The 67583-nt window shown below is 61.2% G+C and overlaps 2 protein-coding genes across 2 annotated transcripts in view; both read left to right on the top strand.

Moving 5' to 3' along the window:
* The first annotated feature begins 3231 nt into the window (after window positions 1-3231).
* Window positions 3232-53743, top strand: MYO15A (myosin XVA). The gene is made up of 67 exons (XM_029212055.1): window positions 3232-4316; window positions 4485-6975; window positions 8940-9022; window positions 9557-9620; window positions 10218-10327; window positions 10663-10737; window positions 10865-10955; window positions 14520-14525; window positions 14650-14753; window positions 14832-14895; window positions 15764-15877; window positions 16409-16570; window positions 17405-17518; window positions 18103-18161; window positions 18314-18437; window positions 19366-19461; window positions 19824-19955; window positions 20443-20568; window positions 21240-21317; window positions 21845-21993; window positions 22098-22143; window positions 22279-22403; window positions 23403-23520; window positions 23843-24018; window positions 24512-24596; window positions 24996-25039; window positions 25263-25278; window positions 25397-25478; window positions 25556-25686; window positions 26107-26202; window positions 26627-26862; window positions 28243-28424; window positions 28649-28721; window positions 28918-29106; window positions 29334-29494; window positions 29603-29697; window positions 30197-30317; window positions 30517-30584; window positions 30658-30735; window positions 30893-31073; window positions 31165-31297; window positions 31623-31728; window positions 31868-31940; window positions 32980-33101; window positions 33277-33336; window positions 33775-33850; window positions 34137-34252; window positions 34341-34459; window positions 35562-35703; window positions 36164-36275; window positions 36368-36442; window positions 36830-37008; window positions 37512-37627; window positions 37881-37953; window positions 38417-38489; window positions 38722-38795; window positions 39025-39107; window positions 40350-40480; window positions 41564-41658; window positions 41825-41902; window positions 42241-42337; window positions 44050-44210; window positions 44935-45068; window positions 48228-48361; window positions 48625-48758; window positions 49968-50108; window positions 53125-53743. Exons 1-67 carry the CDS (start codon window positions 3232-3234, stop codon window positions 53224-53226), a joined length of 10569 nt encoding a protein of 3522 aa, XP_029067888.1. The 3' UTR covers window positions 53227-53743.
* A 3625-nt stretch (window positions 53744-57368) lies between these two features.
* Window positions 57369-67583, top strand: part of ALKBH5 (alkB homolog 5, RNA demethylase) — a 23763-nt gene continuing 13548 nt past the window's right edge. The window contains exons 1-2 of the mRNA XM_029212261.1: window positions 57369-58254; window positions 66263-66343. Of these exons, the coding sequence (XP_029068094.1) occupies window positions 57485-58254; window positions 66263-66343 (851 nt within the window). The 5' untranslated portion in view covers window positions 57369-57484. The remainder of the gene's footprint in view (window positions 58255-66262; window positions 66344-67583) is intronic.

The raw sequence follows: 67583 nt of genomic DNA on the forward strand, positions 1-67583 counted from the left end.
CCACGGCTGTAGCTCCCCCCTTGTTGGTGTGGCTTTTCGCTTAACATCCATGTCCCCCTGACACTGGGAGCTGAGTGGGGGCGGAAGCCATGCCTGGTTCTGCTCGACTCTGTGGCCCCCTGGAGCCCAGCACGGTGCCTGGCATGTGGCAGGTGACACATGAATGAGTGAGAGACTTGTTCCCTGATACCTGCTCTGTACCTGCAGCAGAGGCCAGGGACCCCAAGAGGGAGGCGGGACCCTGAACCAGCCAGAGAAGGGGGCTCCCCTTAGAGACTGCAGGGTGCAACCCCACCCCCCCGCTCCACGTGACATTTGAGGAAAGTGAGGACGGGGGGGGGGCCCAGGGACACCGCCTGGAGCCACACCTCTGCCTGCCCACACTGGGGGTCCTCGGTGGCCTGTGGTTTGCCAGGAGAACAGCTGGGAGGCCAGCACTGGACGCTGGCCAGCGACTCACCGGGCTGCAGCGAACCTCAGGCAGGCATCTTTGGGCTCCGAAGCCCACTGTCCAGATGAAGAGACTGAAGCTCAGAGCGGCCAGCCCAGCCATAGGAGCGCCCACGTTGCTCGGAGAAGGAGCCTAGGGGTTGTGAGGGGTGGCTCGGAACTCTGGGTCGGTCCCATTCCTGTCCTGGATGCAGCCTCTGCCCTGGGCTCCTCAGCTGTAAGTGTGGGCACTAGGGCACCCTCCACTCCTGGGGCCAACGGGAGCCTTCATGAGACAAACAGAGAGCCAGGCACAGGGCCTGCGGAGAATAAGCTGCTCTTATCATTGTTATGACCGACATCGTTATTCCAGGCCGCGGCTCCCCTCTGCTCTCGGGAGGTGGCCTGGGTGACAGCCGACAGCAGGGCCTGCCCACACCACCCTTCTGGTCTCTGGGGCCGGCTTGGTGCCAAACAGAGCAGCCCCAGGCTCACCCATAGGGCCTGTCCTCCACGTGCACCCAGCCCCTGGTGCCATCCTGCTGAACTGTGGCCTCAGCACCACCCAGACGCCGCTGACTCCCTGACAGCCGTGCGAGTCCCGCCAACGCCCTGGACGGCGGACGTCCGAGATCACCACGTGCAGAGCTCCACCCACGGCCTTCCTCACCTCCACTGGCCGCCTCCACTCTCCCGCCTGCTTCAGTAAGGAAACCGTGCAGGTACTCGTGAGCTGCCCGCAGGCTCCACCTGCAAAATATACCAGCATCCCAGCACTCTGTCCACCGCACTGCCCCAGCCTGGCCCAGGCCCCAGTGTCGCTCGCCCGGACCGCCACGGTAGCTCCCACGACAGCCACCGCTTTTGCCCTCAGCCCCTGCCATCCGTCCTTCCTGTGGCAGCGAGAGGGATCCTGTGAAGACCAAGGAGGTCCAATTCCATCCCTTCTCTGCCACAGCCGTGGCCAAGTCCTCACCCCTGACCTCTGCCCCACCCCCCGTCTTCGCCCCTCACTGCACTCGGTCACCCTGGCCTTGCTGTTCCTCCATCACATCCGGACCGCTGTGCCTCCCCCAGGCCTCCCTCCCTCCCCTCCTGCAACTCTCGGCCCCTGTGTCACTTCCAGGGCACCTCACCCAGGCCCTGTTCGGTGCTGTATACCCGAGTCTCGATGCCGCGTCCCTGCGCTATTTCAATGCCAGCACTCACGCCATCTCACCGGTTGTATCTTTCACTCACTCTCCTTGTTTGTTGCCAGTCCCCGCCCCCCAGAATGTCAGCGCCACGAGGGCAGGTTTCTGTTTCCTTGGCTGTGTGCCCAGTGCTTAGACAGCGCCTGGTTCATGGCAGGCTTCCAGCAGATGCTTCTGACAAATGAACGGACAAGTCAGTGCCTGCTGTCCTGAGGGACAGGGGCCAGGCTGACCAAGAGTCCAGGTAGGGCCCAAGCAGGGACACGGCCTGGGCGACCTCCTCCAGCACATCAGGGCCTCTGGCTTGCTCAGTGGCTCAAGTAGGGCCCTCTGCCCCAGAACTCCTGGAAGGCCCAGACTCTGGGGTCAGCCCGGCTAAGCCCCTGCCTCTGGCCAGTGTCCAGAGCTGTTCCCCTCCCACACGATGGCCCACATGCCCAGGAGCCCAGAGGCGAGGAAGGCCTAGCACTAGCAAGAAATGTGGCTCCGGACCACGCAGGCCTGGGTTGGAGCCTGGTTCCAGGGTCCCAAGCTGGTTGACCTTGAACAAGTCACTTCTCCTCTCCAAGACCGTTTCCTCATCTGGAGAATGGAGATGACAGTTCCCACCCCACAGCCCATTGTGAGACTCTCTTGAGATAACAGTGGCCAGGCCTCAATTTGGAAACCAGCTCCAGGAGGGGCAGTGGGGGGCGTGGTGTCGGCATCTCTGGGCTCAGAAAGAGTGAACCCCCTGCCCCACAGCCCAGAACAAGGCAGGAGAGCAGGCAGCATCAGAGGGGGTGATGGGGGATTGGATGCCCCCTCGAGACCCCATCCTGCGGGGGCCCAGTTCCCACGTGTCCCCACCCCCAGAAGCTGCCTGATTGTCGGCCTTACCAGGCCCTGCTGGAACCGAGAAGCCCCCTTCTTGCCCTGCCTTCTCAGCCAGCAGCCTGGTTCTCCCCAATAAATTATTCACGCTCCCAAGGGCCGGCCAGCTCTGGTTACACTGACCGCAGCCCTGGGCACCTGCTATGCCCACCACCCCTCCTCCCTTGCCCAGGACCTGGAGGGGCCCAGGTTCCCCTCCCCCCAAGGTGACTTGGTGGTCTTTGAACGTCCCACCCTGGCTCAGGAGATGCAGCTCCACTTGTGGCCCAGAACAGATGTGCTGGGTGGTTTAGGGCAGGTGGCTTCCCCTCTCTGGGGCCCAGTGACCCAAGCACTCACTCGGTGGGTGAGCCGGCAGAGGCTCAGGGAGGGCTTGACTGGGGTTGAGGCACGGCTGTCCTCATGGAGGTTCTAAGGCCAACGCAGTCTCCCCAGCATGGGCCTGCCAGGCCTCCCCTGCTTCCCATAAACAACACCCAGGTGCTTTCCAACAGGCTCAAGGGTGAAATTCTAGGCGGGGCCTGAGGAGATGAATTATGGATCTGCCCACCTGAAAGCCTGCTCCCAGCCAGAAGGAACTTGGCTGTCCCTCCCCCGGCCACCGGGCCAGTCCCAGCTGCTCTGAGCCTGCGGAGGCTGCGTGTCCAGCCGCAGGCAGGAGACTCAGCAGGTCCCTGTGTCCCCAAGGCCCTGAGCTCGTGACACCGGCCGGCCTGGCAGGGAGCAGGTGGCCACCATGGCGAAGGAAGAAGAGGATGAGAAGAAAGCCAAGAAAGGGAAGAAGGGGAAGAAGGCGCCGGAGCCGGAAAAGCCCAAGCGGAGCCTGAAGGGGACTTCGCGGCTGTTCATGGGCTTCCGAGACCGCACGCCCAAGATCTCCAAGAAGGGGCAGTTCCGGAGCGCGTCGGCATTCTTCTGGGGTCTCCACACCGGACCCCAGAAGACCAAACGCAAGAAGAAGGCGCGCACGGTGCTCAAGTCCACATCGAAGCTCATGACGCAGATGCGCGTGGGCAAGAAGAAGCGCGCCATGAAGGGCAAGAAGCCGTCCTTCATGGTGATCCGCTTCCCTGGCCGGCGCGGCTACGGCCGCCTGCGCCCGCGTGCCCAATCGCTCAGCAAGGCGTCCACGGCCATCAACTGGCTCACCAAGAAATTCCTCATCAAGAAGGCCGAGGAGTCGGGCAGCGCGCAGGCCACACTGGACGCCTGGATGGACCGCTCCGGCTCCCGCGTGGGCTCGCGCAAGCTGCCCTTCCCGTCGGGCGCCGAGATCCTGCAGCCCGGGGGTCGCCTGCGCAGGTTCCCGCGCGCCCACAGCATCTACGAGTCGGGCGAGCCCGTGGGCTTCCTGCCCTTCGAGGACGAGGCCCCGTTCCGGCACTCGGGCTCCCGCAGGTCGCTGTACGGGCTGGAGGGCTTCCAGGACCTGGGCGAGTACTATGACTACCACCGCGAGGGTGATGACTACTACGACCGGCAGTCGCTGTACCAGTATGAGGAGGAGCCCTACCGGGGCGCCTACGGCCTCCACGGCCCAGCCTGGCCGCCCTATGACAACCCTCACGGGTACCCGCCCGAGGACCCCTACGACTACTACGGCCCAGACTACTACGGGGGCTCCTTCTACTCCAACTACGGCTACCGCTATGGCTACGACGACTACGAACCCCCCTACGCGGCCCCGTCGGGGTTCGCGTCTCCCTACGGCTACTACGACGCATACGCGGGCGAGGCGCAACTGCACGGCTACTACCAGGACTCCTACGCCCCTTCCGACGCGGTTTACCCGCCCTACCCGCCCTACCCGCCCTACGACCTCGCCTACGACCTCCCGTATGCCGGGCCCTACCCAGATACCTACGGGGCTCCCTACCCGGATGCCTACGGGGCGCCCTACCTGGCCGCCTACGCGCCGCCCTACCTGGGCGCCTACGCGCCGCCCTACCTGGGCGCCTACGCGCCGCCCTACCTGGAAGCCTACGTGCCACCCTACCTGGATCCCTACGCGCCGCCCTACAGCGCCCCCTACGGTGCCTCCCATGGAGTCCCCTACGCTGAAGGCATCTATGGTGGCGGGGACCAGGCCATCTACCCGCCCGAGGGGCCCTATCTTCCGCCGGAGCAGTCGGCCTTCGCGTACCCGTGGGTGCCGCCGCCCATCCTGTCACCTCACAACCCGTATGCCCACCCCATGGATGACATCGCGGAGCTGGAGGAGCCCGAGGAGGCGGGCAGCGAGCGGCAGGGCACGTCCTTCCGCCTGCCCAGCGCCGCCTTCTTCGAGCAGCAGGGCATGGACAAGCCCGCCAGGTCCAAGTTGTCCCTCATCCGCCGGTTCCGCCTCTTCCCGCGGCCCCAAGTGAAGCTGTTTGGGAAGGAGAAGTTGGACGTGCCCCTGCCGCCCTCCCTGGACATCCCTCTGCCCTTGGGAGACGCGGACGAAGACGAAGAAGAGGATGAGATGCCGCCGCTGCCCCCGGTACCCTACGGCCACCCCTTCTGGGGCTTCCTCACGCCGCGGCAGCGCCGCATCCAGCGCGCCCTCTCGGCCTTCGGCGCCCCCCGGGGCCTGGGCTTCAGCTCTGACTTCGGACGCCCAGCGCCGCGCCCGGCCACCTCGCTGGCGCGGTTCCTCAAAAAGACCTTGTCGGAAAAGGAGCCCATCCCGCGGCTGAAGAGCAGCCAGAAGGCCCGGGCGCGAGGCCCGGCGGTCAGGGAGGCGGCCTACAAGCGCTTCGGCTACAAGCTGGCCGGCATGGACCCCGAGCGGCCCAACACGCCCATCGTGCTGCGGAGGGCGCAGGCGCGCGCGCGCAACAACAACAACTCCCGCCGTCCGCCGTCCCCGCCGCGCGCCCCCAGCCCCGCCCCCAGCCTGCCGCCCGCCCCGGCCCTCGCCCCCGCCGGCCTGCCCCCGGGCCTTCCCCCGCCGGCTTCGCCCTACGGCTCGCTCCGCCGGCACCCGCCGCCCTGGGCCGCCCCGGCTCACGTGCCCCTCGCATCCCAGGCCAGCTGGTGGGCCTTGGCCGAGCCCCCGCCCGTGAGCCCCGAGGGGCCCCCTGACCCTCTGGCCTTCCCCGGACCCCGGCTCTCCTTCAGGGGCTCCCGCCGGCGGGACGCGGCCTTCGGCTTCCCCGGGCCCTCGCCCCGGCCCTCGCTGAGGAGCCCGCCCCGCCTGGGGTACCGCTCACCCCTGGGGCCCCGCTCGCCCCTGGGGCCCCGCTCGCCCCTGGGGCCCCGCTCGCCCCTGGGGCCCTTGTCCCCCCAGCCCTCCGTCCGCCGCGGCCCCTTCCGGCCGCCCTTCTCGCCGCCGCCCCGCCGTCCCCGCTCGCTGCGGGAGCCCCCGTCTCCGCGCCGAGCCTCGGGGCGCCCGGGCGCACCCCGGTCGCCGGTGCTGGGCTCCCCGCGGCCGCCCTCGCCGCCCCCTCTGCTGGGCCCCAGCCCACGGAACCGCTCACTCAACCTGCCCTCGCGCCTCCCGCGCACGTGGCGCAGCCTCAGCGAGCCTCCCATCAGAGCCGTGAAGCCCCGGCCGCGCCAGTCCTACCGCCTGCCGCCCGGCCCTCGGTCTTGGCGGGCGGCTGCCGCTGCCGCTGCCGCTGCTCCTGCGCCTGAGCACCAAGAGAGCCAGCGCGAGCCCGAGGACTCGGAGACGCTCTGGACAGTGCCCCCGCTGGCCCCCAGCTGGGACGTGGACATGCCTGACACCCAGCGGCCACCATCGCCCTGGCCGGGAGGCCCAGGCAGCCTCCGTGGCTTCTCCAGGCAAGCCGCTGTACCCCCAAACCCCTTCCTCCAGCACGTAGGCCCAGGGCTATCCCCTGCTGCCCAGCCTGAAGATCCAGCCTCTGACTCAACCGGTATCCTCCTGGGTAGACATCACGACCCAGGGCCTGGACAGCTGACCAAATCGGCCAGCCCGAGCCTCAAGAAGCCTGAAGAAGAGGCCTCTCCGGCGGACCCCCAGCCACCAGCAGAGCCTGAACCCCCGACCCTGACACCCCCCAAGGATTCCCCCTCAGAGCGGAAAGCACTGAGGCCCAGCTTCTCCTACCCGCTGGCCGCCTCTGACCAGATGAGGGCCACATGGCCACCATGGCGCCGCTGGGGGACACTGCCCAGGGCCCCAGCCCCCTTGGCGCCCTCTGGGGCCCCAGGACCCCTGCCCAAGGCGGGTGAATGGCTCCAGGCAAGCCCTGGGCGTTTTGCTGTGGTCATGCCTCGTGTGCAGAAGCTGAGCTCTTTCCAGCGAGCTTGTCCTGCTACCCTGCAGCCTCCCATCCAGGAGCCAGAGCCCCAGCCCAGGCTGAGAACCTGGAGTCTGCTCTGGTCCCGCCTGTGGCTGCCGGCGGAGGCCCATCAACCCTGCACACGAGTACACGCTCGCCCCCCGTCCTGCCGCCTGGGCCCTGGAGCTGCCGGCCTGCCCCATGGGGGCCCCGGGGAAAAGGTCGGCCCCAAAGGCTGGTCAAACAAGGTATGGGGGCACAGGTTAGAGGGAGGGCTTATGGTTCCATCCTGGGAAACGGGGCAGGAGACAGTCTCGGGACCTTGGCGAACTGCTGCCTGCTTGGGCCTCAGTCTTCCCATCTGTAGCTTGGGGAGAACAGCCTCCCAGAGCTTCTGGGGGATTGAACAAGGGGATGCCCGGCACAGGTAGGCAGAGGACAGAGATGCCAGAAACTGCCCCCAGGCACTTGGGGAAAGGGATCTTGTCCCAGTCTGGGCTCCAAGCAGTCCTGTCCTCATCCGATCTGGATGGCACGTCCACTCAGAGCCCCCCGCAGGGATCTTGGCTCAGTACGAAACTGCAGACCCTGCCTACCCACCCTGTCCCATCCCCGCATTCACGTTCATGCTGTTCCTTCTGCCTGCTGCTGACCCTCCCCCAAACTGGGTCTTCTGTCTCTTTGGGGCTCCTGCCTAAGGGCAGTCCCCCGGGCTGCAGGGTTCTGGACTGTCCAAAGGTGAGGGCTCAGGAACCAACCTTCCAGCTTCTTTACTGCACAGTGGGGAAGCCAAGACCCAGAAGGTCACACAGTGGATCACGGCTGAGCTGGGAGCCTGTCTGGGCCCCTGCAGGGTGTGGGGCAGGCAGCCCTTCTGAGGGGTGCCAAGCCCGTGCCTGGCTGCCACGCTCGCGGCGGAACACGAGCCCGGTGCCGGGTGGCCCTCAGCGGAGGGGGGTGGTCACCGGAGCCTCCCCCGGGACGCCTGGGGTGGGCGGGGCACGCAGGGGTGGCGGGCGTTTCTCAGCCTCTGCAGACGGTGCCCCGTGGAGCAGGCAGCCAACGGGCCCATCAATGGCAACCGGGGCGCCCTGGCTGCTGGGGGGGCCCTGGCCCCAACGGCGGGTGCCCCGGGCTGTGTGGGCCGCAGCGCTGCAGGAGCGGGGCGCCAAGCGCCCGGGGGTGAGGGGCAAGGACGCGTGGGCCCTCCTCACCCTGGAATACGTGAGTGGCTGAATTATTCAGGGTTTGCGGCCACTGGCGCACATGGGCAGGCGGGTGGGCGGGAGGCCAGGGCCTCTGGGGTGATACCCGCTGTGCCCTACTTAGCACGCGGGCTGCCTCCCGGTGTCCCCTTTCCTCTCCGCTCAGGGAGGGGTGTAGGCTGGACCCGAGAGGCAGGACAGGCGGGCTCACAAGCGTGCTCGCAGTCACGTGGGCCACGTGCGGGCCTGGGACGTGTGCTCGGGCGCTCCACAGCTCAACGAGGAGAGCATGTGTGTGCGTGCGCCACGGCCCGGGCAGACGTGGTATCTGCGGGGTCAAGTGTACACACTACCAGGGCACAGTAGCGGGCCTGCAGCCCACAGGGGGCATCGGGACTTTCGTCTCGAGACCACCAGGTGCGGGGACACCTGTCACATGAGAACCTGTCCAAGGGACGTTGAGAGCACGTGCCCGCACTTGTGTGTGCCTCCAGGAAGGCACCGCAGGCCAGCATGCACGTCCACAAGCCCCGTGCGAGACCACGGGTGGGCGTGGGAGCACCTGGGCTGCAGGCGCCGTTGCCTGTGGGTCTGTGTGTGTGGGTCTGCGTTTGCCCTGCACGGGGTGCGGCACCACACGTGAAAGTCCCGGTCCTTCTGGAGGCCCCAGGCACCAGATGCGGATGTTCTCCTAGTTGTCACATAGGCAGACCTGGGGTTCAGCCTGGGAGAACGTGAGGTGGGAGGCCTTCTGGCCAGGCAGAGGGAGCAGTGCCCCTGTGCGTGTGCTCAGCCCCTGGCAGGACTCTCGGGAAGACGGGCAGCGCTGAGGCCGGCCGTGTCCCTGGGAATTAAGCATTGTGTTCCGAGGCAGACAGCCCATAGGACCCGGCCGGCCCGGCCTCAGGGCTCTCTCCTCCACACGGCAGTGGGTCCTGGCCATGTCCAAGCCGGGGGGCCACGCGCAGGCACCCTCTGGCTGGCTCACCACAGGTTGTCTTCCCCAGATGCACTCCATCCGCAACCTGCCGTCCACACGGTTCCGCGAGCAGTGCCGGGAGGACGGCGTGGAGGACATGACGCAGCTGGAGTGAGTGGGGGTGGCGGGTCGGTGAGTGGTCACCGCCTCCCACCGGGGTGCCCCTCACCTCCTGGAACATTTTCAGAGCCTGCTTCCTCCTCTGTTAGGCGAGGCTCAGGCAGTGTCAAAAAGGCCCAGTAATTCAGATGGGCGCTTATTAGCTGGGACCTGGGCAAACACTCAGCCTCTCTGCCTCAGTGTGTCACCCATAGGATGCTGTGGGGTGGCTTTTGGTGTGAGGGTGCTGGCACATTGGAGGTGCCTCAGACGTGAGGGTCGTGCTGGTCAATATCATTATCCAATCACAGTGACAGCCTTCACGTTTGCTACCTGAGAGCATCCCCCACCCCAGCGAGGTGGGAACAGTGATTATCATACCCATTGGATGGATAGAAAAACTGAGGCACAGAGAGATTAAGTAATTTGCTCGAGGCCTCACAGTTGGTTGGTGTCAGAGACGGGACTTGAACGCAGGCTTTTCTGACCAAGGCCCTACCGTGAGGGGAAGGTGGGCCCTGACTGCCTCTCTCCATCTCCTCGCAGAGACCTCCAGGAGACCACTGTGCTGGCCAACCTCAAGACCAGATTTGAACGGAACCTCATCTACGTAAGGCCTGGGGCTGACCCCCCTGGGCTTGGGTCTGAGGGCAGCTGCCTCCCTGCCTCCTGGGGCTGCAGTGGGAAGCGTGGATTTCTCCTGCTCGCCCCAGACTTGTGGCATCTGGTTTGAACCCTGGAGTTTCTACTATTTGAGCACAGCATTCAAGAGCTGGGAGCGCTATAATCCAAAGTCCTAAAACATAGAGGCTTAGAGGCCTGGAGACAGGGAACCCAGAAGTGTGTGACCCCCACCAGGGGCCCGATGGGTAACGCTTCCAGAGTCCTGGGAGCCATACACCTGGGGCCCGGGGGTAGGGGGACGGTCGGGGGGCGGGCCCCAACTATGAACGAAGGAAGCAGGCACCCTTGTGGGGTCGTGGCTGTGGGGCTTTGCGTGCTCCACCCTCCTCCCAGCCTCAGCCTGGTTCAGTGCCTGACACTCCACAACCAGAGCGCACGACCCACCAAGCTGTCTGGGGGCCCAGGGTGCAGACACCAGGGCCAGGCAGCCAGACGTCTGTCCCCGTGGGACAGGGATCCCAGCTCCCGGGAGTGGGGGAGGGAGGGACACAGACGGGCCCTGAGGCCACCGTCTGCCCGGCAGACGTACATCGGCAGCATCCTGGTGTCGGTGAACCCGTACCGGATGTTTGGGATCTACGGGCTGGAGCAGGTGCAGCAGTACAGAGGGCGGGCCCTGGCCGAGAATTCCCCGTGAGTGTCTTCAGGGCTGGGGGAGGGGGCCTCCCCGGGGTCTCCTGGGTTCCTGTCTGAGCTTGGCAAGTCCCTGGTTGCCCCTCAGCCATAGGTGGTGGGTGGCGGTGGGGAGCCCGGCAGCCTCTCCCTGAGCCTGGCCACAGCCCCCTGTGGGCTGGAGGCCACTGTGGCTCAGACCTGGGTGGGGAGCCTTGCGGGGAGCATTCCCCGAGGGTGGGGTATGGCAGGATTGGCTGCTCGGCTAGGCAGAGGTGTCCCCCTGCCCATCCCCCGGGAGGTTTGGGAGCCCCAGCAGGGCCTGGCCCAGGAACGCCTGTGGCCTGTCTCTCCAGGCACCTCTTTGCAATTGCAAATCTCGCCTTCGCCAAAATGCTCGATGCCAAACAGAACCAGTGCATAATCATCAGGTGGGCAGCGGAGGGGCTGGGGGCCGGCCTGCCTGCCCGTGTCTTCCTGTGTCACGGCGGGGTCAGGGGAGCGCCCAGAAGAGGCCGTGAACAGGCTGGAGCTCACTCTGCCCCTCTGGCCGGTCAGCGGAGAGAGCGGCTCTGGAAAAACTGAGGCCACGAAGCTGATTCTGCGCTACCTGGCGGCCATGAACCAGAAACGGGGCGTCACACGGCAGGTGCGTCTGTCCCCCCAGGGCCCTCAGCCCAGCGTCCCTCGTGCTCCTCGAGAGGCAAGACTCTGTGGCCCCACTTGGAGGATGGGCGGCCGAGCCCAGGGCTGCACAGAGAGGCCTCGTAGGACTTGGGGGCCCTTGCTGCCTCCCCTCCCGGGAGTTCTCTCCTGCTTGCCTTCCCCTGCAGCTCTGCGTTCCAGCCCCCTGGGGCGGCCCCAGCAGAGGCCACATGGGCAGGGGGCGTCGTCCACTCCTCCCGCCTGGCCTCACATTCATGGTCGTGAAAGAGGCAGGACAGGCCCGAATGTGTGTGATGGCCAGTGTAGGGTCAGGAGAGGCTGGGGCACTGAGAAGGCCTGGCTGGGGCCTGCAGCATTGGAGGTTTGCCTAGAGAGCTGAGTTCTCTGAACCCAAGAACGTCAGAACCTCCGCAACGGTTTCCCGAGGACCTGCTGTGTCCCAGGCCCAGGCTAGGCTCTGGGGAGCAGGCAGCAGCAACACAGCCTGATAAATGTTCCCATCTTGTGGGAATTTTGTTCTAGTGTAGGAAACAGAAAGGAAAATAGGCAGGTAAATTCTGTGTATGTGAAAGGGGTAAGTTGTAGGGAAGCATGGGGGGAGGATGGGGCATGTTGGGGATTGCGATTTCAGGCGTGGGGGTCAGGGCAGGTCCTGCTGAGAAGGCAAGGCAGTGGGGCCTGCAGACATCTGGGGAAGAGCAGGTGCAAAGGCCCTGGGGTCCAGCAGGTGTGGTGTGCTGGGTCGGCAGAGGGGTAGCATGTGGTCCAGGCGAGGGAGGATGGTGGCTCAAACCAGAGAGGTGACAGTGGTGTTGGTGAGCACAGTTGGCCTGGGTGCGGTTCCAGGACTTGGTGAGGGACCAGACGGGGCTGTAAGAGGGGACGCCCAAGCTGGCCCCAGGCATTCGGCCTGAGCCAGCAGCTGAGGGGCAGAATATGGAGAGAGGACGCAGGTGCCCTTGAGGGTCTGCGGGGCATCCACGCGCAGGTGGTGGGAGACGGTAGATGTGCCAGGAGCCTGGAGCTCAGGGGAGGTGGGGCAGAGACTGAGGCCCGCCAGCTCAGACTACAGAACATGAAGCTCAGGCTCTGGCCCACCCCTCCAGAGGTTTGCAGTGGCCACAGTGTCCTAGCTGGTGGCGACCTCTGCAGGTGATCTGGGGGCACTGGGCAGGGGCTGCTGGGCCCTTGGTGAGGAGGGGGTCAGCCCAGGCTTTGTGGTCAGGAGAGGTCACTTCCTGGCAGGCCACTTCTGATACCGACCTTGGCCTGCCAGCCCCTCCCATCCCAGCCTGGGTCTCCTGGAGGCCAACCAGATCATCCCTTTGCTCCAGGCCGGGGGTCAAGCCTCTAAGAGTGGACTCCTGGGAGGACTGGCTGCGTAGGCAGGCAGCCGTGTGCGTCAGGCACCCCCTGTGTGCGGGGAACCTTCCGCTCTGTCAGCACCAGAGCCTTGCAGCAGCCCTGGGAGCTGGAAAACTGAGGCCTGGGGGCGTAGTGACTTGCCCAGTGTCCCAGAGTGATGGGGTGAAGGGGCTGGGGTCTGAGGTTCGTGGCGGGGGGCTGTCTCGGCAGGGTTCGGGGAGGATGGCGGAGGCGCGGGACGTGGCTGGGTCTGAGGGGTTGGGCCGGGCAGAGAGGAGCTGTGAAGATGTGCCTGCTGGCTGGGGTGACTGTGGACTCACCTCCTGGCCGCTGTTGAGCCGCTCCTGCAGTCGGACGGTCTGGGTCTAGGGTCAGTTTCAGGCAAGGCTGGGTCCAGGGTCTTAGACAACGTCCCTTGTCTCGGCCCCACCCTCCCGCACGTTTGGACATCATGCTCATCTGTCCCCCGTGGTCAGCACAATGATGCCACAGCACCACGGCCCACACTGCCCACCGGGCCAGGAGGCCTCAGGGCTCCCTCTTGTTGGACTGGTTTTGGCCACGCGTCGTCACTGGACCCAGGCGTGCCTTAGTCAGCCGAGGTCTGGGCCACAGGCTCCATCTCTGGGCTGGGAACGAGACAAGGGTTCCCTGGGGTAGGGGCTCGGGGTGGCTGAATGCTGCTCAGCCCGGGGCACAGGCACCGGCGCACCCGCGGGTTGGGCTGGACGGCCCCACGGGGCCAGAGGTTCCCACCCCTGGCCGTGTGCCCTGCCCTGTGCTGGGCACTAGAGGAGAGAACCCACCCCCAGGTGCCCACAAGGGGCACCCAGGTTAAGGGACAGGTGGACCCTGACTCCCTAAGCACCCCCAGGCCGGCCCCCAGGCCTCTCTGGGCTTTAGTCCACTCCTCTGTACGGTGGGCACAGTATTTCTGGGACTGAGCGACACTGTGGGTGAGCAGGTGGAGGGAACTGGCATCGTCCCCAAGGTAAAGTGTATCATTTCTGTGCACACCGGGCCCCCTACTTCTCCCCTAAGAGTTTATCCTGAGGAAATGATGCAGCCAGAGAGAGCACTGCTTACATCGCCGAGCATGGGCTGTGGTGCTTTGGGCCCTTGCTCTTTCCGACCCTGGCGTCCCGAGCGCGCTGCCTCACCTCTCCCAGCCTCGGTTTCCTGATCTGTGAGGAAGGGCGATATTAGCACCTATCTCGTAGGATCGTTAACGATGCTGTTAATTGGGGCAAGAGGCCTGGCACGCAGTAGGTGCCTAATAAGTGGGTGCTGTGATGAGCTACAACACCCTGGCGGCTCTGCTCTCATAAAATGCTATCCCCCATTTCATCCATTTAGCAGATTTTTTTTTTTTTTGTATGTTTTGGCCGCATAGTGCGGCACGTGGGGATCTTAGTTCCCCAGCCAGGGATGGAACCCGCACCCCCTGCAGTGGAAGCGCGGAGTCCTAACCACTGGCCCACCAGGGAGGTTCCCCCCCCCACCCCCCCACCCCCGCCGCCAGCAGGTGTTTGTTGAGAGCCTCCTACTGCCAGGTCCTGTGTGGGTGGCTGAACACCAGGCTTGTGCGCAGAGTCCTGCCTGTTGGGTTGACGCTCTAGCAAGAGACACGGACGTACGAAGGGCTGAGGGCTGCAGGGGGGCAGAGCGCCAGTGCCCAGAGGCTGGCGCGGGCACAGTCAGGGGACTGCAGTGCTGAGCAGAGTGGGGAGGGGACAGGAGATGGGGCTGGGCCGTGCAGGGCCTGGAGCCCAAGGGGTGGGAGCCGGGGGTGGGGGACGGGACCTCCCGAGGATTGCGGAGGACCCCTGGAGGGAGCCAGGAGGGGCAGGTAGGAGGCCTTTCCAGGAGACTGGGTGGTTCATGGCCGGTGGTGGCTGGGGAGGGGGGCAAGAACACCCCCAGAGCCCTTTGGCAGGAAGGCCCAGCAGACCCCCCACCTCGGGCCATGCCATGGTCCCCGAGCCCAGACACCTGGGGCTCTGAGGCTCCGGGGTTTGCTCTCAGCTGGCGGCTCTCCTGCCTGCGGGCCGGGCCGGGAGGGCTCAGCCACTCCCTCTGCGGTCGGAGGCCCCCCGCGTCCTGGGGGGAGCCAGTCGGTCCCGCGGGTGACCCGCTTCTGTTCTTGTCCCGCCCTCCTCCTCTGTGCTGGCGGCTCCTGAAGATAAAGGTATTGGGGGTGCGTGTGCGCACGCTTGTGCGGTGTGGGGCGGGCAGCATGGGGTGAGCGGTGGGGGACCTGGGGAGGCCCCCGCGGGCTCCCTGCAATGCCCGAGTCTTCCTCTGGCACCCAGATCCTGGAGGCCACACCCCTCCTGGAGTCCTTCGGTAACGCCAAAACTGTCAGGAACGACAACTCTAGCCGCTTTGGGAAGTTTGTGGAGATCTTTCTGGAAGGGTGAGTGGGCCGCGGTGGAGCCCCCCTGGGGCCTTGCGTGCACGGTGCCCAGCGTAGCTGACTCTGCTCCCTCTCCAGGAGCGTGATTTCTGGTGCCATAACCTCGCAGTACCTGCTCGAGAAATCCAGGATCGTGTTTCAGGTGTGTCAGGATGGGGTCGGGTGTGGGGCGTGCAGACCCTCTGAGCCTGGCACCTGGCTGAGCTGATGAACGAGGCTCGGGCTGTGTGTGTGTGTGTGTGTGTGTGTGTGTGTGTGTGTGCGCCTGTGGCCGCGTCTCCTCCCCTACCCCGCACCCCGTCCTTGGCCCTGAGGCACACCTGGCCCCATCCCGCCACAAGGCCTTCGCGGCGCCTGTTCCTTCTACCTGGAGCACTCTTCCCGCAGACAGCTGCATGGCCGAACCCCTCACCTCCTCCAAGTCTTCGCTGAAGGTCACGCCCCAGGGAGGCGGCCCCGGTGAAGAAATGCAGCCCCCCCCCGACCCCCCACCACTGCCCACCCCCTTGGCTGCGTTGTTTCTCTGCAGAGCGCTTCTCGCCACTCACGGTGCTCTGCTGAGGGTCTGTCTCCCCTGGCCGGCAGGTGGGCTCCCATGAGGCCAGGGGCTTCTGTCTGCCGTGTTCCCCTTTGTGTCCCAAGGGCCTGGCTTGAGGCCTGGCCACAGTCTGTGCCCACCACCCTGGCTGGCCCTGCGAGTACACGTCTGGTCCGTGGACACACGTGTGCAGAGACTTGTGTAGCTGGTACACATGTGAAAAGGGCCACCTTTCTTTCATTTCTCCAAGCAGAGTTAAATCCTGCCCAAAGCCCCGCCCCACCACCACACCAGGGTCCCCCCCCAACCCCCCGCCAGTGCCAGGCTGGGGCTCACTCGTCACAGGGGCACCGGTCTCACCTGAGGCCCGTGTGTGTACTTGTATCTGTGGGCATAGCTGGGCTTGTACGTGTGTCCGGGGGTCACCTAGGTCGGCGGCTCCCCTCTCTGCAGCCTCCAACCCACTCCACAGGCCAAAAACGAGAGGAACTACCACATCTTCTATGAGCTGCTGGCTGGGCTGCCCGCCCAGCTCCGGCAGGCCTTCAGCCTGCAGGAGGCCGAGACCTACTACTACCTGAACCAGGTGAGAGCCAGCAGGCATCTGAGGGCCCTTGGCCTGGTCCCCTCCCCCCATCACTCCGTGTGGGCCGAGAGAGCCAAGTCGTGGCATCCTGATGGCCAGCGAAGGTGATGGAGGTTTGGGAGGGTGAGTTTGGACTTGGCGATGTCTCATCGTGGCAAGGGGGACAGGTGTCTTTGGGGTCCAAGGCCAGGGTAGGGCAGGCCGACCTGATTCTTTGTTTTTCTGGAGCCTAGAATAGAACTAAGTGGCCTGGAGCGACTACACTTCCTTCCAGAGCCTCACTTTCGTCATCTGTAAAACGGGGACAGCACAGTCCCGCTTTGCAGGGGTGTGTGAGGATTAGAAGAGGGAAATGTACACGAAGCCCTCAGCACAGGGCCTGGTGTGTGGTGCCCGCTCGGAGCCTCCGGCCCTCGGGAGTAGAAAGAGAACTGGGATATCCGGCCACACTGCAGGCCGGGGCAGAGCAGGGTCCTTGAGGGCTCCTGGCCCCCACCCAGGGTCCCCGACCCCTGCCCTGCCCTCGCCCAGGGTGGGAACTGTGAGATCTCAGGGAAGAGCGACGCGGACGACTTCCGCCGGCTGCTGGCCGCCATGGAGGTGCTGGGCTTCAGCGCCGAGGACCAGGACAGCATCTTCCGCATTCTGGCCTCCATCCTGCACCTGGGCAACGTCTACTTTGAGAAGTATGAGGTGAGGGGACACCACGGCCGCACGGCCCGCTCCCTTGGGACATGGGCGTCCTCTGGAGGCTGAAGAACTGGCTGAAATACCGCCGGCTCACAGCCAGAAGCACAGATCATTTGGTCTTTTTCTCCGCTTTGGGGGTTGTTCATCTTTTTCTAATTGACGTATGAGAGCTCTTTATATACGTTAAGGGAATCAGCCCTTTGTCTCTAGGGTGAATTAATTGCAAATATATTTTCTGGTTTATCATTTATATTTTGATTGTTTACAGGTTTTTTGCTGTTTCGGTTTTTGGTGGGGTTTTTTGCTATGCAGATTAAAAAAATTATTTTCAGGTATTTCATTTATCAAGTCTTATAGAAATTTTAGACTTTTTATCATTTTAGAGATCTATCTCTCTAAAATTATAAAAGCCTATGCCTATAATTGTTTGAAGACCTTTTATGGTTTCTGTGACTATTTTTTTAACATTTAAATCTCTGGTTCATCAGGAATTTATTCTAGTAAGGTACAAGGTAGGGATCTTGTTTTTTTGTTTAGATAGTGACTCAGTCTCCCAACTTGAGAAATACGTATTTATCCCATACTGAAAATTCCTGTGTACGTTTGTGTCTAACTCCTGACTTTTTTACTGTGCTTCGTTGACCTGTTTACGAACTATGTGTCTGTCCCCACAGTGTTTTAATTATTCTAACTTTATGCTTTACCATCTCCTGGGACCCCTGTACTCCTCTTCTGTTTTAGAATTTTCCTGGCTGTTCTCACTTGTTTCTCTTTTTTATAGGAACTCATATAAAAAGCTTATTTAGCTCAAAATGCACTCCTGTGGGTGTTTTGCAGACAGACGCGCAGGAGGTTGCCTCGGTGGTGAGTGCCCGGGAGATCCAGGCCGTGGCCGAGCTGCTGCAGGTCTCCCCCGAGGGCCTGCAGAAGGCCATCACCTTCAAAGTGACCGTGAGTCCCTGGGTGTGGGTTATGCTATCGAAGCCTCCTGACAGCCCTGGACGGAGCTGCTTTGTGCCCCGTCCTGTGTGGGCCCCCTGCCCCTCTCCCCCACCTCCCCAACCTGTCCATCTTCTGGGTCTGGCCCAGAGGTGGGTAACCTCAGATCCCAGAGGCATTTGGCACCAGTCTCCGGGCCTTTGCATAGGTTGTTCCCTCTGCCTGGAATGCTGTTCCCTTTTTCACGCCTACTGATTCTCAAGCCCCAACACAGGTACCCTCTGCTCCAGGGAGCCGTCCCTGACCCCTGGCTGGGCCAGTATCTCCCACACCCCTGCCCTCCCCCCTCCCCAGGCTGATGTCACCATTGTGTCTGCTTCTGCCTCTGTCTCCCGCTCAGACCGGCAGCCCTCGTCCCACCAGCAAGCCAGGCAGAAGGGGGGACGAGGGTGTCTTGCCCCTGGCTGACTTCGTGCCTGAGACAAGTCACACCATGTCCCCGGCTCCCCTCCCCACGCCCCCCACCCCCAGTCCTCTGGGGACTTTCCGGAGGTGGTGGCCAACCCGCTGTCACTCAGGGGCTGCATCCCCCGCAGGAGACAATGCGAGAGAAGATCTTCACCCCCCTGACCGTGGAGAGTGCTGTGGATGCCAGGTGAGGCCACACCTCCCGCCTGAGCCCCAGGTGCCCCGCCCCCTCACTGTGCCTGCCCCCCCCCCCCCCCCCCCCCCCCCCACACCCCCCCCCCCCCCCCGGTGCCCCCCCCCCCCCCCCCCCCCCCGCGCCAAACACCATCTCTGCTTCAGGGATGCCATCGCCAAGGTCCTGTACGCGCTGCTTTTTGGCTGGCTCATCGCCAGGGTCAACGCGCTGGTATCCCCGCAGCAGGACGCGCTGTCCATCGCCATCCTGGACATCTATGGCTTCGAGGTGGGGCCCCGGGGGCGCTCTTGCACCGTCACCTGTTCAGGGCCCTCCCCTATGATTATCTCCCTCTGCTCGCCCACAAGCGCTCCCTGGGGCCTCTGGGCGGCAGGCCCTGTGGGCAGCACCAGGGACCCCAGAAAGAACCAGACCTGGGCTCCGACCTCGGGGCGCTTCCAGGAGGTACTGGGTGGGATGAGGATGAACACTGACGAACACATGTGGTCAGAGCTGTAACAGAGGCAGCCTGGCACTGGGGGAGCCTGGAGCAGAACCCTAGCTGGGCAGGCATCAGGTAAGGTTTCCTGGAGGCGGAGGAGACGTCCTGAGCTAATTCCTTACAAACCAGCCAAGGCATTTGAGGTGGAGGGAACAGCCTATGCGGAGGCTCAGAGGTGTGGGCCGTGGTGTCTGGGGAGGTGGAAGTCATCTGGGTGGTTAGGGTGGGGGGCATGGAGAGAGACAGGCAAAATCAGAATAACAGAAGTGGCAGCTGAGGCTCCCGTGGCACCTGCTGTGTGCCAGCTGACGTTCTAAGCGCTTTGCATATTAGTTCACTTAATCCTCACAACCACCCTGTGAGGTGGGCACTGTCGTTATCCCCATTTTACAGGTGGGGAAACTCAGGCATGGGGGCTTAGAAAGTGGCAGAGCCAGGATTGGAACGTAGGCAGAAGGTTCCAGAGCCTGGGGCTTCAGACACTGTGTGTGCCACCTTGCATGGGACCGTCAGGTTCTCACCTGTGCGCAATCGGAGCCACCGAGGGTTCTGGGCAGGGGGTCTGTGGGCGGGGCTCCAGTTTGCTGAAACTGAGGAAGGCAGGGATGAGTCTGCACGGGGGGGGCGGGGGTGGGGGGTGGGCAGGCCCTGGGTTGGACGGATGGGCTGCTGGCCACGGAGGGGCCGGGCCCAGCCTCACCACACGCCCGGCAGGACCTGAGCTTCAACAGCTTCGAGCAGCTGTGCATCAACTATGCAAACGAGAGCCTCCAGTACCTCTTCAACAAGATTGTCTTCCAGGAGGAGCAGGTGAGAGTCCTCCGTCACTCTCTGTCCCGTCCCCGCTGGCCGCTGGGCCTCCTTGGAGGCAGATGGGTTGTGCTGGGAACCAGCACACGCGAAAGCCTGTGTTATGGAAGGGCAGGTGCGGGGGTGCTGAGTGCAGAGAAGAGCCCCTTGGGGGGTCCTCCTCACCCTTGGCAGGGCTGTTCCAGGCCGGGGGAGGAGCAGGGCCCGGAGGAGGTGGTTCGTGTGGCCCCGCTGGGGAGTGAGCTCCCTGGGCTGGGAGGCGTGCACGCAGGGGTGCCCTGGCCAGGCCCCCGGATGGCGTCCGCCTGGGGGACGGGCTGGGAGGGGCCCGGGGCTCGGAGGCAGAGGCCCGCCGCCTGCAGGAGGAGTACATCCGCGAGCAGATGGACTGGCAGGAGATCACCTTCGCCGACAATCAGCCCTGCATCAGCCTCATCTCGCTGAAGCCCTACGGCATCCTGCGTATCCTCGACGACCAGTGCTGCTTCCCCCAGGTGAGCTTGCTCAGGACGCTGGACGTCTCTGAGCCTCGTGGCCTGCATTCCTCTCTGCTCTGGCGTGGGGTCGGAAGCTCAGGACTCCCAACCTGCCATTCAAACCTGGGGTGACTGAGGCTGGATGGGGGCTCGGGACGAGGGGCTGCACCAGCCTGGGAAGTCATAGAAGGCTTCCTGGAGGAGGTGACCTTGTGCTTGGGCCTCAGATTCCGATTGGAAAACACAAGGGTGGGACGGGTGCTCTGGGCAGTGGGACTAGAGCGTGCAGAGACAGCTGAGCTGGATGGGGGGCAGCTGGGAGCACACCCGTCTTCAGGATCCACTTAGTCCACCCCAGCCCGAGCAGTGGGCAGCCAGGGGCAGTGGGGACTTGTTCCCCCTCCCCGGTGCTCGCTGGGGACCAGTCAGGGCTGGAGAATTTGTCACTAGGCGAGGAATGGGATGCCGGGCCCCTGTCCACCCGCTGACCGCCGCCTACCCCCAGGCCACAGACCACACGTTTCTGCAGAAGTGCCATTACCACCACGGCGCCAACCCACTCTACTCCAAACCCAAGATGCCACTGCCCGAGTTCACCATCAAGCACTACGCGGGCAAAGTCACCTACCAGGTGAGACCCAGAACCATGGCCTCCAGTGCCCTTCCCCACCGCTGGAGACACTGGCACCTGTTCCAGTTTTGGCCCTGATGATCCTCAGCTGTGTGACCTTGGCCAAGTCACTTTACCTCTCTGAGCCTCAGTTTCCTTATCTGGAAAGTGGGGATGATAATAGTGCCCGTCTCACGGGGTGAGTGAGAGAAGTCCAGGGCCAGGGCAGGTGTAATGAGAAGGAGCCCCCATCAGCGGTCACTGTCACCACTGTCACCTCGGCTCATTCCTGCCCTGGAGCCGTCTCAGGCCAGGATTTTGAGCCTCTGTCCCCACTGGGCCTCGTTTTCCTCATCCGTAGAATGGGCACAGGACAGTGTCCTCACTGAGGATGGGGCCAAGATGTGGACTGGTCATGTGAAGCTGTGGCTACTGCCCCTGCCCTGGGGGTGGAGAGGCTAGTGGGGCGGGAGGGGAGGGGACCAGAGCAGGGGGAGGGGCCTGTCCCTCCTAGGATAGACAGGGAGGCCGAGGCCTGGAGGGGCAGGGCCAGGGTCACCCGGGGCTGTGAGCCCCTGACCCACCGTCAGGAGGAGGGGGGAGGAGGGGAGAAGGCAGGCTGATGCACCCCGGGGCCGCGTGGGGTGGGAGTGGGGTCCAGCCCGAGCTGCTCCGCCTCTCCCCCTTTCCAGGTGCACAAGTTCCTGGACAAGAACCATGACCAGGTGCGCCAGGATGTGCTGGACCTGTTTGTGCGGAGCCGGACACGGGTGAGCGGGCCTCACCTCGCCACCCCAGCCCCCCGTAGCCTGAGCACGCAGCTCACCGTTAGGCCCCTCTCCCAGCCCGGTCCTGCCTCTGGCTCACCCCACCCCATCCCTCCCTGAGCGGTTCTTCCATCCCCACACCTTCTCGGCCTCCACTTCCCCCTCTGTCGAACGGGCACCCTCCCCCTGAGGACATTGCCAGAGTTCACGACCAGGTCTGTAACAGGCCACCTCGGGGCCAGGCACGGAGTCAGTGCCCGTGTGTTCCCCAGCCACGGGCGGGCCCCTTGGAAGGTGCTGAGCACCCTCGCTTGAGAGGTATGCCAGCTGGGAGGACATGGCCTCACCGAGAGGACAGGGGGCCAGCGGGTCACTTTTCCGACCCCTCTGGTGCAGAGACTGATGCCTTTTGTTCTTTCCCTGTCCCTCTCTCTCTCTCTCTCTCTCTCTCTCTCTCTCTCTCTCTCTCTCCCCCTTCCCCCCCCATCCCTGTCTCCTGTCTCCCGCGCCTTGACTGCTGACTGGCCCAGGTGGTGGCACACCTCTTCTCCAGCCATGCCCCACAGGCTGCCCCTCAGCGCCTGGGAAAGAGCAGCTCCGTCACCCGGCTCTACAAGGCACACACGGTGGCCGCTAAGTTCCAGCAGTCGCTCCTGGATCTGGTGGAAAAGATGGAGAGGTGGGCGTGGCAGGGGCGCGGCACCCAGCCTCACCTGTGACCCTCAGGGGTAAGCACCCCCCTTCTCTGGGGCCTCACACTGCCCTCCTCCCGCCCCTGCCCAGGTGTAACCCCTTGTTCGTCAGGTGCCTGAAGCCCAACCACAAGAAGGTATGTGATGGTTGAGGTCCCTGGGGGAGCCAAGTCCTCTCCCCATGCTGTGTGACCTTGGGTGAGTGGCTTTGCCTCTCTGGCCCTCCATCTGTTGGGCCGATGTGCAGGCTCCCTATCTGAGCCTTCCCCCAGGAGCCAGGCCTCTTTGAGCCAGATGTGGTGATGGCCCAGCTACGGTATTCGGGGGTGCTGGAGACTGTGCGGATCCGCAAGGAGGGCTTTCCGGTGCGGCTGCCCTTCCAGGCATTCATCGACAGGTACCTCGGTCAGGGTGGTTCTGAGCTCCAGAGACCCCTTCCCAGCCCACCGTGGCCCTAGGATTACGCAACCCAGGATGAATAGGGCTTGCCACGCAGTGTTGCTCAGACTGTGCGGTACACGAGACCAGCACGTGCCAGCTGTTATATGGAACATGTATTTACTGTTTTGTATTTTTTCATAGTTTTATTCTGTGTGTGTGGATTCTAAAGAGCAGTAATTTTAATAGTTATTTTAACAAGTTTCCAGCAGATGGCGGTAAATCACCCTATTCTACTGAAACAATTTATTACAGTTTTCGGGTTGCTCAGTATTTTTTTTTTTTTAATTTTCATAATTTTTGAGTTTACTTTTTTTTTTTTTTTGCGGTACGCGGGCCTCTCACTGTTGTGGCCTTTCCCGCTGCGGAGCACAGGCTCCGGATGCGCAGGCTCAGCGGCCATGGTTCACGGGCCCAGCCGCTCCGCGGCATGTGGGATCTTCCCAGACCGGGGCACGAACCCGTGTCCCCTGCATCGGCAGGCGGACTCTCAACCACTGTGCCACCAGGGAAGCCCTGAGCTTACTTTTAAGGCCTCTTTTATTCTATTTAATTTTATTTATTTATTTATTTATTTTTGGCTGTGTTGGGTCTTCATTGCTGCGTGCGGGCTTTCTCTAGTTACGGCGAGCGGGGCTACCCTTCGTTGCAGAGCACGGACTTGTCATTGTGGTGTGGAGCACGGGCTTTAGGCGCGCGGGCTTCAGTAGTTGTGGCGCGTGGACTTAGTTGCTCCGCGGCATGTGGGATCTTCCCGGACCAGGGATCGAACCCATATCCCCTGTATTGGCAGGTGGATTCTTAACCACTGTGCCACCTCAGCAGAGTCTTGAGAACAGAAAGCCTTTTTCTGGTTAGAGGACACTATGAGTAGAGGCACTGCTGGGACTCGGGCTTCCGGGAGACGGGGGCTGACCGGGTGGGTCCCATAGACCCACGCTGGGTTTGGGCCCTGCAGGTACCGCTGTCTAGTGTCCCTCCAGCACAACCTGCCAGCCAGTGGGGACATGTGTGTGTCCGTGCTGAGCCGCCTGTGCACGGTCACGCCAAACATGTACCGCGTCGGCGTCAGCAAGGTAAGTCCTACCGGCACTCAGCCCCTGGGTGCCCCACGGCTGGAGCCTGTGGGCTCAGAAACACTCAGGCTGCAGGCTACTGTCCCAGAGGCCATCCAGTCGAGCTGGTAAATGGATGCTTATCCTACCTCCGGACTTTTCCCGGCTGTTCCCACTGCCTAATTCACCATCCCGCCTTCCCCCGCCTCTCCAAACCCAGCACATCCTCCACCCTACTCCAGGGCTGCCTTGTCTGTCTGCCTCCATGGACTTCTGGAGAGGGAGGGGCCTCCAGGCAGTCACATGGCCTTCCCCTGCCTCAGTCCTTGCCTCCTGCCCTCAGCTGTTCCTGAAGGAGCACCTGCACCAGCTGCTGGAGGGCATGCGGGAGCACGTCCTGAACCGGGCAGCCGTCACGCTGCAGCGCTGCCTCCGCGGCTTCTTCATTCAGCGGCGTTTCCACTCCCTGCGCCGCAAGATCATCTTGCTGCAGAGCCGGGCCCGTGGCTACCTGGCCAGGTGTGGCCCAGAGAGGGCAGGACTCCCTGGAGTCCAACGGCTAGGCTCTGGGAAGGCCGAGCCTGAACTTGGGTAGTGAGCTCCCTGTTCCTGGAGGCATGCAAGCTGAGAGTAGGGCCTCTGCAGGAAGGGTGATCAGACTCTCTGTGTCTCTGCTTTTGGATGTCCTTCCCTCCCACCCCCTGGTCCTTGTGACTGGTGGGTGGGAATTCCTCCAGCCAAGAGGGCCCCCCTCTCCCCGGCATGTTCCATACCCTGGGACTACAACCTGATTGGAGGTACATGGTCCAGACGGTTTAATCCAGGTCCTGCCACTCACGTTGTCGTGTGACCTTGGCCAGGTCACTGCCCCTCTCCGAGATTGTTTCCCTTTGTGCAGAGGGCCCCGGAGTGAAGTGTGGGCACTGATACCCAAGCAGGGTGGGTGTGGCTGTCTCTGCCCCTTGGTCTCTCATGACCCCTGCCCCGACCCTTCTTTCCTCCCCACCCCCAGGCAGCGGCATCAGCAGATGAGAAGGCGTCTGGTGAAGTTCCGGGCCCTGGTGCACACGTGCACAAGCCACCAGCGTCACCTCAAGGTGCTGCAGGCCTGCCCCTCGCCCTCCTCCCAGGAGCCGGGCCTGCCCCGTCGGGCTCCGGGGGTGGAGGGGGCAGCAGGAACGGGGAGGAAGCACTTGGCCCCAGGAGGAGACTGTTGGCTGGGGCGGGCTTGGGTTCGAATCCCCGCTGGGCCCTCTGTAGCCGCAATCTCCCCACCCACCCCCTGGGGATGTGCAGGGAGTTGAATGAGAGGCTGCATGGGAAGGGTGTGGCTAGTGCGGGGCTCACGGCAGGGGCCCCAGTAACCGGGCCTGATTAGAATTTGGCGACCTGAACAGCACCGGCTCTGGTGGTGCTCTTGCCTCCGTGCCAGTCTCGGCTTATTGTTGTATAACGCATCGCCAGACAGACAGACATAACCCCAAAGCCCCGAGGAGCTGCGCCTTTACTGGAGGTTCTGTGGGCGCCAGGGAGGGGCCCTGTCACACGTCTCTCCGGTACTTCCCAGAAATCCTGTGCGTCTCTCCTTCCCAAAGTGTCACCCTGTGCCTTCTGCCTGTGTCTCTCTCGCTGTCTTTTCCCACACCCCGTTTCTCTGGCCGCGCCTCTGCCCCCCGTCTGTGAGGTGGGCCTGGGGCCGTCGCCTCTGCCCGCCGCTGCCCACCCTGACCGTCTGCTGTCCTGCAGCCGAGGGCGGAGCGGAGGCTCTGGGTGGCGGAGGTGCGGCTACGGGGGCAGGAGGTGGGTGCGGGGTCCGGGTGGCCGCAGGGGACAGGAAGGGAGGCCGGCAGGTGGGGGAGCAGCAGGCCTGTTTCCTCACCCTGTGCCACACCCCCAGGAGCTGAGCAAGCGACAGGTGGTGGCTGTGGGGCACCTGGAGGTCCCGGGGGAGCTGGCTGGGCTCTTGCGAGCAGTGGCAGGTACATCGGCGCCAGGCGGTGTGGTGGGAGCGGGTGCGCGAGGGGACCAGGCCCCTCATGGCCTCCTCTGTCCACAGGCCTCAGGACGGGCCAGATGCCCCGGGTGGCCCCCGTGCGGACTCCCCGGCTTCAGGCTGAGCCCCGGGTCACGCTGCCCCTGGATATCAACAACTACCCCATGGCCAAGTTTGTCCGGTGCCACTTCAAGGTAAGGGCTGGCAGAGGCCCAGTTAGAACTGGCACTGTCCTCAGCCTGGGGCTGGCTCCTGGCCACCCGCTGTGGGATCAGGTATGAGCCTTTCAGTTGCTGGGTCTGTGTCATGAGGAGTCCGGGGTCTCCAGGGGCCCTGGATAGCAGTGGAGGGCCCTTGGGGGCTCGGGAGGTGGCTGTTTGGAAACATTTCAGAAATGTAATGAGCGGTGGATCCATAGCACATCATCCCCGCTCCTCATTTCCTGCCCTCCGAGGGGGCCTCGTGGGGGCTCTGTCACCGAGATGCTGGTGTCTGCCCCTCTGCAAGCTGGTTACCCATCTGCACACTGGGGACCTGTGTTTCCCAGGCTGGTGTGCCCCAGACGCGTCCGTCTGTCCCAGCTCTGTGCCCACGTGCCTGCCCTGTGCCCCCAGGAACCTGCCTTCGGGATGCTGGCAGCGCCCCTGAGGACGCCCCTCACACGGCTGCCGGCAGAGCATCATGCAGAGGCCGTGGGCATCTTCAAGCTGGTACGGGTCTGCCTAGACCACCTTCGAATTCATAGCCCCTGCCCCCGAGGCCAGACGGCGAGGCCCCTCGCCCTGCCCTCCTGGACCCTCTACTAGCCCAAGCCATGAGCCTGGGAGGGATGTGGTCGGATATGCATGTTAGAAAGTACCTTCTGGGGCGTGGAATGTGCAGGAGGTGAGGGGCCTCCTGGAGGCCGGGGGTGCGGGGAGGGGCTGGGGCTATAGAAGGTTCGTGAGCAGGAGAATCTTGATTTTTCCCAATGGCTGGGTCACCTGCCCCAGGGTATGGCTATTACACTGTAACATGGGGGACTTTCATATGGGCAGGGGGACATGGGAAGGACACGAGAGGGATGTGGGGTGGGGGTGGGGACCTGGCGGGAACAGCCCTCCGGGAAGCCCAGGAGAGTCTGTTTGTGGCCAGATCCTGCGTTTCATGGGCGACCCCCAGCTGCACGGAGCCCGGGACCACGTCTTCGGGAACTACATCGTGCAGAAAGGGCTGGCGGTGCCCGAGCTGCGGGATGAGATCCTAGCGCAGCTGGCCAACCAGGTGTGGCGGAACCCCAGTGCCCACAACGCTGAGCGGGGCTGGCTCCTGCTGGCCGCCTGCCTCAGCGGCTTTGCGCCTTCCCCGCGCCTCGACAAATATCTGCTCAAGTGAGTGGAGCTGGGGGGCCCGGGGCGGACGCCAGGTCAGGCTGGGCCAGGAGGGAGGCTCGGTCCTTGGAAGCTCAGGCTTGGGGGCTGGCCCGGGGCGTCACTGCAGAGAGCAGGAGTCGGGTGAGGGGGGATACAGGGCTTCTGGAACTCGGAGGTAGCCAGCCCAGTGTGCGGGGAATTTGGAATAGAGGCGCTGACCTCTCACATCCTGGGGGGCAGGGTGTAGCGGTATGGTTAGGAGTGTAGACTCCGACAGTCTGTGTTCAAATCCCAGCTCAGCCGCATATGACCTGTGTGACCTTGGGCAAGTTACTTAATCTCTCTGAGCCTGTTTCCTCTCCTATAAAACGGGGCTGATAAGAGTACCTACGTAGTAGGCTGTGTGAGGATTAAATGTGCAAACACATGTGAAGTGCTTAGAACGGAGACAGACTCACGGTAAGTGTAGCCTGCTGTGTGCGTGTAGCCTGCTGTGTGCGTGTAGCCTGCTGTGTGCGTGTAGCCGTTGTCAGCATCCTGGTCTTGATAAGATGATGGTGATGTTGATGTCACTGTGCTGGGTGATATGAATGATTCGCAAGGGAAGGAGCTCAAGCAGGCCCTGGGCAGCATCGTAGTTCTGACACTTAGTTGCTGTGTGACCGGGGCCAAGTCACTGCCCGTCTCTGAGCCTCTTTCCTTATCTGGAAATTGGGGATGGTAACAGGACCCACCTCACAGGGTAACTGTGAACTACAGAGCGTGCAGAGCTCCCCGGAGCCGTGTGCAGTAGGGGCAGCTCCCTTGGCCGGCCCTGGGAATCTGTGCCGGGGGCAGGGCCACTACCTGCCTGCTGGGCTTCCCGTGGGCACGGCTCTAGCTTCCCTCTGGCAGCCGCTGTCTGCCTGCTCCTCTGGTGCTCCTGGCCAGGCTGCCAGCGGTGGGGAGGGGGCAGGGAGCCCGGCACAAGGAGTGCCCGCCACTGCCAGGGATCAGGCTGGTTGGTCCTGGGTCAGGTTGAACCCTCACGGCCGTCTCTGTGAACTTGCAAGCAGGCTCAGAGAGGGCCGATGACCGCCTGGGGTGGCCTGGTGAGGGAACAGAGGGAGTGCCCAGAGGCCAGGTCTTTGCCCACACCCCCTGCAGCCCCTACCCTGGCAGTGACATTTTGCTCCAACAAGCTTAGGTGGGCCAACCTGGAACCGCTTTGGCCGTCCTTGGACCTCTGGCCTGGACGCTTTCCGCTTGGCCCAGGAACTCCGGGCTGCCTGAGATCATTTGTAGACCACTCTCAGAGCTCTGGGCCGGCCTGGGCCCCCTGACTAGCCTCGGGGCCTTCCCCCACTGCCGGCCAGCCTCAGGTCCCTCCTCACCCTCGTGCCAACTCCTACCCATCAGGTTTGTGTCTGACTATGGGCGGAATGGCTTCCAGGCTGTGTGTCAACATCGCCTCATGCAGGCCATGGGCCAGGCTCAACAGCAGGGCTCTGGCGCTGCCCGCACCTTCCCTCTGACCCAGCTCGAGTGGAAAGCAACCCAGGAGAAGGCCGGAATGGCGCTGGACGTGGGCTGCTTCAACGGTGAGCTGCCCTCTCCCTGCCCCACGGAGGGGCAGCCGGAGTCAGCAGGCGCCAGTAGCCTGGGCTTAGGAGGCGCTGGGGAGGGGCCTGCGGGATGTAGCCCTGGAGAGAGGTCAGTGTGTGTGGGCACATGGCGGCTGGACCTGGAAACGGGGAGGGGAGCCAGGGCCGTGAGATGCAAATTCAGACGCTCCAGGCTGAGCCCTGCACCCGCTGCCATCCAGGTGACCAGTTCTCCTGCCCGGTGCACTCCTGGAGTACGGGGGAAGAGGTGGCTGGAGACATTCTGAGGCACAGGTGGGCTCCTGGAATGCCCCACCCAGTGCACCCCTGTGCACCTCGGAAGGAGGAAGGGAGGGACGAGAGACCAGGCCCCCAGCCCCGGAGGGTCCACTCCGGCCATGAGTGGTGTCTGGCTCCCATCCCAGGGTCTCCCCCAGTGGTACCTCTCGGCTCTGTCCCTTACTCCCAGCCCTTCACGTGCTGTCTCCAGGGGGCTGACCGACGGCTGGCGGGGCTGGACGGTGGCTAGGAAGAAGGGGGTCCAGTGGGCAGAGCTGGCCGGCCACGACTACGTGTTGGACCTGGTGTCGGACCTCGAGCTACTCAGGGAGTTCCCGCGACAGAAAGCCTACTTCATCGTGGGTGCAGAGGGGCCCACGGCTGGCAGGGGAGGTCCCAGGTAGAGATGGCCTCTCCTAGCACAAGGCTCCCCCTCCTGGATGCTGGCGGTGGGGGACTGCGTTCTGAACTTAAGCTTCAAGGTCCTCACTGAGGTGGGGCTCGCCAAAGGGCCCTGCCTTTAAAGGGAGAGAGTCAGCCAGTTCCGGGGCACAGGAGAGAACGGGGGTTCTGGTAGGGCTCTGGGTCTCTGGGGGGTCAGCTGCTCTGTGTTCTCCATCCCCACAGGGTGTTTGGCAACAGCTGGGACTCGGACGAGGACGCGCCCGCTAGGCCCCAGCCCCTGGGGCACATGCCCGTCGTGGCCAACTCCGATGGGTACTGCAGCCACAATGAGGACGGTACAAATGGGGAGATTGAGGCCCAGAGAGGGACAGCGACCCACCAAGGTCGACCAGCAGTGGCCGCTGTCTCTGGTGGGGGGGGGAGCCTGGGAGCCGGGAGTGGTCATCAGCAGGGGAAAAGGACTTGACTTTTGTGTCCCCCAGCCCCGCCAGACTTGGACAGCCTTGGGGAGCCCGCTGTGGCCCACAAAGGACTGGACTGCTACCTGGATAGCCTCTTCGACCCCGTGCTGTCCTACGGGGATGCGGTAGGGATGCAGCAGGGCATTTGCAGACCACGGCACGGCGTGTGTACACAGGAGCCTCTCTCAGCCAGGGTCGTGGGGTGGCGTGTCCTCTCTGGATCTCTGCTGGGGGTCAAGCAAACGATGAGGGTGTCCTTACAGCTAGAGGTGCTCGGAAAGACCCACAGCTGGGGGTCCAGGACATGCTGGGAGCGGGCCCCCGGGCACCCTTGCTCACTCTGGGAACTCCCAGGAGCCCCTCCAAGGCATAACGTGAAGCCCTGAGCAGGGCGCAGCCCCTTTGAGCCTGTTTGCTCCCCTGTGAAAGGGATGGGTTGGGGCTCGCAAGGTTGCCGGAGGCCTGACCGGGGTGCCGTGTGGGCAGAGGCCGGGCACACAGCAGATGCTGGCCGGTGGGAGGCCCCCGGGACACAGGCGGTGGCGGTGTCAGGTGCCTGTTGCCTTGGAAGCTGGGGAGTACGGCACTGGGGCAGTCACTTGAGCCACGTGCTCCCGCTCCCAGGACCTGGAGAAGCCAACAGCCATTGCCTACCGCATGAAAGGGGGAGGCCAGCCTGGTGGAGATGGCAGTAGCGGCAGCAAAGGCGGCCCCCGGAGACCTCCAGAGCCAAGGCCAAAGCTAAGTCAGTGGCTGCCCCCGGTCGGTTCCAGGGTCGGGCAGGGTGGAGCCCCTCGGTTCTCAGGGCTGCTTTGGCCCTAGAACAGAGGCAGCTTCGGCCGTGGGGAGAGGTTGAGCCGGCGGAGGAGGGGCAGGCACGGTAGGGAATCCCCCCCATCTCCCAAGCCTCTAGATCCACGTCCCCTGACACGGCCCCCCCGCAGTTCCAGGCCTGGACGCCTCCACGTTGGCCCTGCAGCAAGCCTTCATCCGCAAGCAGGCAGTGCTGCTGGTGAGTGCCGGGCTTGGAGGTTGCGGGGGGGCGGAGCCTGGGCCTGCCCACTCACCACCGCTACTCTCCCCAGGCCCGGGAGATGACCCTGCAGGCCATGGCGCTCCAGCAGCAGCCCCTGAGTCCCAGCCCAAGGCCATCGCCCCCAGAGGTGAGTCTGGTTCTCCAGGTGAGTGCTGTGGTGCCCTGGGGCATCGCTGCGCCTCTCTGAGCCAGGAGCCCCCTCAACCCCTCTTGGGCAGACGTGGGGTCCCTGAGAGCAGACTGATGTGTCCCGGGAAGTCCACCCCACACCCTGCTCTCCACAGAAACCCATAGCGCCAGAGGCCCGGCCGAAGTTCGTAGGCACCGGACTCCCGGCCAAGCCTGTGCTCTTGCGCTGCGCTCCAAAGCCTGTGGCTCCCGCTCCTCTGGTCAAGGCCCCGAGGCCCCCCACCAAGCCCGTGGCCGTCCCCATTCTAGCTCAGGACCGGGCACCTCCAGAATCCAGTGAGTGTCCTCTCCCGGCCGGGGGGCCTCCCACTTCCCAGGGCGGGGCTGGGAGGGCACTCTCACCTGTGCCCCCATGCCCCTGCCGCAGCTTCGCCCAGCCTAGAGCTGGTCCGGTCCTCGACCCTCAACTCGGAGCACTTCCCGCAGCCCACGCAGCAGATCAAGGACATCGTCAGGCAACACCAGCAGCCGCCCCGGGGAGGCCGGCCCGAAGCCTTCAGGTCAGTCTGGCCTCCCCAGCCCTCCAGCCATCCGGACGGCGGCCTCCCCACGGGCCTGCGCAGCCACCACCCGTGTGCCCATCTGCTGGGTTCGCAGCCCCCCCACCCAGCAACTTCTAGGGAGTGAGTCTGTTCACACAGGTGCTCCAGATGAGCCACCCGGGCAGAGGGAGGCCAGGACCGCTCTCTAGGGTGTGCTGTGTGTCCCCACACCCGTCTCTGGTCCTCTCTGGGTTCTCGTTTATAGTGATGGGGGTGGAGGAAAAAATTCCCTATTGTAGAGTTATGTGGCTGGGAAGAGGAGACTCAGTGTCCCACCCACCAGGAAGGACGGCGGGAGGGTGTTCGTGAAGCGGCCGGACCCCCACGAGGAGGCCCTGATGATCCTGAGGGGACAGATGAGCCATGCAGCAGCAGCACCTGGCACCCAGGTGAGGGGCAGGGTCTGGCTGGGCCTAGGTGGAACAAAGGACAAAGTGGGGCCTCTGGGGGAGCCTCAGAAACCAGCTGGCCCCTGTAAGCTGTGGTCTTGCTGCTCCCCCCTGAGCGCTGTCTTTGGGGCAGGGACAGGTCCCCAGAGAGGCCGTAGCCCTGGTGAAGCCAGTGACCAGCACACCAAGGCCATCCGTGGGGCCCACTCCAGGTGAGGGCCAGGAGGGAGGGAGGGAGGGGCCCGAGGGCAGGTGTCCAAGTGTGAACACAGGTGAGACTTGGTCTGCGTGACGGTGGCACGTGTGTCCGTGTCCCTGGGCCCGTGTGGACCCACAGCGTGGACGTTTGTGTAATTGCATTAACACTTAACACTGATTTCAGTCCCAGCCCACTCTGACTTCACTAAATCCTCACTAAGACCCTTCAACACAGTACCATTTGTGCCTCTAGATGTTACAGGTGGGGAGACAGGCACAGAGAGGTTAAGTGACTTGCCCATGATCACACAGCTCAGCAGTATCAGATCAGGGATAGAAACCCAGGCCTCCTGGCGTCACAGCTGGAGCCCTAACCTCTGCATCTCCTGCCTCACGGCAGCCACAACCCTCTTAACAGAGATCAGTCGGTTCACGTCACGCCTGCCAACAACGCTCCAGTGGCTCCTGGGATAAACTCCAGACTCCTCACTGTGGCCCACGTGACGCAGCATGACCTGCCCACCTTCCCAATCCCATCTCCTTCCGCTCCCCCCTCAGACACTCTGTTCCTCACTGTTTCTGGCACACACCGAGCTCACTCCTGCCTCAGGGCCTTTGTCCTTGCGTTCCCTCTGCCTAGAATGCTCTTCCCGGAAGATCTTTGCATGCTCAGCACCTCCTCAACATTCAGGTCTCAAGTGTCACCTCCTCAGAGAGGTCTGCCCGACTGCCCAGACCGAACGCCCCTCACAGACCAGCCCCCAGACTTTCCTAAGTCACTGGTTTTATTTCCACCCCAGCTCCTGGCACTGAGAGCTCTGTCCTTCTGAACTGTCTGTTCTGCCCACACCTGCTGGGGCCTGGCCTCCAGGCAGTGGCCTGTCTCTCCTGCTCCCAGGCCCCTGGCCCCTGGCTGGGCCTGCGGGCGCCGGGTCTCCATGTGCGGGGAGGAGGGCTGGGCTGTGTGAGTGTGCACGTGTGCCCGCGTGATCAGGTGTGTGTACGCCACGGGCCAGGAGGCCTCTCTGCCCCAGCCCGCTCCCACCCCTGCAGTGCTGGCCTCACGGTCTCTGGAGCCGGCCGAGGACCCCGTGCAGACGCGGCTGCACCGCCTCCTCAGCCCCGATTTCTACGGCTACCAGGATGCCCCCTGGCAGATCTTCCTGCGCAAAGAGGTGTTGGAGCCCGGCTGGGGCTGGATGGGGGCAGAGGGGCCTGAGGCGGGTGGGAGACCGGGTCAGGGCGGAGCTGAGCCAGAGTCAGGGTCAGAGCGTGGCTGGTGCAGAGCGAGTGGGGCTGCAGCGGGGGAGGGGCCTCCAGAAGGTCCTCACGGAAACCCTGCCCCCACAGGTGTTCTACCCCAAGGACAGCTACAGCCACCCTGTGCAGCTGGACCTGCTGTTCCGCCAGGTGAGGGCCTCTCCTCCCTAAATGCCCCGCGTACTCAGCAGGGCAGGGGGTGCGTAGCCTAGCCGTCTGCAAATCCTCCTCCTTGGATTTGGGGTCCTCGACCACAGTGAGGAGGGGAAGCTGTTCTGCCGAGGCCCCCACTGTAGACAGGGTCGAAGAGCCCACAGTCCCACCTAACCAGACTCACAGCAGGTCTGAGCTGCACGGGGCCTGGGGTCCAACCCAAGCCCCACCATACAGATGAGGAAACTAGGGCTTGGGGAGGGTGGAGGTGAGGAGAAGGGAGAGCATCCTCGGGAGTGGGATCTGATTTACACAGATGACCCCACTGTTGCATAAAGGCACCCCTGCTACATTCCCAGTCGTCCTAAAACGGTCCAGCGTGGGCTCCCGGTTGGGGGAGTCCCACGGGCCGCCGGTGTCACACTCACCCCACAGATCCTGCACGACACGTTCTCCGAGGCCTGCCTGCGCATCTCTGCGGACGAGAGGCTCCAGATGAAAGCCCTGTTTGGTACCGTGGGGGGCCAGGGGGAGGGAAGGATGTCGATGGGGCAGCCAGCTAGACACCCCACCCCCGCCAACCCTCCCCGCTCTGCTCTTGGCCTCTCCCACGGCCCGGCCGCAGGTCTGGGTTGGGCTCTGCCTGACCGGCTGTGGCCTCGGCTGTCCCTGTCTGTCTGTGGACATCAGTTTCCCAGTATGGACACTGGGAACACAACAGACTGACACCTCCTTGCTGAGGGTCAGCCTCCCCCCATGCCACGTGGGTCAGTCCCGACCCGACCTGTGTCCCTTAGCCCAGAACCAGCTGGACACGCAAAGGCCCTTGGTGACGGAGAGTGTGAAGCGGGCCGTGGTCAGCATTGCACGCGACAGCTGGGAGGTCTATTTCTCCCGCCTCTTCCCTGCCACGGTGCGAGCCCCCTGCCTGCCCCCTGCCCGCCCAGAGGCTCCAGGGATGAGGCCGGAAGAGCCTCACGTGCCACTCATCCCCACCCCAGGGCAGCGTGGGCACCGGCGTGCAGATCCTAGCTGTGTCCCACACGGGCATCAAACTCCTGCACATGGTCAAGGGCAGCCACGAGGCCGGTGGGCCGCTTCGGGTCCTGCGCACATACAGGTGACTGGCGGATGGGCGGGAACGGGGCTGGCCGGACGCTGGACGTGGGCCGGCACCAGCGGTTCCTCGCCGGCTGGCTTCACGGCCGTTGACTGAGCACAGTCGGCCCTCCATATCCACAGGCTCCACATCCACAGATTCGACCAACCGCGGATGGAAAATACTCAGAAAAAAATTTTCAGAAAGTTCCAAAAAAGCAAAGCTTGAATTTGCCACTCACCAGCAACTATTCACATAACGTCTACTTTGCTTTTGTGGCTATCTACACAGCATTTACGTTGAATTAGGCGTTAGGAGTAATCCGAAAAGAAAAAAAATGATCTGGAGGTGGTTTAAAGTATACGGGATGTGCATAGGTTGTATGCAAATATCAGGCCATTTTATAGGAGGGACTTGAGCATCCGTGGGCTTTGGTGCCCTCGAAGGGCCCTGGACCCAGTCCCCCTCGGATACCAAGGGGCGACTGTACCTACGATATGCACGGCTCTGTGCCAAAGCCCTTCAATCAGGGAAACAGGCTCATAGAGAGGTGTTGCTTGTCTCGGGTCCCACAGCCAAGAAGTGGGGAGCTGGGAGCCACTACCCCATCCCCATCTCCGGCCACGCTGCAGCCTGGCCCTCACAGAGCTCGCCGTGCAGCGGGGGCGACCGTGTGAACAGCCAGATGCAGATGCAGCTCGGAAGGGAAAGGGTGCTTTGGCGGCGTGAGACCTTCCTGAGTCCTCGGACTCCTCCCTCCTAGCAGCCCACTTGTCCTTTATACCAGAGCACGGGGGGAGCCTCACTCACCGGTTAGGGGCAGGCTCCTTGCTTCAGGAGCTGGAGAGTTTGCTCAAGGACTGAAAGAGATAGATTTGTGTGGGCAAAATCTGGGAGGTTGGATCATGAGGCAAAAAAATAAAAGGCACAACTTGGGGAGGGCTGGAAGGTTGTGGGTTCACAGGGTGTGGGCAACACAATAGAGCTGCGGACAGGAGGGGCAGCTGTCCCCCTGCGGGGGGGGGGAGGCGCAGGCGGCAGGCGCAGAAGGAGCAGGACGGTGGGTGGAGGGCATCCCTCTAGCTGCGGGGTCCTGCCCTCATGCCACCTTCCCATCCTCCAGCTTTGCAGATATCCTGTTTGTGACCATCCCCTCCCAGAACATGCTGGAGTTCAACTTGGCCAGCGAGAAGGTCATTCTCTTCTCAGCCCGAGCTCACCAGGTCAAGACCCTGGTGGACGACTTCATCCTGGAGCTGAAGAAGGTCAGGGCCCTCCTACAGATGCCCCCAGCAGGGCTGAGGGCCCAGAACGGGGCTCATGCCTGGGAAGCATGGATGCGTGTGTGCGGCAGCAACTGTGTCCATAGGCTCTTGCACTGGCTGTGCCTTCCAGCTGGGATGCCCGTTCCCCTCTGCCCGCTCCTTCAAAGTCCTTTACTAATGCCTCTGGGCTCCATGGCAGCTGCATTGCTCATCCTCCTGCAAGGACTGCATTGCTTGCCGCTGCCCACTGCGGTGGGAGCATCCGCCCCCATGCTCCCTCCAGACCAGGCAGCCCCCAGGCCTGGCACCTGGCCTCAGTGGGGAGGCTTCGGGAGGGGTGGAGGGGGTGAGGCCTGGGCCAGTGCTCTGACGTCCTGTGTGAGGGGCAGGGGAGTGGCCCCTGACCTCCGGGAGAAGGGGGATGGGACTGCAGCCCTCACCCAGCCCCTGGCTGACCCAGGACTCAGACTACGTGGTCGCTGTGAGGAACTTCCTGCCTGAGGACCCAGCGCTGCTGGCCTTCCACAAGGGTGACATCATCCACCTGCAGCCCCTGGAGCCACCTCGAATGGGTCAGTGCCACGGGGAGGGCTGGGCAAGGTGGGGGAGGCGGGGGCGGGGGAGGGCGCTTCCCAGCGGGTGCTGACATAGGTCCGGCCCTCAGGCTACAGTGCTGGCTGTGTGGTCGGCAAGAAGGTCGTGTACCTGGAGGAGCTGCGGCGTCGAGGTCCTGACTTCGGTAGGTGCCCCGGGACCCCCGTTCAGCTGCCACAGCTACCAGACCTAGAGACCCCAAACAGCGGGGGCCCGATTCTGGGTTCCGGGGTCCCAAAGGGTCTGGCCTGGCTGCAGCTCCTAAGGCGGCCATGCAGCCCAGGCCTCTGCCCACATATCTGGCTAAAGGGTCTCCGTGGACATTAGCGTTTCCACGTGTGTGGCCGAGGGTCCACAAGCGCTGCACTGTGCTCTCTGCAGCTCCCGCTGAGGGAGTGCCTTCCCTTCCCAGAGCTGTGTCCTCCTCTGTGAATGGCCCCGTGACACACCTCCCGCACAAGCTCTGTATCCCTGGGCCCCCTGCTCCCCAGATGAGACCCTCCCGCTGCTCAGAGCCCTTCCCGCCCCCTAGGTTGGCGATTTGGGACCATCCATGGGCGTGTGGGCCGCTTCCCTTCCGAGCTGGTGCAGCCTGCAGCTGCCCCCGACTTTCTGCAGCTGCCTGCAGAGCCGGGCCGGGGCCGCGCTGCCGCCGTGGCCGCTGCCGTGGCCTCCACTGCCGCGGCCCGGGAGGTGGGCCGCAGGAGGGAGGTGAGAGCTGCCCGGGGCTGGGCCGAAGGGTGGACACAGCAAGGGGGTCAGCCTGACTGTGGAGGTGGAGGGGAGGGGCTCAGCCAAGAGCAGGCCACCCTGGGGCCCGGCAGCCTGGTTGAGCTAGCCAGACGTATGACCTATTGGGATGTGACCGCCCCCCCATGTGACCAGAGATGGCTGGAGGCATGGCCAGGGGGGGGGGGGGGGGGGGGGGTCAGCGGAAGGGTTGTGACCAGGCCAATGGGGCAGGACCAGCCTGGGCCGGCCAGCAGGCGAAGTCCACCTGGGCCGGGGCGGGGCGAGGTGAGGGGGGCAGGTCCAGTCCTGTGGCACAGAGCTCGCCAGGGTGGAGAGAGAGGAAGCAGTGAGGGGTAAGGGTCAGCCGGACCAGGCCACTGGGGAGGCAGTGGGCCCACATGAGAGGGTCTGGGCACAGTCAGCCGGGGGTGGCATTGGACCCGCTCTGACTGGGCAGGGTGCGGCGGCTGGCCCTCTTGCAGGGTCCCCCAGTCAGGGCTGGCTCCGCGGACCGCAGGGAGGACGGCCTGGCTCTCCCACCGTACACAATGCTCGAGTTTGCCCAGAAGTATTTCCGAGACCCTCAGAGGAGACCCCAGTGAGTGGTGGCCCCACGCCGCATCCCCACCCTGGGGAGGGTCTCTCTGGGGCTTCTTGCAGCCGCCCAAGCAGGAGGCCCCAGTTCTGGGGGGGGATGAGAAACCCTGAGGTGTGAGGCCCGCCTGCAGCCTCCACTTCGGGAGCCTTGCTGCCCGGTGGGCTGACACTGAGTCAAGCACACTCCAGGTGGGAAGGGGTGTAGCCAAAGCTTGGAAACAAGACTGGTCAGTAGTGTCCGCTTCCTGTTGCAGGGACGGCCTCAGGCCGAAATCCAAGGAGGGTCGGGAGTCCAGAACCTTGGAGGACATGCTTTGCTTCACCAAGGTGTCTAGCCCCAGGCCCCCTCTGTAAAATGGTGGTACAAGAGCCCCCTCCCAGGCCTGTGGGCCAAACAGCCTTGTCCCCAATGGGACCCAAGCACTCAGCACCCCGAGGGCCCGCGTTCCTCCCGGGGGCAGTGTCTTCCCTAGTGGCGTCCCGGCTGCCTTTTGGTGGTGTGGACCCTCCTGTTGTAAGAGGAGGCACCAAGTGGCCCTCCCCTCCTCCCCCTCCTGACCCAGTCCTCCCATCACAGACCCCGCCCCCATGACAGCCCTTCCCATCAAGACCCCGCCCCCTCCCGACCCAGCCCCTCCCATCAAGACCCTGGCCCCTGGTCACCCAGCCCCTCTCCCCACAGACCCTGCCCCCTCCTGACTCAGCCCCTCCCATCACAGACCCCGCCCCCATGACTCAGCCCCTCCCACCAAGACCCTGCCTCCTGGTGACCCAGCCCCTCTCCCCACAGACCCCGCTCCAGGACTCCCTCATTGAGCTCAGCGACAGCAGCCTCAACAAGATGGCCACAGACATGTTTCTAGGTGTGGGGGTGGGACTGCAGCCAGGGCTCTGGGCCAGGTGGGACCCCGCACTGTGACCCCTGCTCACCACCACCCCTTCCCTCAACTCAGATGTGGGGCCCCTGCAGAGAGGAGGAGCCTCCCCCTCCTCCTCTGGCCACAGCCTCCCGGGGAGGCGTCCAACCCCAGGGTCCCCAAGGGGGGCAGGCAGCTGGGGGTCTGGTGGCCCGAGTGGGACAGGTGTTTCCTCCAGCTGTGATGCGGTTCATGGGGGACGCCTCGCTGAAGGGTCAGAGTGAACTGGACGTGCTTTGCACCCTCCTGAAGGTCAGTCCCGCTGACTGCTGGTGCTCCCTTGCCTGCCCCGTGGCTCAGTTTCCCCATTTATCAACAGAGTAGCAGGACTTTGGGGAGGGAAGCTCTCATGTGGCCCAAAGAGGAATGCATCCCACTGGTGGGGAGGGGTCTGGGGAAGGGGCACCGGGCCCATCTCCAAGTGCCACCCTGTTCCTGTGTGCTGGGCGTGTGACCTGTGACCTGGCCCGCCCTCCTACAGCTGTGCAGGGACCATGAGGTCATGCGGGACGAGTGTTACTGCCAAGTTGTGAAGCAGATCACAGACAACACCAGCACCAAGCAGTGAGTGTCTTCCCCTCCCCCAGCGCATCCATGCTCCAGGAGGGGCCAGGTCAGCCTCCGGAGTCTCTCCCCCTGTCTCTCCCTCACTTCATAGACAGAGCGTGCTCGGTCTGGGACAAGCTCTTTCTTGTCTCTGAGCTTCTGTTTCCTTATCTGGAAAATGTGGTGATAATGTGCGAGTCCAGGTTTTTGGTTGCAAGTGACAGAAACCCAATTAAATCTAGTTTAAGCAAAAGAGGGTTCAGGTAACTGAAAAGTCTAACATAGGACCTCAGGCACAGCTGGATCCAAGTGTCATCAAGAAGCAGTCCTTCTCTATATCTTGGCCCTGCTTTCTTCTGTGTTGATATCATTCCCAAGCAACATATCCCATAGATTGGAGAGAAACATTTCCCAGCTCAGCAATCCCAGGGAAAGCAAGACTGACCCAATATTTGCAGCAAAAATTCCCAAATCCAGTCTTATTGGTCCCATGCCCATCCCTGAGCCAACCACAACGGCTGGACGATACAGAGCTCTGATTGGCTAGACCTGGGTCATGTGCCTGTCCCCAAACCAATCACCATAGCCAGAGGGAGGCTGAACTCTAACTGGCCAGACCTGGCTCCCACACCCTTCCCTAAACCAGTCGCCGTGGCGGGGGGCTGCGGTGTTCTTGTTGGCCGGTCCTGGCTCTGATACGCATCTCCAAACCACAGGGACCGGGGAGGGGTGGGTGGTTTCCCAAAGGAAGCCCAAGTGCCGTCCCTAGACGCCGGAGGTCCCCATAATGAAACCCTCACACCAGGGCAGCACAAAGGTGAGCTTCCGTGTCCCGCACACGACCAGCACACAGTGGGGACCCAAAGCGTGTGCCACCCTCCCGTCCACTTGCTCGCATCCCCCAGGAATTTCAGAGCCACTCAGCACGTCCTCCTAACCCCTCTCTCCCAGCCTTACCTGCCAACAGCTCTGCACAGGGTCCCCCAACCCTCCCGTCACCCAGAGAGATGCCCCCGGGGAAGGCTTGTCTTTTGGCCGGGGGTGCGGGTGGGGGGCTCGTCCTCTGCCTTCCCTACCTCCCACCTGGATTCTCAATAGAACACAGCTTCTGCACGGCTCTGGGCCCGCCGGCCCTGCTCTCACTGGGCAGGGAGGAGGAGCCTCCTCAGAAGATGAGCCGCCTGAGAGTGGGAGAGACTCCTGGCGTGGCACCGTAGTGCAGCGGCCGCCTGCAACGTAGCCCCATGTGTGTCCTTGCAGGGACAGCTGCCAGCGAGGCTGGAGGCTGCTGTACATCGTGGCTGCCTACCGCAGCTGCTCCGAAGTCCTCCAGCCACACCTCGTTCGCTTCCTCCAAGACGTGGGCCGGACCCCAGGCCTGCCCTTCCAGGGTGAGGGGCCAGCGGGCGGGGAGTCAGGGCCAAGGGCTTGTCTGTGTGAGGACCGGCCGGACAGCTGGCCGAAGGGCCTGTCCCTTCACAGGTGCCCGGGCAATGTTTACTAACATCAGTCCATCCCCAAACGTTTGTGGAGGTCCCGCAGGGGCTGATGCGATGGGTTGTCTGATCTGATGGGGGGGAGGATGGCGTATCAGGGAAGGCTTCCCAGAGGAAGTGTTGCTCTGGGTCGTGAGCACATGGGAGGGGTTTCTAGGTAGGCTGAGTAGCAGGGGTGAAGGCCCGGAGAGGAGGATGTGTGGCATGTGGGAGTGGAGGCGGAGGAGGCGGCAGGGCCCTGTTTCTCTGGTCTTTGGGAATCAACAGGGGTCTTGAGAGGGTTCAGGCAGGGGCGCCAAGGCTGGTGGCAGGGTCTTGGCCTTTTCCCCTTGGATTTTGGAGGAAAGGGGCCACTCCTCAGCCTCAGCCCCAGCCTAGCTTCCAGAGCAACCCCTGGGTCCCCCTAAGAGAGAGGCCGGGGCCCCTGTGGTTACCACGGCGGCCGTGAAGGAGACGGGGACCTCACTCTCTTTGTTTCTGAAGACTCCTCTTTGACTCAGGCCGCAGACTTCCCTGGACTCAGAGGTGAAGAGACTCAGCTCCAGGGAAGGTGGCAGAGTGGGCCCAGCCCTCTTGACCCCTCCCCAGAGCAGGGCGAGGGCACTGCTTAGCCCAGAGAGATGGGGAAGCAGATGGTGGGGCTTCTGCACTGGGGTGCTGCGCACAGCTGCGTCATCTTAGGCACACACAGCCTGCGGGGGACAAGCCCCGAGTCACCAGCTGTCTGCGGGGCTCATGGATAAGCAAGGCGTGCGGGCCTCCACTGCGTGGGATGGGGTTCAGGTCCAGCTCTTACACTCTGGCTCTTGACCTTGGGTAAATCACTGCCCTCTGAACTGTCTCCTCAGCCGCTGAAGGGAGAGCAGACACACGGCCCCACCCTTCTACCCGCCCCCCCCTTGGACTCAGGGCTGGGGCCAGAGGAGCCCCTTTCTCCCCTGCCCACCCTGGGCCAGGCCCTGACTCCCGTTTCTGCAGGGATCGCCAAGGCCTGTGAGCAGAACCTGCAGAGAACGCTGCGCTTCGGTGGCCGTCTGGAGCTCCCCAGCAGCATGGAGCTTCGGGCTATGTTGGTGAGCATTGGGGCGCTGGGGTGAGTGAGACAGCCCGGCCCAGAGACCCTGTCACGCGCACTCGCCGGCCCTGCCCGGTCCCTGTCGGGGACCCCCACGGAGGGGACAGCAGCTGGCCCAGAGCCCTGGCCCGGCCTTTCCCACCTCCCCAGTCTCCTCACCCCAGGCCGGCCGCAGTTCCAAGAGGCAGCTCTTTCTTCTCCCCGGAGGCCTTGAGCGCCATCTCAAGATCAAAACGTGCACCGTAAGTGACGGGATGTCTCCGTCGGGCAGGGACCCCAGCCTCCCGGGTGGGCCCCCAAGGGTGCTGAGCCCCCCAGGCTCCCCCACTAGGCAGGATTTATCTCTCAGAGGAGCAGCCTGAGCCTGGGGGAGGTGGGACCTCCAGCTCAGGATCAAACTGCAAATAAGAGACAGGCCAACTCGGAACCCGAGTCTCTCAGACTCCAAAAGCTGTGCCCTTTCCTGCATGCGGCTGGCTCCCAGGGACCTCGGGGATCCTCGCCTCTGCGCAGGTGGTCTGGGTGGCCTCGGGGGCAGAGGTCGCCAGGCCAGTGCAGCCTCACGCTTCCCTCGCCGCAGGTGGCCCTGGACGTGGTGGAGGAGATCTGTGCTGAGATGGCTCTGACCCGCCCCGAGGCCTTTGATGAGTACGTCATCTTTGTTGTCACCAACCGAGGTGAGTGGCCAGAGGCCAGAGGGTGCGGCATGCTGGGCCCACGCCCACCACCCCCACTGTAAGGCCCAGGTCAGATGCCACTTCCTCCAGGAAGCCCCTAGGCCCAGGTAGAGGGACCTCTCTGCCCCGAGCCCCCGCAGCCCCACGTCTGCCCCTCTCTGCTTCGTCCTGTGTGAGCTTGCCTGGCCCGTCAGATCGCGAGTTCCTGGAAGACAGGGCTCCCCTGATGCCTCCCTCTGCCCCTCGGGCCACTCAGTGGGCCCTGCCCTCAAGGAGGATGAGACTTGATAGGATGCGACTCCTGGACCCACAAGTGCAAGTACTTTTTCCTGTCTCTTAACGCCTTAATAGTGGCCGTAAGGGCCCCCACCCTTGGTCTCACCTGGCCCTTCTCAGTTCAGCCGAACCCCTTCCCCCTGCAGCCCACCTGCTGTAGGCTGTGGCCTTGCTTCCTGCCACCAGCCTGTCAGTTCCATCCACCTCCAAACCAGCTCTCCCGCTGCTGCCTCGGCTCCGAACCATGTATCCTCAGCCCTGCTTGCCCGGAGTCCAGCCAAGACACAGGGGGAGGGGAAGGCAGTAACAAAATGATCCCCAAAACTGAATTTATGGAGCAGAGGCTATGTCGCAGGCACTGCTGAGAGCATGTCATCCTATAAACTGCTTTAATCCCCACCACAACCATATGAAATGAGACGGTTATTGTTCCCATTTACAGATGGGAAAACTGAGGCCCAGGGAGACTGTATTAGTCTCCTGTTGCCGCCATAACAAATCAGCACATACTCATTGGGTTAAAACAACACAGGTTTATTATCATATGGTTTGAAGGTCAGAAGTCCTGAAACCAGAGTGTCCTTAGGGCTAGCTCCTTCTGGAGACTCTGGGAAAGAGTCTCTTTCCCAGCCTTTTCTGCTTCTAGAGGCGCCCACATTCCTTGCCTCACGGCCCCTTCCCTCATCTTCAAAGCCAGCAGCGTAGCATCTTCCAGTCTCTCCTTCTTTAAGGACCCTTGAGACTACACTGGGTCCACTTGGGTACCCACAATAATCTCCCCATCTCAAGATCCTTAATCACAATTTCAAAGTGCCCTTTGCCATGAAGGTACATATGCACAGGTGGCGGGGAATAGAACGGGGACATCTTTGGGGTCAGGCTGTTATTCAGCCTGCCGAAGAGATTAAAGGACTTATCCAAGGTCACACAGTTGGGATTTGAACCCAGACTGTCTGGCTTCGAGAGTCTGGACTTTATCATCGTGCCACCCCGCCCCCCCCCTTTGGTAAAATTTTACCGAAGGTGTGGGATGGAAGCAGAAATGTCAGTTCAGGAAATGAAAACTTAAGCCTCTCGTACAGGCTGAGACCCGCTCAGTGCCAGACCCCACCGTCCTCCCCACCCGCCCCAGGAGACCGGCAGGGGGTTCTCCCCTGAAGGAGCTCTTCAGAAAGGCATCCACTGGCCCTCCTGACCTGAGGCCTCGTGTGCCCCTCCTTGTCCCCAGCCCTCCTCTGGAAAGGGGCTAGGCTTTCTCTGAGCACCACGCAGGGCACTTCCCTAGAACTAGGCAGGCTGTAGTTTGCGGTTACAACCTGCACAGACACAGGCACCCTGTCCCATAAACGTGCTCTTCTTTACTGGGGATGCAGTGGCCCAGAGCGGGGAGGGGCTTGCCGCTCGTACCCCAGCCAGCTGCCCCCGGCTCCCCACAGGCCAGCACGTGTGCCCGCTCAGCCGCCGCGCCTACATCCTGGACGTGGCCTCGGAGATGGAGCAGGTGGATGGTGGCTACACGCTGTGGTTCCGGCGCGTGCTCTGGGATCAGCCGCTGAAGTTCGAGAATGAGCTTTATGTGACCATGCACTACAACCAGGTCAGCGCACGGGCCGCTCTGAGGCTCTGGAACTTTCCGGGCTCCCCCGGGCCTTGGCGTTTGAGGCCTTCATGATTCGGGCCCCGAGGCGTCTGCTCCCTGCGGGCTCTGCTTTCTGAGTCTTCCGGCGAGGCTGCCCAGATGGCACCGCTTCAGGAGGCCACTCCGTCCTCCTTCCTCTGGCTCTCCTCCCGCGCTGAGCACTTGGCCTGTCCCTCGCTGACAGGCTTTGCCTGGCCTTGTCATTTTCGTGGTGCTGCCCCTCCCCTTTGAGACTTGGTCGTCTAAGTCAGGGTCGTGGGGTTAACAAAGCCTGGTTCTTCCTCTTGTGCCGACACTTGCGGATGTGCTTGGACAGAGAGCGCGTGCTTCTCTGGAGCTGGTGCTGAAGCTACGGCCGTTCCGAGTCCAAATCCGGCCACTGGGCTCTTGTGCCTGCGGGTCAGCCAGCGGCAGCCTGAGGACTTGTGGAAATGGGACCCCAGGTCCTGCATGCTGCAGGCGGGTGCCAATGCTTCCCGGGGTCCTGTGGCTTCCCGGCCACGCCCTCCCAGCTCACCGTCATGTGTCACTCCTCCCAGAAGCCCAGGGAAGTGACAGGCCACCCTCCCCCGGAAGCGAGTGGGGCTGGAACCACTCAGCGTCTGTGTCTGTGCCTCCCCAGTTGCCTGCCCAGTGCCTGGCCGCCCGCGGACCCTCACCTGCATCACCCCGTCCCCCGCAGGTGCTGCCCGACTACCTGAAGGGCCTGTTCAGCAGCATGCCGGTCGGCCAGCCCGGCGAGCAGCAGCTGCAGCAGGTGTCCAAGCTGGCCGCACTGCAGCACCGAGCCAAGGACCACTTCTACCTGCCCAGCACGTGAGCACCCACCCAGCCCAGCCTGTCCAGCTGGGACCCCACCTCCGGGCACGACAGGTCGCTTGCAGCTGGTAGTAATAGCTCAGAGCAAACTGAGTGATAAAAAGCTTTCGGGACACACACCCTGTGGTCCAGGAAATACACATGGCCCCGCAGAAAGATTTGGCCATGGAAACGTTCACCGTTCAACGTTTTCCGACGACAGGGAATTCCTTAAAAAAATTGTGGAGGGACTTCCCTGGTGGTGCAGTGGTTAAGAATCCGCCTGCCAATGCAGGGGTCACGGGTTCAAGCCCTGGTCCGGGAAGATCCCACGTGCCGCGGAGCAACTAAGCCCGTGCGCCACAACTGCTGAGCCTGCACTCCAGAGCCCGCAAGCCACAACTACTGAGCCCGTGTGCCACAACTACTGAAGCCCACGCGCCTAGAGGCCCTGCTCCACAACAAGAGAAGCCACCGCAATGAGAAGCCCACGCACTGCAACCAAGAGTAGCCTCCGCTCGCTGCAACTAGAGAAAGCCCGTGCACAGCAACGAAGACCCAACACGGCCAAAAATAAATAAATTAATTAAAAAAATAAAATTAAAAAAAATAAAAGATCCTGCGTGGCACAACTAAGTCCCACTGCAGCCTAAATAATAAATAAATATTAAAAAACAAATTGTGGGCGTCAGGCAGCCTTTAAACTGATGTTTTCGAAGAGGCAAGACATCAGTCATCCCAGGTTCTCCATCTTCGGGCCTTTTTACTCTTTTTTTTTTTTTTTTTTAACAAAGTAATTAATTAATTTATGGCTGCATTGGGTTTTTTTTTTTAATCTGGCTCCTTAATTAATTAATTAATTTATTTTTGTCTGTGTTGGGTCTTAGTTTCTGTGTGAGAGCTTTCTCTAGTTGTGGGAAGCGGGGGCCACTCTTCATCACAATGCATGGGCCTCTCACTATCGCGGCCTCTCTTGTTGCGGAGCACAGGCTCCAGACACGCAGGCTCAGTAGTTGTGGCTCATGGGCCCAGTTGCTCTGCGGCATGTGGGATCTTCCCAGACCAGGGCTCGAACCCGTGTCCCTTGCATTAGCAGGCAGATTCTCAACCACTGCGCCACCAGGGAAGCCCTATTGGGTCTTTTGTTGCTGCGCACGGGCTTTCTCTAGTTGCGGCGAGCAGGGGCTACTCTTCGTTGCGGTGCCTGGGCTTCTCATTGCGGTGGCTTCTCTTGTTGCGGAGCACGGGCTCTAGGTGCACGGGCTTCAGTAGTTGTAGCACGCAGGCTCAGTAGTTGTGGTGCACGGGCTTAGTTGCTCCGCGGCATGTGGGATCTTCCTGGACCAGGGCTTGAACCCGTGTCCCCTGCATTGGCAGGTGGATTCTTAACCACTGCACCACCAGGGAAGTCCCCTACTCTCTTAAAAATAAGACCCCAAAGGGCTTTTGTTTCTGTGTGTTGTATCTATTCATATATTTACACTATTCAAAATTAAAACTGAGAAACGATTTAAAATATTGACTTAGTAAGTAATTAAAAATAGGACACCCCGTGTTAATATAAAGGCGTATATGGGATAATTATAATACAAATAGTGGAAGGTAACATTACACATTAATATAAATAAGTTATGAAAACATAAGTGTATTTTCCCAAAAACTCCAGTGAGAAGAGCGGCACTATTTGACATTCTGCAAATCTCTGTACCATTTGGCGTGACAGACGGCAGCTGGTGCCTGTCTCTGCCTCTCTGTCAGTCTGTTGTGATCTCACGTGTCACGTAGCCTCTGGCGGACTCCACCATGCACTTGTGAGGGAACGAGAGGGGAGAGCAGATGACCGCTTAGGTTCTTAAGGAAGTGGCGTTGCCCTCCCAGACCCTCGGCCACACTATGAGAGCCCCTGGTGTGAACCAGCGTAGGGAGGGCAGTGGAGTGTGGACAGAGGATGTCCCGGTGCCCAGCACACTGTAAGGGCTCAGCACCCAACTCTCTTTCCGTGCTGTCATTTTAAGGGGAAAGTGCAGGAAGCACAGAAAGGTATCATCCCAGCCCTGGAGAAAGACAGTTGTGGCCTTCCTACTCTTTGCAAGGCACTCTGCACACATTGTCTCAGCTAATCTCCCCAGCCGCACTTTTTAATTTTTTAAATAAATTTATTTATTTATTTATTTATTTTTGGCTGCGTTGGGTCTTTGTTGCTGCGCGCGGGCTTTCTCTGGTGGCGGCGAGCGGGGGCTACTCTTCGTTGCGGTGCGCGGGGGCTACTCTTCGTTGCGGTGCGCGGGCTTCTCGTTGCGGTGGCTTCTCTTGTTGCGGAGCACGGGCTCTAGGCGCACGGGCTTCAGTAGTTGTAGCATGCAGGCTCAGTAGTTGTGGTGCACGGGCTTAGTTGCTCCGCGGCATATGGGATCTTCCCGGAGCAGGGCTCGAACCCGTGTCCCTTGCGTTGGCAGGTGTATTCTTAACCACTGCGCCACCAGGGAAGTCCCCAACCGCACTTTCTTTACCCCTTTTACAGATGAGGAAACCGAGGCCCAGAGAGGGGATATGGCTTCCCCAGCTAATAGGTGGTAGGACCAGGATCCAGACCTGGGGAGACTGGGTCACATGCCAGGCTCTTACCCAGCAGAGCAGAGAGGAAAGATATTGCCTGGAGGGTCTTTTGGGGGGTTCCCCTGACGTTCCCCCTTCCCCAGTGTGCAGCCCATGGCAGCCGGGACCGGTATTTGTTGCTTTTTTTCAGATGTCCTGAGACACAGGGCTGCCCATCCAGCATGTGTCAGGGGGAGGCCTGGCCTGGTGGGCCCAGTGCTCTGTGCCCTCCGGCTCTGACCAGCCACTGGTGGTTGCTTTGCTGCCCTGATACTTCCCTCAGCGTGTGCTTCTCACCCCTTTGGCCTGGGCTTCTCCCTGGGGCGGGGGCTACAAAGGACGAACCCACCTTGGGTTCAAGCCTCGGCCCGGACCGGTCACTGTGTGACCTTGGACTGGCTGGTAAACTTCTCAGAGCCTCTGTTCCCTCCTCTGCAAACGGGGAGCCTGGTGGTACTGGCCAGCGGTTATTGAGCACCTGCTGTGTGCCCAGGCACTGAGTCAGCCTCACTCCGAAGTGAGTGGGGGTCCAGGAGGTTTAAAGCCTGGCAGCACTCAGAGCGACCTTTCCCTGCACGCCAGGCGCGAGGCCCAGGAGTACATCCCGGCCCAGCTCTACCGCACTGTGGCCGCCGCGGCGTGGCTCAGCCTGCTCGGCCAGCACCAGCAGCAGATGCAGGCGCTCAGCCCCCACCAGGCTCGCGCCCAGTTTCTAGGTGAGAAGGAGTCCGGGCTGGGGAGGGAACCGTGGGGGCCTGGTTGAGGAGGGCGGGGTGGAGGCACCTTTGCCTTTGTACAGAGGCATTTTTGGTGCCAGCTTTCGGAAGTCCTCACCGGGGCCCCACCTAGGCTGGGGGCCCCGGCAGGGAAGGAGGGGGTCCTGAGGCCGGCAGCTGGACCGGTGGGAGGGGCCGCCCGAGCAGGTGGGGGGGCGGCACTGAGGTGCCTGCGTCACCTGCCCGCCCCTCCCCCGCCCCAGGCCTCCTCAGCGCCTCGCCTATGTTCGGCTCCTCCTTCTTCTTCGTCCAGAGCTGCAGCAACGGCGCGGTGCCCGCCCCCTGCATCCTTGCGGTCAACCAGAATGGCCTTAACTTCCTCAGCACCGAGACCCACGTGAGTGGCCTCAGCCCAGCCCCGCCCCCCCCGGGGGTGGGAAGTCCAGCTCCACTGCTTACACCTGCGTGACCTCGGGCGGGGCTCCTTGCCTGTGCGAGCCTCACTGCCTCACCTGGGATGCAGGGCTGTTGTCAAGGTGAAAGGAGGTGAAACACAGGCCAGCGCTCAAAGCCTGTGTTGGTCTGCTGGGGCTGACGGGGCGGGGCTGGCGGGGCTTCAGCAACAGAAATTGTTTTCCTGGTGGTTCTGGGCGGTGGACATCTAAGATCAAGGTGCCCGCAGGGTTGGTTTCCTCTGAGGCCTCTCTCCTTGCTTGTAGATGGCCGTCCTGCCCGTTTCCTCACATGGCCCTTTCTCTGTGCACATCCCTGGGGTCTGTGTGTCCCAATTGCCTCTTCTCATAAGGACAGTGGTCCCGTGGGATGGGAGCCCACCCTAACCTTCCCTCTTCAAAGGTCTGTCTCCAGATTCTGAGGTGCTGGGTCAGGGCTTCAGCATATGGATTTGAGGGACACAATTCAGTCCAGGACAAAAAGGATCTGCTACGCCTATTCTTAGTTCTTCCCCCGGGAGTGGGCCCTGAGATGAGGGCTCCAGGGCAAGTAGCTTACGTGGAAACACTGGAGCGAGGAAGTGAGACCAGGAGGAGGGTCGTACCCTGGGGGATACACCTGGGGAGGAGCGTGTTAGCAAGCAGGTTCCTGCTGTGGGGACTGGCGCTCGGTTCAGCGGGGAACACGGCCCTCAGAGGATGCCCCCCATCGTGCGGGTCGGGGAGCTGGGTTGTCTGTCTGCTGTGGCCTGTTGTTCGTGATGGGGTGCTGACTCTCATCACTCTGGCTATCCCTGTGTGGGAAGCTTTTGCTCCTGGGGCCGGAAAGAAAGCTCCAGACCAAGAGGGGTGGGTGTGAAGAAGCAGCCTTGATGTGAAGGCATTTCCTGCATCCCTAGATTGCAAGCATTTAGAGCAGTGCCTGGCACGCCGCACATGCGTGCATCAGTATTTGTTGAAATAATTTCACAGGTGAGAAACTGAGGTCCAGAGAGGTAAAGTAGCTTGCTCCGGATCACACAGCAAGTCACTGGGGAACTAGTCCTCAAACCGAGCTGAGCTGTCACGCCACCTACGGATCTGACCTCCAGCGGTGGGGTAAGGCTGGGTGAGACTGTTGCACCCCCAAACCTGTCTGCCCCCATTTCCCCCAGGAGCTGATGGTGAAGTTCTCCCTGAAGGAGATCCAGTCGACGAGGACCCAGCGGCCCACGGCCAGCTCCAGCTACCCGTACGTGGAGATCGCACTGGGGGATGTGGCAACCCAGCGCACCATGCAGCTGCAGCTGGAGCAGGTGGGCCCCGCCTGGCAGCCCGGCTTGTCACCCGGACCCCCACTCCCTCATTCCGCTCGCCAGGCTTTTCTCTGGGTCTGGCTCCAAGATGGGTCAGGTCCTAGCCACGTCCCAGGGAACATCCAGCCCAGTGCAGGGGACAGAGCTAACCCAACACCTCACAGAACTGTGGGTCATGAGGGTGGTCTACCAGAGAAGCATCTTGATGGTGGGATCATGGGAAAGGGCGGGCCCAGGTTGTTTTTAGAACAGTGAGGAGTTTGATGGGGAATTGGCGAGACACAGCCAGGGAAGGGCAGGTCTTAAGGGTCCTTGAATATAAAGCTAAGAATCTGGGGCTTCCTCCTGAGGGCACTCGGGAGCCATAGAAGGTTGGTGGGAGGGCAGGACCCAGGCAGTTTGAGGACGTTCACCTGGGCTGAGGCTCGGAGGATGGATTGTTGAGGTTGAGGGGTGGAGAGTGGGGTTCCCATGTGACAGGGAGGCCAAGGCCCAGCTGCCCTGGACCTTTCTCCTATTTGCAGCAACTGTGGCGGCTCCTTAAAAGCTGTGGCTGACCTCTAGGTCAGTCAAGTCCAAGTCTCGCAGTGCCCAGGGATGGGGCAGGACCAGAGTTCTCAGCCCACTGGAGAGAGGGGACTGAGGTCCAGAGCAGGGGTAGAATCGGGGCTGGGCCCACACGTCTGGGCCCACCGCACCCGCTCAAGATGTGGGCCCAGGACCACTTCTCACGGCACGGCCTGCCTTGGTGGGGCTGCTATCCCAGGGCACGAGACAGGGGCTCCCACTGCCCCAGCCCTGCCTCTAAAGGAGGAGCCCCCCGCCCCGGGATCAGTGTGCTTCCCACTGCTCCCCAGTCCTGCTCCTGCTGAGGTCACCCCCACCCTGGCCTTATCTGTGGCTCAGCCTGCTTCCCAGAACCCCCAGTCTGAGCTCCCACCACAGCAAACCCACCTCCTCGGGCCTGCCCGTCCGTTGCCCCTTGGGCCCCTTTTCTGGAGAGCCCTCCCCTGGACGACTTCTAACTGGTGCTGAGTCCGGTTCCCCCTCCCCAACCCCGGCACCCCTCTGACCATGAGGCTTCCAAAGCCAGCTCTGCTGAGACAGCCCCTTATTTCTCTCTCCTGCCCTGACCCCCTCAACATTGCCCTTGGAGACCAACAGGCCTCTGCCCTCACCTCTCACCCTTGCAGGCCCTTGGGCCCCCAACCCAGCAGCCCTTCCCGTCCTTGCCCCCTCCTCTGAGTACCCCCATGGCCTCCGCTCTCATCCCTCCCCTCTGCTTACCTGCCCCCTCCCCGCCCCGGACCCACTGTACTCACTGCCCCCTCTCTCTACCTGGGACACACTTGCCTGCGTCACGGGGCTCCCCCCCTCCCTTTGTTCGGGTTTCAGCACAAACGTCACCTCCTCCTAGAAGCCTACCCTGACCCTCCTCCCCGGTAGTTCACTCTCTCCGCCTCAGCAGCCCTCATATGGCTTGGAAATCACTTAGTTATTTGTTCCCAGATTGTCTGTCTCCCCACTAGAATGTCAGCCCCGAGAGGGCGGGGCAGGGCAGGGCTGTGTCCAGCTTGTCCCCACGGTGTCCCTAGCACAGCCCCGCTGTAGCCGGTGCTCAGGAAGTGAGTGGGTGGAGGAGGAGGCCTCTCCGGCTTCTCCGCTTGCTCCCGGTGCCCTCCCCACCCGCGACCTCTTTGCGTTGCCACCTCTGCTCTGCCTCTGTCATGCATGTGTAGAGGACACATTTAATAATCATTCATTCTTTCAGTGTATAACCAGTGAGCATCTCTACGCAGCAGGTTCTGCACTTAGCTGCAGAGATACTGAGCAGACCCTCCAGCCCTGGCCCCCACAGAGCCCCAGGTCTCAGGGGTGTGACAGACATCAAAGCCTCTCTAATAAACCGTGATCAGTGTGGGGAGGGTGTACCCGTGCTATCCAGGAGGTAATCAGCGAGGGCTTCCAGGAGCAGGTGATGTCTGAGTGCAGCAGTGATCCTGCCTACCTCTGACAGGCTGTGTGAGGGCATCTGGAAGCAACCCAGCTTCTTATTGAGCCCCAGTTTCCACACCTGCCAAGTGGGGCAGCATTCCCAGTGAGGCCTGGAGCGCTGCAGCCTGGGGGTGGGAGGATGGCGGGTGGGGAGGAGCCCACTCTGATCTCATTAGCCGAGGTGGCCCCCAGGGTGTGGCCTTGGGTTCAAGTCCCACCATCCCCAGCTGTGAGGTCTGGGGCAACTGGCTTCAGGGCTCTGGCCTCAGTTTCCTCACCTGTGGAATGGGCTCTAAGAATGTCTGACTCATAGGGACACTGCAGGGACTGGGAGGGGTGGGACATGGGGGGCTCTTGGGACAGTGCCTGGTCCTCAGTTGCCACCCAGTAAGTGCTGTCCTCCTTATTTTTACCCCCACTCTGGGCAGCTTCCCAGCCCCCAGGAAGCGCCTGGGGAGATTCCGGCACTGGCTGTGGTCTGAGAGACCAATTTTCCACAGTCCCCGCTGCCTGCCCCGCCCCCAGCAGGTGGGAGCCCTGAGGCTGGGTCACAGCTCATTCTAGGCTGTGGGCGCCAGGTGGTAACCAGGGCAGCAGCACGTGGTTAGAAACCATTTATTGATGGGGCTGATAGGTTTCAAGTCTAGAGGATTCACGTGTAGTAAAATCTCATAGCATCCTCCCCATGGCTCCGAGAGGCAGGCCCTGGTAAACCGAGCCCCCAGGGGTGAGACCACTGAGGCTCAGAGAGGTGCAGTAACTGGTTTCAGGTCACACAGGCCACATGCAGCAGAGCTGGCAGGGGCACTGCTCTCCTCCCGGCTCACCCCTTCCCACCTGCAGCCTGGCATTCCTCCTCTTAGCTGCTCGTGGGCCACCCAGGGCCCTGGGGAGGTGGGGATGAGGGTGGGGCCCACTAGTCCCGCAGGAGGCTGGCCTCCATCTCTCTCCCCTCTCCCGGCCACATCTCACCCCAGGTGAGAGCTGGGAAGTGTTGGGCCTTTCACCGTCTCTCCTGCAGGGCCTGGAGCTGTGTCGCGTGGTGGCCGTGCACGTGGAGAACCTGCTCAGTGCCCGTGAGAAGCGGCTCACGCTGCCCCCCAGCGAGATCACACTGCTCTGACCCAGCCCCCAGCCCCCAGCTGCCCTGTGCCAGGAGGCTTGCTGTGTGGTCCCAGGGGAGTTACTGGGAACCTTAGGGGAGACCAAGAGGCAGTAGGTGGCGTGGCGCAAGCCCCCAGGAACCTGAGAAGACTGATCCAGCGTTGGGATGGAGTTGCAGTGTGCAAACTTGGGTCAGATGGCAGGAGGGACTTCCAAAGACTGACTAGTGGGGCCTCCTGCCACCTACCGCTGTGGCCCTGCTCCGACTCCCCCTGCGGCAGGGAAGCCCCACACCAGTAGCCTAGACCAACTGAACCTGCGTTTGCTTTCCTTGGGGTCTGATGTTCAAATCTGCTCCATGTCCCTGCCCCGGCCCCTCACATGTCCCCCTGTCAGGTGCCCCTGCACTGCTGCTGAGCTTGGGTTCCTGACTCTTGGTCATTTCTGTGCAAATAAAAGGTACGCCTGGCAGCCTGTTCTCCATATGGTTGTTGAGTGACTGGAAAATGAGTCTGAGGGAGGAGCCAGGAGGTTCAAAAAATACTGATTAATTATAATTGCTATGAAATCATTTTATTCTGCATTATCGTGTTTATAAAATTACACTGGTGATGAAGCAAAAGGGCAAAACGTTAATAAGTAGCCAATTTGGGTAAAGGTGTGTAGGAATTTTTTGTTCTGCTTTTGCGACTTCTGTAAGTTTGAAATTATGTTAAAATTATAAAGTTATATAAATTGCATTAAAAAAAAAAAAACAAACAGAGCCAGCTCTGTTCAGGGGGACCTGGGCCTCCAGCAGAGACATCTGTCCTTACCTCTCCCTGCGGGCCCCTGCCCCTCTACCCCACACTCCTTGGGTAGCCCTAACCCCAGGACCCCGTCACTGGGTGGGCCACACAATATTTGAGAATGGTATAGTAGAGGGAGAGAGATGTTTCATGTCAGCGGCTGGGGAGGGAGAAGGCTGGGAAAGGGCTTCCCAGGGAATGGGATGTTTGGGTTGGGTTTTGAACCATGAGTAGGAGTTTGCTATAGGAATAGATGGAGGGAAGGGGAATGAACATTATAAACAGAGAAAACAGTGTTTGTTCCCTACTCTTTCCCCCAAAGCCTAGGACAATGCCTAACGCAGAGTAGGTGCTTAAAAAATACTTGTCGCATGAATGGAAGAATAAATGAATGAATGTTGATCGGAAGTGCTAGTGCTTTGGGGAACTTGTGGGGGAGGGGAGGCTTGGGAGAGGAGGGCCGGATAGGTGTGTGGGGGCATAATTGGCTGGAGCCAAGGTGTCTGAGGAGGGGTTTACTTACTTATTCAGTACCTATTAAGCACCTACTGTGTACTAGGCAAATGCCAGGCACCGGGAGTTTCTCCCAGTTAGAGGCTCTGCCCAGGTGAGAGGACTTTTGGGTTTCAGAATGCAAGTGGGCTGTGTGAGTGAGGCCCCAGCTGAAGCGCATGGAACCGGGAGGAACCTCCTGGCCCAACCCTGGCCACGATGCAGACTCCTGAGCTGGATGGTGCCTGAGGTCTGAGTTTTGGGAGGTTTGTTACACAGCATTGGATAACTGAACAGCAGGACTTCGGGATTTCAGGACCTGGGCCTTAAGGCATAGGCTCATGTTTTAACAGCTGTCCTGGCGCCTCAGTGGTGGCACCAGCAGGTCGAGCCCTCGTCAGAGGTAACGATCCCCAGGAGGCAGAGTGGGAAGACTCGGGTGGCAGGAGAATCAGACCTTGCTGTGGCCCCCAGACCCAGAAAGACAGGAACTCCAGGTGGACGTGGGGAGAGCCAGAGCAGAGGGAACCAAGCCCCAGGGTGCCCGGCCTGGCATGGGGTGAGAACACAGGAGACATATCTGGGAGGCATGGTAGCATGAGACAGTCACGTCCTGTCTTCGTGGGGAAACTGAGGCAGAGGTGAAGCAAGTAACCACTAACTGGCCTGGCCGAGAGTCAAAGGCAGGCAGGCAGGCTCCAGAGTCGAGCTGTGTCCCTCTGAGGCTCGGATGGGAGAGGGGAGGGCCCTGGCTGCAGAGCATGGGGAAGCCTCCGAGGGGGTGTCTGGGGGCCCTGGAGAGGTGACTCCCATGTTTGCCTGGTGAGCGGAGCACAGGGGTCTCTGGCAGGACTTTCTGATGAATGAGGTAGTGAGCTCCCTGCCACCAGGTGTGCGTGCAGAGTCCGATGCCCCCGGTTGGAGGGCCGTTGAGAGGTGGGCGCTGGGCTTCTGAAGGGCCTGAGCTCTCGTAGCCAAACTGCCAATATGCAGGCAACGGGGCCCGGCCCGGGCGTTCACATAGAATGGCCCAGGCAGGACTGGGGCCCAAGCCCAGCCGCCTGACCTTGGCTTTGCCCACTGGCCACCTTCTCACCACCTGCAGCTGCCTTCCTGCCGCCACCACCAGCGGTGCCCACCAGGCTGGGTCAGGAAAGGGCAGGAGCCGATTCCCTACGGGTTCACGCCTGCCCCGTTTCCCCTGCACCTGCTGCTGCTTGGAAGGGAGGGTCAGGGCCAGGGTCCCAGGTGTCCAGGCTTCCCCATACCACAGGCCCTGCTGGCCTGGACTTTCTGTGGCCCCGTGACAGACCCCACTTCCCACCAGGGACCGGTAGTCCCCTAATTTAGGACGTGGAAACAGGCCCACACTCGAGGCCAGTGGTCCTCTCTGCTTAACGTACAGGATGCAGGACTTCATCTCATCTTCACACCCACCGCACATGGGAACTGATTTCATTCCCGTTTTACAGAGCTTGTCCGGGGTCCTACAGCCCGTCAGGAGGTCAAGGTCCAAACCCACGTCTGTTGGGTAGCAGGGTCTGGAGCTCAAGCTCCGACCAGCCGGGGGCGGTGGGTGGAGAGGGCGCAGGGGCTGGGGGCACAACGGTCAGGGTGGCGAGGCCACGAAACCCAAGATGCATTTCATCCCAGTGAGAATCTGGGGAGGCTGCTAGAGGGGTGAGCCGAGCCTCCAAAAACCACAGTTAAGGAACGGGTGGGAGGGACAGGGACCAAGGAGCGTGACCACGCGTGCATGCCCCGCCGTCAGGGGCCGGGAGGGTCTGAACAAAGGCCTGGGCGCCCGGGAGGGCAGTGACTCCGAGGACCGCAGCCCGCGCTGCCGTCCCCAGCACCCCGCCGTCCCGGGAGCGCCCGGCCCAGGAGGGCCGCGCACGCGCCGCCGCCGGGACGTGACTAGGGCAACGTACACGCCGGGCGGCGGCGAGGGGGCGGTGTCTGTGGCAGCAGCCGTCGGGCCGGGGGCTGGGCCTGGGCTCTCGGCGCCGCAACCTGAGCGTATCCTTGCGCCCTGAGCGCTTCGCTGCGATCTGGTCTCCACTCAGGCACTCCCTTAGCCACCCGGTCACCCTTCAGGGGTCCTCGCGGCCCGCCCGCCGCTAATTAGGGGACGGACGCAGTAGCCAAGGCGACCGCCGGATTGACAGGCATGCGCGCCAACCGGATTCCGGAAGCTGCCGTCTGGGCCTGCCCGGCGCGTGGGCGGTGGCCCAGTGACAGAAGTGGAAGCGCCAAGGGGGCGGTGACCGGGCAGGCTGGGTTGTGTCGGTTCCCCGGTGATTGCGCGCTGGGGGCTGAGGCGATTTCGGGCGTTCGGACGATGCCGTGACGTAGCGTGGCGACAGCGTTGACGGCGTGAGCGCACCCCCGTGGAGGGAGCCCTACGGCCGCGGGGGAGGCGCGGACAGGAGGCAGGCTGCAGTTTGGGGCGTTCGCGGAGCCCTTCAGTGGGTGGGGGAGGGGCAGTGGACGGCCCCCGTCTGCGCGTGCGCCGGCCCCTCTGCTGACCCGGCCGCACGCGCGCGCATGCTCGCTGCACGCGGAGCCGCCGTGGCCGGTCGTACTGCGCCTGCGCGCGGAGCCGCCCGCTGAGGAGAGGCGCTGGCGGACGTCGGGCGGGCGGCCGTGACGTCGTGAGGAGCGCTTTAAAGTGCGGGCCGAGCCGGGCGTCCGAGGGTCCGGCCAGGAGTCGGGCCGAGCCTCCGCGGCCGCCCTGCGCGGCATGAGGCCCTGCCGGCGCCCCTGCCCCCCGGGACGCGGAGAAGGCGGAGGAGGAGGGAGCCTCGTCGCCGTCGCCGCATGACTCGCCGCCCCTGAGGCCGACCCGCCGCCCCTCGACGCCCCTGCTGGGCGGCGCGGCCTCGCTCGCGGGCCTGGCGCTGAGGGCCTCTGCGGCCCGGGGCCCGGGCGCGTCCCCCAGAGCCATGCCCGGCCGCCCCGCCCGCCGCGGAGGGCCCTAGAGCAGCGGCGTGGACCATGGCGGCCGCCAGCGGCTACACGGACCTGCGGGAGAAGCTCAAGTCCATGACGTCCCGGGACAACTACAAGGCGGGCAGTCGGGAGGCCGCAGCCGCGGCCGCCGCCGCAGTGGCCGCCGCCGCTGCCGCCGCCGCCGCGGCCGAGCCCTACGCGGCGCCCGGGGCCAAGCGCAAGTACCCAGAGGACTCGGACCCCGAGCGCAGCGACTTCGAGGAGCAGCAGCTGCAGAAGGAGGAGGAAGCGCGCAAGGTGAAGAGCGGTATCCGCCAGATGCGCCTGTTCAGCCAGGACGAGTGCGCCAAGATCGAGGCCCGCATCGACGAGGTGGTGTCCCGCGCCGAGAAGGGCCTGTACAACGAGCACACGGTGGACCGGGCCCCGCTGCGCAACAAGTACTTCTTCGGCGAGGGCTACACGTACGGCGCCCAGCTGCAGAAGCGCGGACCCGGCCAGGAGCGCCTCTACCCGCCGGGCGACGTGGACGAGATCCCCGAGTGGGTGCACCAGCTGGTGATCCAGAAGCTGGTGGAGCACCGCGTCATCCCCGAGGGCTTCGTCAACAGCGCCGTCATCAACGACTACCAGCCCGGCGGCTGCATCGTGTCTCACGTGGACCCCATCCACATCTTCGAGCGCCCCATCGTGTCCGTGTCCTTCTTCAGCGACTCCGCGCTGTGCTTCGGCTGCAAGTTCCAGTTCAAGCCTATCCGGGTGTCGGAGCCCGTGCTTTCCCTGCCGGTGCGCAGGGGGAGCGTGACTGTGCTCAGGTAACCGCCTAGGAGGAGGGAGCGGCCCCCAGGAGCCCGCGCTTTCCGCTTCTGACCCAGGCTTCTGTTTGCGGGGCGGGGGTGGGGGGCGGGGAAAGGGGTCTGCGTTTAAAACGCGGGCAGTAAGGAAACAGGGAGCTGAGCTAGAATTTTCTATCCCGTGGGCAGACTTGACGAGATCGCAGACTTGACCCAGAACTAATCTAAAGGCATCTTTCTAGAAGGATGGTTTTCGGAGTCTTTACCTTCGTGATTTGAGCAAGTCACTTCCATTTTGGGCCTCCATTTCCAAGTCTGTGTTTTTAAAAAAATTAGTTGGGATTACCGTCTAAAAGTCTTTCCAACTTGCCATTCTTGGTCTTTTTAACAGAGAACATGTTCGTGGATTCCTCTAAGAGAGGAGATCCTCACAGAGGAAGGCCCTTGAGCGTATTTAATTGATACACGTTCTCCATTCCCAGGAGGGGGAGTGGCTTCCCTGGAGTTGAACAGATCAGGGGTTGGACCAGGAATAGAGTGCAGCAAACTTAAAATTCAGTCCCTCTTGGCTGCAGAAGAGCCCATTGGTCCTTTGTAAGATGCGTTACCTGTAATCAGGACCATATGAAACAAAATAAAGCTTGTCTCTTTTCCTGGTATTAGGCTTTGTGGCTGTTCAGCAGATCTTAGGCTCTTGGCCTATTTTCAGCCCCAGAACCTGCGGAGGGTTAGCTCAGTGCCCTGGCCCTTGGAGAAGATTGCTTGCTGCAACACCTTTGCTGTTTATATGAAGCAGAAAATGTACTTGGAAGCTCCCTGCTTCCAGCCCTGAAGCAAGTAAATCGAACGATGTACTTCAGTAATCCCCAAAACCTCTTAGGAGATCTAGACTGCAGCTGTTCCGAGCAGCTTGGTTGACCACCAAATTCTAGTACAGGATCGGCAGGCACTGCGCTTTTGTTGTGAGCAGCTTAACCTCTGAATTTCGGTCAGTGCCGTAGGCCACGGTCACGGGGAGAAGCAGGGTCCCGGGAGCCCTCTCAGTGCCCTGAGGCAAGTGTTCTGTCTCATTTGAGGGGAGCAGCTGAGGCTGCCTCCGTATCTGGGAATGGCAGCAGAACCGTGTGGTGCCCACCATGTCTCCTGAGGGGGCAGTTGCGAAGTCAGTGGCAGCAGGAGCAGTACTTCGGGTCCCTTATGCGTCGAAATCTAGAGGCCACCTACCTCTCAGGTACCCCCTTGTCACGTGGGCTCCCGGCTCCTCCTCACATCTACGTGGTGCTCCAGATGGATGTCTTGGCAGAGCCCTTTAAGATGGGATTTCCAGGGCACACTCTCCCAAGTGGCCTGCCGTGTAAGGCAGTTCGGTGTCTGACTTCATTGAAGGGCTCTCCGTGCTTAAAGGGGTCTGTCGCACGAGGGCCATTTGCTCTCCTAACGGGATACTGGTTTCCCACCTCATCACAGGTCCTCAGGGCTGTCAGCAGGAGGTCTGGCAGTGGCCCGGTGTGTAAAGGGGGGGCCACAAGAGGCAGTCTGTGACTTGCAGAGTCCCCTCCCTCCCACACACGCACACCCTGTATTGAGGAGAGGTTTCAGGTTCCTAAAGCGCAGGTCTGTTAGCGATCAGCAGCGGGATTGCATCACCAGGAAAACGCTCTTCATCTTTGCCTTAGAATGGTGAAGTCCCGAGGCTTTCCCAGTCCCTTCCTCCTGGATTCTGACTTGGCTGAGGGGTCAGTGTGGGAGGCTCGGCCACGTCCTGAAAAGTGCTGCCCCTGGCTTTGAACCCAGCTCTCCTCTCACTTGCTTTGGGACCTTGTGGGCGTTCTCTGAGCTGGCTTTTCCATCTGTAAATAGGGTGATGGCAACTTCCACAGCCTGTTAGAGCTAAAGGTGGTGATTCGGAGTCTAGCAGAGGGCCTGGCACGGGGTTGACCGTACACAGCCACTTCGTGCTCCCCTGCTCTCTTGTCGGGGAAGGGGCTAGGGATTTGGGGGAGCCTTAAACATGGCTCTTCCCTTCACGGAGTTCACGGCCCGGGGGAGGCCACAGACAGTTAGTTACAGCCCAGGAAGGTAACCGCAGGAGTACGCTGGGGGGGACGTCTTACTCCACTGTGGAGTTTGGAGGTTTTCAGGAACTTGAAGGGGGCTAGGAGGTGACTGGGAGTTAGCCGCCGAGCAGAGGTGTGGGCGGAGGGGAGCGCACGAGGGGCTAGGTGAGGGGTAGGTGCCGACTAGAGGCAGCTGGAGCTCCTTACTAGTCCTCAGAGCCAGCCTGGACCTGAGGTAGAGGTTCTGGTGTGGCGTGCCTCGGTGAAGCTCTAGAGCAGAGCTCCTCCGCCTCAGTCCTGTTGACGTGTGGGCAGTCCTTGTGGGGGCTGTCCTGTGCCTCTTGGAACGTTTAGCCGGATCCCTGGCTTCTGTCCACTATGCCAGAAGCACCTTCCGTGACGACCAGAAATGTCTCTAGACACTGCCACATGTCTCCCAGGGGTGAAACGTCCCCCAGGGGAGAGCTACTGCTCTCAGGTTCCGGACACCCCCCGCTAATTTAAGTTCTCCAGCACGTGTTCACTTAGCTCTCTGAGCTTACTCGCTATGCAGGTGGGTGAACACCTGCATGTTAGTGCTGCCTCTGTGCAAGTCCTGCTTGGGCTCTTCCCTGAGCTGGTAAGAGGGGATGCTTGCTCTCACTTCCTGGTAAGTATCCCAGCCCAGAGGTGATGAGCTGTAAGGCTGCCGATGGAAGGGGCTGATGAACAAACACAGTGGTTCTCTACAGATGGGCAGGGGTTCTAGTTGTTCTCATCTGACTCAGACTTGTGTTGTTGATGGCAGTGGTGTCTGTACCCGTCCAAGGCAATATGGCAGGAGTACAGTTTTATATTTAATAGTTGTCAGCGTGGATTTCAGTGTGTGGCAAACATTGACTCAGCAGTGTCCAGACGTGGGCATTTAGAGCGACTCCAGAGCAGAGCCTTCTGGAAGTGCTTCAGACTTCTTTCCAAGCCAGCTGGTACTTGTTTTTCTGTAACCTTTCCACGCTGGGCCTGAGTGGGTCCTGTCTTAGGGCTGTTCTCTAGAGAAATAAGTCTTTTTTATCTCTTCTTACATCAGTTCATCTTGTATTCCTTTTCCTGTTCCCTGTATGGTAAGTGGCAGATTAAAACAGATTTCAGATGGATTAATTGGAATAATTACCTCAAGGCTAATTGCATACTTGCTGCTATTTTTAATCACTGCTGAGTGGTCTGTGGTTGCGGTGGCCACATGCCCAAAGACCCAGGCCTTAGCCACCTGTCTGCAAGTTACTGTATCGCCCAGCCATGAGACACGCAGTGGTGAGCGCAGCCAGTGACTTCCAGATAACAGTTGATATTGGGTGGAGCGGGCACCCCTTCAGTTCTGGGCAAAGGACTGATCATGTTCAGCTGGTTGAAAGCAAAATTTAGCTTTCTGGCTTAAAATAGTTGGGAATGTAGGGCAGATAGGTCTGGGCCACATCTCTTGTGTGGAATCTTCTGATTCCGTGAGAGGGGGAGGAACTTGAGGATGAAGTCAGGGCTGTTTATTCTCAGGAGGAGCTGGGCTACGGGGTGTTGGCTGGCCTTGGCTCTGCCAGGCGTGAGAAGAAGGCAGAGGGCAGCAAAGGAAAGGAAGCTAGCAGGCTAGTGACGGTCTTAGTCATGAAGGTCAGAGAAAGCAGAAAATAAATAGGCCATAAAAGTTTCAGGGCTGGCTGGCCATTCTTGACTGGGCCGTTGGTGTGCTGCTGTTACTGGGATATGATGCTAACTGGCTGGAGGCGTGGGCTCATCTTTGCGGACTTTTCCCCCTGGATGTGGTTGGAATACCTGTATCCTTTGCTGAGGTCGGTGAGGCCCCCACGACAGATTGGACCTTGTCACTGGGAAACACAGATGGGCTTTTCTTCCTACTCCTCGTTACCTACCTCTCCCCACCGCCACTCCCATCAAAAAACAGAAACCAGTGTAGCATAGACACTGAAACCGAGAGTTTGATTAGAGTTCCAGTGCCACCACTTTAGCTGTTTGACTTTGGGCAAGTTACTTAACCTCTCTGGGCCTTAGTTTGCCTCTGCAAAATGGGGCTGTTGAAGTCCTAGAATTGTTAGCAAAGATTGATTCTCTTTCACGTGACCGAAGGCTTGAGGTTTTGGTGAAGTGTCTGGAAACAAGCTGCCTCTGTGCTCAGCTGCTTTCTATTTATACCTTGATGTGTACAGAATTGGGACTTGGAACAGGTTGGCCTTCTTCCTTCTGGGTTCAGAAAGCCCCAGGACTGCTTCATCGTGTTAGGCCATGTGTCTTCTAGGAGGTTCAGGTGTGATTATAACTTGAGTCTGAGCTCACAGTTCTGCCCCTGTGCTCAGGTGGCTGGCCTGCTGCCCCCCAAATCCTAAGTGAGGTCCTGTAGGCCTCTCAGGGGTGAGGCAGGCTCATGGGGGCTGCCAGAGCAGGTGCCCCTGCTGGAGGGAGGTGTCGCCAGGCAGTCCTGGTGATCTCGGCCAGGCCCTCCATCTCTGGCTCTGTCTGCCCTGGGCAGGGCACAGAGTAGATGGGGAATGGCGGCCACCTTGGAACTGTGCCTTAATAATTCCGTCTCCAAGGCTGTCCCCTAGAGGAGAGGTGTGTAGTCCTGCACAGCCCCTTATAAAGAGTCTTCCAGACTCCTCATTTGACCCGCACCTGATCCTCTGAGGAAGGACTTGCTGCAGTCTGTGTTTTGCAGATGCAGAAACTGAGTCTTCACAGCAGTAGGAACGTTGACCTCGACACACACACGTCATCTAGCGTCTGCTGTATGCAGAGATGAGTAAGGCCTTTGCAGAGCTCTGTCTTGTAGGGAAGACAGTTGCCACAAGGCCGAACTGCAGTAGCAGAGAGGGTTGGGCAGGTGGTGTGGCGGAACCCAGCCTGCGGAGTTGAGCAGAGCTTCCCAAGAGAGGGGAGACTTTTCAAGAGTCACTCTAAGGCATCGTGTGGTGGGTGACAGCCAGGCTCTTGCTCTGGGTGCTTGCGGCACACTAGTCACTGCTGCATGGAGGCGGGGGGCGGGGTGCTTGGGCTCAGTGCAGGGCAGTACCAGTCTCAGGTATTTCCCCTCTCCCTTCCCTGTGAGAACAAAAGAGGAGGAGGCACTGGAACTTTTCTTCATGCCAAGGTTAGGCCTGGACCCAGGGTATATTAAGTTTCAAGCTGGCAGACTGGCACTTTCAAACAGTTTGTCTTGTAGCAAGTAAGTTCCTTAGCAGTAAATAATCCTCTGTGGTCTCTGTTGGACACTTTCTGCTGAAGTTTGGACAGAAAAGCTTCCTCTGATAGGACTTGGAGCCTCCCACTCCCAGCAGAGCTTGATACTGAGGACAGGGTCAGTAGGCTGTGTCGTAGCTGCCAGGAAGTTCTAGAAGACCAGTGCCAGTGAGTTCCTCAGGTGGGGGTCAGTGAGCGCCATGGTCATTTCTGTGGGCCCGTGTGGTCTTGCTTCTGCACTAGTTCTTCTGAGGCCTGGGCTGGGTTCTTCTGAGGCTGAGGCCCTGGCATGACTTGCTCTTTGTTTGGAGCACTTTGGGAGGTGGGGGGCACTTAAAATTTGACCAGCGTCTGGATCTGCTGCTTCTGTGTTACAGGATGCAGTTCCTTGCTGAAGATGGGAAGTCAGGGCCCTTGGCAGGTCCTATGGCCAAGTCAAACAGATTAGTAACACTCGTTAACAGTAAGGAAGGTTGCCTGCAACCGGTACTGCAGGTCTAGGCCTTAGAAATATGCCTTGGATTGCCTTTGGGGAACTGGACTTCACTCTTTGGGAAAGTCCCGTGTTAGTATGGGACTGTCTTGGAGCCCAGATCTGCACTCCCCTAATGTGGAGTGACAAGAGAGAGCATAGGATAAGCTCTAGAGCTCCTAGCCCTGGGAGGGGGCCCAGGAGGCCTCTCCTGCAGGGGGAGCCTGGATGAAGGTTGTCCAGGACGCCTGGCTTGTGTCACGTGCTCAGTAAATGGGGGTGCCAGGCACCCTGCATTATCTCACTGAATTCTCATGGTAGCCCTGCAGGTGGGCCTCCCACTGCTCTTCTCCAGGGGTGCTAACCAGGAAGACATATAACTGTAGTTCTGCCTAGAAGAGAGGAGCAGGAGCACTGACCCTTTTAACAATCTCATCGTTAGTCACCACAAAGGAATGTCGTAAGTGACAGAGCACAGAGCAGCACCACATGAACACCCGAGAATCTACTGCTGTCCCTGCAGTTGGCCCAGCCCGTGACTCAGCTAAGGTGACAGAGCTCAGGTTGTAACCCAGGTCTCTTCAACTCCTCGATCCCTGTATGGCATTTCTCACTGGGCCTCCAGATATTTTCTTAAAGATTTTTTTTGGGGGGGATGTGGACCATTTTTAAAGTCTTTATTGAATTTGTTACAGTATTGCTTCTGCTTTATGTTTTGGTTTTGTGGCCACGAGGCATGTGGGGTCTTAGCTCCCTGACCAGGGATCGAATCCACACCCCCTGCATTGGAAGGCGAAGTCTTAACCACTGAGCCACCAGGGAAGTCCCTAAATTTTTTTTTTTTGTATTTTGGCCATGCCGCGTGGCATGTGGGATTGTTCCCCGACCAGCGATCGAACCCAGGCTTCTGTAGTGAAAGCGCTGAATCCTAACCATTAGACAACCAGGGAACTCCTGCCTGCAGATGTTAATAGGTGTTGTTTGAGAGAAGGTTCCTTGGTCAGTGCTCAGTTCAAGTCAGCTGTAGTAATTCTCAGGTCCTTTAACATACCAGTGCTTTCTTAAACCCATCAATATTTCCAGATTGATTTGACTGTGGACATTTGTCCGTAGTTATCTCACGGGACTGTTATTTACAGAGAAAATTGAAAACCTCTGGTCGAGGAGCAGCTCAAAGGGGAAAATCCCTAAAATGAGAGCTCTTTTCTCCGCCCTCCACATGGCCCCAAATCAGATTTCTGAATCAGAGGTACTTCTCTCTAGGACTTTTTATTCGCTCTTGCATCTAGTTCTTGCCCACGTGGGGGCAGCCTGGCCATTTTGAGGAGTCCTTCCCAGGCCTGTGGTGTTTCTGACCATTGCTCCATCCACGTCTTCACAGCTGCCCTTGAGAAGGAGCTGACTAGCAGCTGAATAGAGAAGATTGGTGGTCCCCCGTGGCAGCCAGGGAACCTGAGCAGGGGGAGGAGGCCTGTGGCTGCGGAGCTGCCTTGGCTCAGTGGAGGGCTTAGTGGGGAACTCGGGGTGGGAGTGCCTCATGACTGCCAGGCTCCCAGTGAGGGCCTGTACTCAGGGAGCTGAGTTTGCTTCCAGAGTTTCAAATCGGAGAGACATTAGCTGTGAAGAGGACAGCCGTCTACCCACATTCATTGGTTTGAGCAGTTTTCAAAATCATGTAATTTGATGAAGAAAATAAATAGATACTTGAGTGTGATGGGAATTCTTAAAATATTCCAAACACAGCTGTCTTCAAGATTTTGGATCCCCCAAAATGAAGGTTTTTGAAAGCATTTTTTCCAAGTAGACAAATTCTCTTTTTGAACCTTGCAGCCTTAGTTCTCTCTGGTGACTCAGTGCTGTCAGTGTCTGCCTTGGCCTCCTCTGCCAGCCCAAGGGTGGGGGAGGGGGAGATGCAGTTCTTATCTTCTCCCCAGGGTCTGGCCTGAGTCACTCCATCGGCCTCCAAAGCCACTAAAGGTGTGCCCTCTTGGGGACCCTTTGAAAGAAGGGCTCCTGGCCTGTGCAAGGAGATTCCTGCTTCTGCTTCTGCTTTAAGACCTGCTTTTACCTCATCCCAGGTTTTCCCTTCAGTGGTTTCTGGCCAAAAGCATCCTGGAACTGAACACGTTATTTCCTCCCACGTAGATCCTTGAACGTGTCATGTAATGGGGTGGAGGGTGGCTGTTAACACCGGGACCCTCTTTCTGTCTCCGTAACCCTGGGGATCTTTGGTTGTCCATCTACCCTCTATGCCCACGTGCTCTGTGTTTCTTTTCAGTGGATACGCTGCTGATGAAATCACTCACTGCATCCGGCCTCAGGACATCAAGGAGCGCAGAGCAGTCATCATCCTCAGGAAGTAAGTGTCCTGGTGTCTGGCTCCTGCAGACCTGACTGCAGGTGGAGGTCTGGGTTCCTCTATCAACAGCCCTCAGCACGAGGGCTGAGCAAAAGCACACGCTCCCAGTGTTTGTGGGCTGGGTCTTGAGACAGGATTTGGGGGACGTTCTTCCAGGCCCTGCCTCCCCCCACCTCTTCCTTTTCCTTCCTCCTTGGTTCTGATTTGTCACGTGTGCTTCTCACTGAGTATTTTTAGGTTGTGCCTCAGCAGCTTGCTTTAAAAATGCCTGGGTTTTCACTTCTGAGAGGAGCAGGGGGTGAGGACAGGGGATGTAGGTGGGCGGCTGGCCGCGTGTTGAGCAGGCGCATGGCTTGTGGCTGTCCCTCTTCTTTGGCCAGGGGGTCAGGGACGCACTGACCAACATTGCCAATCCTGGCATCTCCAGCACTTCTTTTTTTTCGGCTCACGAGGTGAATGGACTGACCACGTGGACGCTGGGTCAAGACAATCCTGCCTTGAGGCAGGGGTCCTGAGAAGGCTGGCTGATTGCCCAGGCTCGTGTAGTCGTCAGTGAGCAGGACAGTGCCTGGACCCAGGCTGGAGCAGGATGTCCTATAGCTTGCCTTATTTGTTTTTTTTTTAATTTAAGTAAACTTTATTTTTTAGAACAGGTTTAGGTTTACAGAAAGTTGTGAAGACAGCAGAGAGCTCTCCGTTCCCCTTCTTCTTAATGTCTCACATCAGTGTGGTATGTTCATCACAGTCACGAAACCAATACTGATCCGGGACGGTTAACTGGAGTCCATCCTTTACTCACATTTCCCTGGTTTCTCCTCACGTCCTTTTCTGTCCCAGACCCCACAGGATGTGCAGTTGTCATGTCACCTTAGCTCCTCTCCGCTGCAACACTTTCTCAGACTTGCCTTATTCGTGGTAACACTGACCGCCAGGTGTGTGGTGGAAGGTCCCTCAGTTGGGGTGTTGCCTCATGGTTACACCGGGGTTGTGGGTCTGGGGAGGAGACCGCAGAGGAGCAGCGCAGTTCTCCTCACGTCACGTCCAGGGCGCAGGACCTTCCACTGTCAACGCTGACCCTGAGCGCCTGGCCGAGGCTGCGTTCGTCACTGTTGCCCCCTGTCCACACTGTCCTCCCAGGAGGGACGTCGCTGTGAGCGGCACACATGTAAGGAGTGGGGGGTGAGCGCCACCTCTTTGCGGGCGGAGTCGCCACAGAGATTGCCTGGAATCCTTCTGCACA

Source organism: Monodon monoceros, unplaced genomic scaffold (assembly GCF_005190385.1).
Source record: "Monodon monoceros isolate NGI ecotype Baffin Bay Population unplaced genomic scaffold, NGI_Narwhal_1 Super_Scaffold_9, whole genome shotgun sequence".
In the NCBI taxonomy this organism is placed as follows: Eukaryota; Metazoa; Chordata; class Mammalia; order Artiodactyla; family Monodontidae; genus Monodon; species Monodon monoceros.

Coding starts and splice junctions, on each gene's coding strand:
- MYO15A (XM_029212055.1), top strand. CDS start 3,232: ATGGCGAAGGAAGAAGAGGATGAGAAGAAAGCCAAGAAAGGGAAGAAG. Junction 30,736..30,892: donor CAAGGCCATCGCCCCCAGAG/GTGAGTCTGGTT, acceptor TGCTCTCCACAG/AAACCCATAGCGCCAGAGGC. Junction 36,443..36,829: donor GCGTCGAGGTCCTGACTTCG/GTAGGTGCCCCG, acceptor CCCGCCCCCTAG/GTTGGCGATTTGGGACCATC.